Source organism: Tamandua tetradactyla, chromosome 4 (assembly GCF_023851605.1).
Source record: "Tamandua tetradactyla isolate mTamTet1 chromosome 4, mTamTet1.pri, whole genome shotgun sequence".
NCBI classification, from domain to species: domain Eukaryota; kingdom Metazoa; phylum Chordata; class Mammalia; order Pilosa; family Myrmecophagidae; genus Tamandua; species Tamandua tetradactyla.
In genome coordinates, this window is record NC_135330.1 from 123,301,808 (window position 1) to 123,373,896 (window position 72,089).

Sequence of the window (72,089 nt, forward strand, 5' to 3'; positions counted from 1 at the left end):
TTCTGTATAAGTATACAAAAACCCATCAGCATCAAAAGTTGTCATAAAATGACATTTTTATTATTATTTATATGCTGTTTCTGTGAAATGTATATTTCTTCACATTTAATAATATCACATGAGAAGAGATGTGGATTTTTTTCTCTTTTTGTTCATAATGAGGCAGTGAGGGTGGGGAGCTTAAAGTGTCAGAAACATTGTCATAACCAATAACTGAACACTGTTTTATTATATATAGAAAATTAGATCCTTTGAGTAAATTATCTAGAGATTATCCCAAGCCCTCCAACCAATTGTGGTATAAAGCACAGGCATTAATTAGTTAATTCCAAAAAAAAAAAAGAAAGAAAGAAAATAATTTTATCAGGAAATTTTGAGAATAGGAGAGAATAGACTGAAATATCTAGAACACTATTTTTCAAATTTGAGTAATACAAAGTTTATTTTGAAGTAACTTTTTTTCCCTTACACAAGTGTATCTTATGGACCTATAGACATCAGGTTAAAAACTCTGCAGTAAAACAAAAGCAAAAACAAAAATAGCATTATATCAATTGGTCACAGTACACAAAAGGGATAAATAAACTCAAATGGATGCATTACAATTGTATATAATTTTTAAATCCCATCCATAGATGATCTAAAATACACTCATTCATATTTTTCATATTCATCTTAAATTATAGTAGCAAATTTCCATCCAACTTACATTCATAGAAGTCATTTCTGTAGGCACTCACCTAACTTGGAAAACAGATTGAGGAACATAAGACAAGCTTCAATGTTTTCCGATTGAATCCACATTGTAAATCTATTTTTATTCATCTATTGTAGAAATTCAGCGAGGAATCCCAAATCTCACATATGTTTATAAATCAGCACAGGAATAGGAACTTACTTTCCAATTATGTCATAACCCTTCTATTAAGTTCTTCCAAATAATTACTGAATCTTTAAAAAAATATCCTATAAAACGGATACTACCATTTCCATTTTACAGAAGAAATAGCTGTCATTTTAAATAATGCATATTTTGGTAATTTTTGTAATACTTCCTTAACATCTTATTATGTTGTTCATCTTTTAGCGCTTTTTGTTGATGCTCTGTAGAGCCTTTCTACTTTGAATTAGAAACCATATTAGAAGTATATATGGGAATGAATACATAAATATATTGATATAGTGATTACTAAAGATAGTTTGGAGAACTTGCTTTTGATCAGACAAATCATTCTATTTACCCTTAACGTTGAGTTTGCTATCTAATCCTGCCAAACTAATCAAGTCTGACTTTCACCAACAGAGACACAGTTTGCCCCAGTAAACAGAAGAAAAATAACTACAGCAGCACTAAAATAAAAGTATAGTTTATTTTTCATGTAGACACTTGAAAGAGGCTGAAAGGATTGCATTATACTTGCTCAGGACCCCTCTCCCAAACTCACCAATTCACTAAGCCATTATTCCTCACTTAGAGAGAAGCAGATGCCACGTTGAAGGAAATGCAAATACATATCCAGATAAAGTTCCAACATATAAGCCAGCAAGGCCAAAGTGAGAGGAAGAGAGAGGTTTCTTTTTTTAACTCTTTGCCCCATTTAGAAACCCCACGATTTTTCAATTGTTTCTTTATTTTGCAACATATTTTCAGCCCCTAGCAAGAACAAATGATATCACATAAGGAGAAAAGTATCGGCCATACACTGAAGACTAAGTAATATCTGAAACACACACTCTTAAGGTCCCAAAGGTATATACGAAATTATGGTTCTTAAATAAAAACAGTTAACCCTGAGGAAAACACAGATAGTTCCCTATACCATGACCTGTTAAAAAGATGGGACATTTGTTTTATCAATACATAGTAGTATGCCTGCATATCAGCAAGTTTTAAACATATTTTCACTGTACATTTGTCATTTATGTTAATTTCCCTTTATTTGATTTCCAAAACAGCTGTGAAGAAGATATGAGGCTGTAATAAAATCCACAAATAATTTGCCATGATGAAGTTGATTTCATCTTATTTCTCATTGATTAATTTATTTAAAATCCAATGTACAAAACCATGCTTTAATTTACCATTCATTCATTTCTTCAAAATAAAATGTGAAGAACTCAAATTAAACACTAGGGATACAACAAAATTAATAAGAATTTGCATCTTCCTGAATGGAGCTGATTTCCATGTAAAGCCTCAGTTGTATCTAGAAGGAGAAAAAAATGAATGATGCTCAAAGATAGAATAGAAAGGTCAATAACAGCTTTGGGAACAGTGTCAACAGCTCAGACAGTCTGAGAATGTAATGGAATAAGTCACAAGAACTGATAGTTTAAATATACTTAAAATGGGTGAACTATGGTTTTTCCCACAAAGAAACCAAGGCAGTCAATTCAAGAAAGCACATTATTTCCAGCAAAGAGAGCTGGAATAGCTCCATGTCCATATGGAAAAGTATTAATATTTACCCCTACCTCATACAAAACATAAGAAGTATCCCAAGTAGGATCATGAACCTACACATAAAGTTAAAACTATAAAAATTTTAAAGAAAACAAAGGAAAATATCTTTTTGACTTTGAAACAAAAGTTTCTTACAATACAGAAGGCAACAATCTTATGATAAATTAGGCTTCATTGCAATTAAAAACATCTGCACATCAAAAACGTCAATAAGAAAATAGAGAGGTAAGAAGTAGATTGCAAGAAAACATTTGCAAGATATGCATCTGTCAAAGAACTGTTACTCAAGCTTTATAGAGAACTCCTACAACTCAATAATGAAAAGATGTAAAAAATCAATAAAATTGGCAGATTTGAACATATACCTCATAAAAGAAGATAAATGAATGACCACAAAGTAAATTATTAGTAATATTACCACTATTAGTAATCAGAGAAAGCATATGAGATCCACAATGTGATAATCGCCATCCTGAGCAGAATAATTAAATGTTGTAAAGAATACAAGTATGTGAAGCAACTGTAAGTCTTATGCATTGATTTTGGCTGTGTGAGATAGAATAACAATCTCCAAAAAAGATCTAGCAGCTTTTTATGTACATATGTCTACTCTGTGACCTATGATGATCACTTCTACACATTCACCCAAGAAAACTGGAAATATATGTCTACAAAATGAGGTATATGCAAAAGCTCATGGCAGCTTTATTCATATTAGTGAAAAATTCACAGCAAGCCAGGTACCTATAAATAGGAGAATTGATTAACAAATTGTGGTATATGAATAAGAAGAAATACCACTCGGTTAAAAGGCTGCTTATGCACGCAATAATATAGATGGATCTCAGAAGCATTAATGCTGAGTGAAAGAAGCCTTACACAAAAGATTATACATTGCAGGATACCATTTATGCGAGGCTGTAAAACAGCAAAACTCATTTATGGTAAGAAAAAAAATAACACAGAGCATTATTACTTCAGGCCGGAGAGGAAATTCATTGAGAAGGGGATTGCAGTTTTCAAAGTCAGGTAGTGTACACTTAAGTATTCATTTTATGGTGTGTATATATTACATCAAAAGAAAGAAAATCTATGAACAAATAGTAATAACACTAGTGAATGATATGCCTGCTCAGATATAAAGTAGAAAACATACTGATGTTTACAATTTACTTTGCAATGTATCCAAAAAATATGATAGATTTGGTAATAGATGAGGGGTTGATAGATTGATGATAAATATGAAAAGTTAATGGTAGAATCTAGATATGGGGTAAATGGGTATTTGCTAAAAATATTTCCAAATGTTTCTTGTGATTGAAAATTTGCAAAATTAACATGTTGGGAAATCCAATAACAAATCACAAAATAAAAATTAAGTTCTAAATGTATTCAGGAAGGAAAACATTCTAGAAAGAGGTGTTCAAAAATGTAGCAAGGATGTTTTAGAAGTAATGTTGGGAGTACAGGGGTAGTTCAGTGGTAGAATTCTTGCCTTCCATGAAGGAGATGCAGGTTCGATTCCTGGTCCACGCACTTCCCAAGAAACAAACAAGCAAGGAAACCAAACAAAAACAAACACACAAAAATTCAGCAAGTGGTGCTGCAATAACGGGATACTCACATGGAAAATTAATGAAATGCGACTCCACCATGCAGCATATAAAACAACAACAACAACATACAAGTAATGCGTTCTCAACTACTTCTTTCAAACATTAGGTGATCAGAACTTGACTACTAACATTTGCTGTTTGTCTCTATTAATATAAAAAAAAATCTGTTTAGTCTTTATGTGATGTTGGAACACACTCAGTAGATGAAGTCAGATAAGATGCAATGGTCACACTTAAATACCTTACAGAATTACGTAGGAGAGAGATTTGTGAATTAAGCATTAGCATACAGTGCAGTAAGTGCCATAATAAAAGATATATCTGGTGCTATAGACATAGAACCCCTCAGTGGTGTTGGGAGTTAGAGAAGGATGGAGAGGCTTGTGATGCATATTGCACACTAAACAGGAGTTAACCATTTCAAGGAAGGTATTAAACTGCCCTAGGAAGGGGGAACTAAATTTATGAAGGCACAAGGCATGAAATAATGTTGCACTTTTAAAGAAAAGAAAAATAGATTAAATTTAATATAGAAAAACTTGGTAGCATGGAGAGGGTTAATCGATTCTTGACCACTAAGCCATGAAATTTGATTTATGTTCTGGGAACAATAACGATTTCATTCACTGTTGTTTCCCTGTGTGTATTAGTTATCTATTGCTGTTTAAAATAGTACCAAAAAATTAATAGTATAAAACAACACACATTTATTATCTCACTCATGGTGTGCGTGGGTCAGGAATCTTGTCATTGTTTACATGGTTCCTGTCTGAAGTTCTCCATCAGGCTGCAATCATGGTGCTAGCCTGGGTTAGGTGCTCAATTATGAGCTGAGGTCAACTGGGGGACATCTACTTGCAAGCCGATTACATGATTTTTTGCAGAACTTGCAAGCTGATTTCATGATATTTGCAGGATGAAGTTCCTTTTGACTTGACCTTAGTTTCTAACTACTGTTGGCCAGCATCTGCCCTCAGTTCTCTGCCATGTGGGCCTCTCCATCATGGCAACTGGCTTCATCAGAGTCAGGTAGACGAAAATCCCCTAGCAATGTGGAAGTCATAATCTACTCATGGCAAAAGGCATCCTTTCAAAGTTAGGTGTTCTATTCATTAGAAAGAAGCAAGTTACCAAGTTCCTCAAGGGGATGGAAATATAAAAGGCTGGGAAACTAGAAGGTATTGGAAGTGGGGAGCATCTTAGAAGCTACCTACCAGGTTAAGCATCTGTTATACGCAAAGCACTCCTTTAGGTGCTGGGGATCCATTGGTAAACAAGACAGAGAAGTTAGTCTGCAGTAGGATGAGTAGGTCAGATTTGTATAAAAGTAATTCCCTGATAAGATTAAAGGAAGTTCAGATATGAGTTTTGGAACAACTAAGTGTATAGCAATTGAAAGGAGAAAACATGAGGATGAAATGAAGAGTTTAGTTTGGACACATTCAGTTCTTTTGGCTTGGGCAATTGGTGTCATGACCAAAGTAGGAAATGTCTAAAGGTAGGCAAATTATGGGGTAAAAGGGATGAATTATTTGCATTTGTCAAATTTGAAAACTGTATGGATTTCAGAGTAGAAAAAGTCAGTAGGCAATTAAGTTCAGAAGACCTAAAGTTCTAACCTAAATACACTCTAGACAACACATAATATAATATTTGCTTTCTGATAAACTTAATCAAATTTTACCAACACCTAATCTTGAAAAGTCCAGTTTAATTTTCCCTTTCTTTTTTCATTTCCGTGTCTATTTCTATCCCTCTCTCACACACATAATTGCACCTATTCTAATGGATTCAAAGTATGTCCTTTCAAAATAATTTCTACAATTGATTTACATTTAAAAAATCTGCATATATTTATAAATGTCCTTCCAAACTACCTTGCATGCAATGACTTTATTCCAAAAAAATGTGACTACATTTTCAGAGTATATGTATTTAAACTTACATGAATAATACACTTTTTTTTTACTTTTTTAAAATTTGTAATACTTTTTAAATCTCTCCATATATGTGTATCAGTTAATTACCTCTGACCACTGCATGCATTTTACTTCTACTTTCTTCTAGTGATGGCCTAGTATTTTTTAAATATAACTCTTTTAACATAGGTATATTGCGAACACCTTAAATAGATGTCATGGATGTTTATCAGAGGTTTACTGGACTAAATACTATGTAATAGGATTGCTGTAAAATAGAACATACAAATATCTAATTTCAATAAGCATTTCCAGAGAGCTCTCCTATGTCTCTTTATGCTCTCATCAGCACTTGAAATTACTTTTCACATTTTCATCACCCCTTGAAATTATCTGACTTTGTAATGTGTGTGATACAATAAATGTAGACAGTTACTCCATGGTATTAAAACTTGAATTTCTTTAATTAAAATGGCATTTTATATCCATTCATGAGCTTATTGGCTGTTTAAAATATTCTGAACATTACAAGTATAGATCGTCAGTTTCCTTGTTTTTTGTACTAGGTTGAAGTGTGTCATCCAAAAAAGAAGTGTTCAAATCCTAATCCCCAGACTGTGATATAACTTTATTTAGAATTTAGGGTGGTCCTAATCCAATGACTGTTTTTCTTATAAGAAGAGAGAAATTTGGACACTGAGATAGATATACATAGGAAGAATGCCAGGTGAAGTCGGAGCAGAGGTTGGAGTGAGGTGCCTGTAAGCGAAGAAATGCCTTCGCTATAGATGTTATTGTTAAAAATTAATTTTTGTTTAAATATTTCAAACAAATTCTCTTCATTTTTACCCATCAATTAACTTTGACTATAATGTTCCTTATTGAATAGAAGTGATTAATTTTACACAATCCAACAAAAGTACTAAGAGTATATACTATCTCGGTTCTATTGAAGGAATCCTGGCCCATTCTAAGACCGACTTTTTTCTATAAATGCTCCTTGTATATTTAATCCTTTTATATTACTATTGCATATTTGAGATGGAAACAGCTGAAAGATCATTTTTTCCATATAGAAAGCCTTTTCCCAACACTATTTGGTAGTCCACCTTTTCCTCACTTATTTGGGGTACTAATTTAATTAATTATACACTGTATTCCAAGGTTTATTTATAGGATCATTTCTTATTTAAGTGGTCTAGTGCTCTCTTATTGCTATCGTTGCTTTTATTGTTATAACTTTATGAAATGTCAATATCTAGAAGTTTGAGCCCCCCTCTCTACCCATGATTGGTCCGTTTTCTCTAGAGTTGTCTTAAAATGTCCAAGTATCAGGTTCTCTATTTCTCTCAGACGTTGTGAAAAGTTAATAAGCAGATCATTATATTTTCTTAATTCGTTTTCCACTTTATCAGTACAAGAATAATTTTGATCCATTTATTATTTATTCATTTATTTTTAGTTTAAATTTTATGTTTGTTTTCTTTTTTTAATTCTCTAGCTCTCCCATTGTGCATACATATGCAATTCTGTTGGGTAAACCTCCAAGACTGTAGTTGTTCAGTTAAGTTATGGGGTATGCATATCTTCAACTTTAGTAAATAATGCCTAACTGTTTTTTACAGTAATTTCATCTATTTACACGCCACCAACAGTGTGCAAGTGCACCAGGTGGTTCACATATCTCCTGGTTGCTGGTACAGTCAATATTTGTAAATTTCAGACATCTACTGTGTATATAGAGATGTTTCTAGAAATGTTTATTTGCATATCTCATTGCTGATGAGGTTGATCATCTGTTTATGTATTGGCCTTTCAGATTTCCTCTTTTGTGTATTGCCTGACCAATCCTCTTGCCTTTTTTATTCCCTTACTGGATTGTTTGTCTTCAACTTATAGAGTTCTAGCACTCTACAGTTTCCAGATATCAATCTCTGTAGATCAGAGTTCTCCAGAGAAACGGAATAGACAATAGATTCATTTTAAGATTTGGCTCAGGGGTTGGTGGGGCCAGCAAGTCCAAAATCCAAACGGGAGACTGGCTATCTGGAAACTCAGACATGGGTGGATGTTGTAGTCTTAGAGCAGAAGTTCTTCATCCCCAGAAAAACTGCATCTGACAGGCTTAGGTCCACCATATTATTTATTCTAATTATTTATTCTTCATCCCCAGAAAAACTGCATCTGACAGGCTTAGGTCCACCATATTATTTATTCTAATTGTAGATCTTAACCACATCTACAAAATACCTTCATAACATCAACCAGAGTGGTGTTTGATAAATAACTGTGACCAAGCTAAGTTGACACATAAGATTAATCACCACAGAATTATTTGTTGTTTATATTATTGGAAATATGTTCTCGCACTTGGTGTATTCACTTTTAATTATCTTATTTGCATTTTTGAATAAACACAAATTATGCATTTTACTTCAGTTGAAGTATAGTAGGACTCTAATCCAGTATAACTGGTATTCTTATATGAAGAGGACAAGAAACACAGACACAGAAGGAGAGAAAACCATGTGAATATGAAGCCAGAAACTGAAGTGTTGCAGCTGCAACCCAGGGAACACCGAAGAATGCCAAGAAACCTCCAGAAGCAAGGAAGGATTCTCCCCTACTGGTTTCATGGGGAATATGGCCTTGTTCACATGTTGATTTTGGGTGTCCAAATTCCAGAACCATGGGGCAATTTTAAGTTGCTTTGTCACAGCAGCCCTAGGAAACCAAAACAGTGTCTATTCCTGCCCCCTCTCCTTTGTTCTGCACATGTGGTCCGCCCTCAATAAATTCTTGCATGTTTAATGCCACCCTGGTGTCTGTTTCTTTGAAAATCTTGATTAAAACATTATTTACTGTATGTCTTGATTTATACAAATTAGAAATCTAGGAGGACTTTATTAATTTGTTTCATGTCTTCTCCATTTTCATTTTTGATTTCTAAGTCATTATTTTTAATACGCTTATACTTTTTATTGTTCTGCTCATTTTTACACTGGAATTTACTCTTTTAAAAAATTTACTATTTAAAATATTAAATATTAAAATATTACATTCTTGAAGCCCTCTGATAATAGGATAATTTTTCTCCTGAGACCACATCTGTTTGTTTTTTCTTGAGACTATCATTTGCCTTCTGGTATTATTCAACTTGCCTGCAGTTGAATCTAGGTTTGAAGTGAGAGTGTGACATTTTACTTCAGGGTTGAAAGCCTCTAGTTATGCTATTGGAATTTCTTGTTCTTGCCCCAGGGAGTCATACGCAAGAGGGAATCTTCCAATACCACTATCTTTGTCACTTGTTGCTTGAAGTTGTTTCCCTCTCCTGTTCCTGCCTAGACTGAGTGGATAGTGTGTTGAGAGGGAGAGGCATATGGCAATATACCTGCCTGGCTCTCTACAATACGTTCCTCACCACAGTGAAGCTACCTTGTAGATAATCCTCTGGCTCCAAGGTAGAACTGTGTTTTCAGAAATTGACTTTTTTTTTTTAGGGGGTTTGGTGGATCTGGGAAGATAATTATCTAACATGGGACAAATAGGTGATAGGATGTAGCCAATCATTCTTCACCCAGCCCATAGCCCATCCCCAATACTTGACTCACAGCCCTCTCTAGTTACACCCACACCCACACACACAAACACACACACACACACACACACACACACACAGAGCCCCACTCTTTCTTCAATATACACACCAAAGATACAACCATTTCTCATACAACTGCAGATTTCTCACTGTTTCTGCATGTGTGTGTGCATGTGAGAAAGAAAGAAGAGGAGATAGAGTTATCAATAAATGGCATCTTCAGAATTGTGCTGGATACAAGAAGGGAGCCATAAAACCATTTTAATTTTCCATCTATTTTGTAAAATATCACAAAATTAGCAATTTTTATATTTTAATACTTTAATTCTATAAATGTGAAGTCTATTCAGTTCTTCATCAAGATGAAGATTTTTCAAAGTAAATTTACTATAATTTTAAATTTTCTTCTTCTATTTGATTCTTTTTAAAATGAATCACTTTAGCATAGGCTCAAGAAACATTTTATTTAATATTTATTGAAGCATATGTACAAATATATGCCTCCAAAACTTTGTTTTCTAATTTAAATCTGCAAATTATTATAGGAAAGCACCATATTTTTTAAAAAAATATATTTGGAAATCTTTATGGAACTATAAAAACTAACTTCTGAAACTTTAGTTCTAGGAGCTGATTTTATAGATTCAAATATTTCAGAAAGGGGTACTTTGGAGGTAATAGGACCGTTATAATTATGAACTGCTGAATTATAAATTTTTTTCTGACCTAGGATGTGAACTTTGTTCTTATTTGTACTCTTTCCAATCGATTTGCATTAGAGTTCTAGATTCCAAAGGTTGTTAATGCTACTTATGATTCATAACTGTATAGTCCTTTCAGGTCAGTTCCTAACAGAGCTAAATGCTGCTTTTCAGTGGCACAAGGTCACACTCCAAGGATGACAATCCACATAAAATGACGCTGCTGTGTTTGCTCATAATAAAGTAGCAAGATACGTGGTTACCATACTATGTGTTTTATTACTACAAGTCACTGTTACTATATTTACTTAAAATAGCCTTGTAATGATTCATTTAAAGTCTTTGTTAATGCATGAGAAACTGAATGGAGTTATTTTTCATGGTATATGCTTAACATGGGGCTTTTTAGCTTTGTGTAACTTTTTTTTAGTATACCCTTCTATAAAAAGACTACTAAGATTGGCTGCCAAATATTTTGAATCACGAAGTATGATGCATATGAAATGATTATAAGGAAATCACCTTAAGCACATCCCATCAAATAATATATTGCTAGGACAAAATGTAAAATGTAACATAATATAAAGTTATATAATTAATTTGATTTTTCTTGTATGCTGTATGGTAGGGTTACATTTTATTCTTTTTCCATGTGAGTATCCCATTACTGCAGTACCATTTGTTGAATTTTTTGTTTGTTTGTTTTTCTTGGTTTCTCTGTTTGTTTGGAAGTGCATGGGCCAGGAATTGAACCTGGGTCTCCCACATAATAGGTGAGAATTCTACCACTGAGCCACTATAATACCCCCAATTAATTTGACTTTAAGAAACTAACTAGAAATCTTAGTTTCACACATATGCTAAATATCTGTAGTGTCTTATGCATGCGGCAAAAGTTATTCTGCCATTTTTTTCTAAAGTTTATTTTAAGCCAAATGATTTTCATACAAAATGTGAGCTTTTAGTACTTTTCTGTCGTTGAAGCATAAATATTGCACTATTTGGAAAATGTTGAGGATATCTGTTTGTCTTGCTTTTCCATATTTATTAGAACTGGTACTAGGAACGATCAGAAGATGGTGGTTTTAGATAGAATATGGGAGAATTCACAGAAAAGGAAGTTAAAACTCATTAGGAAGAATTGAATTATCTGGAGTGGAAAGAGAGCTGAGAATAACAGAAGGCAGAATGTGTTGTGTTGAGGATAGGAAGATGGTCCATAATTTTAAAAGCCAGATTGTAAATCAGGTCTCCTATTGGGATCATGGCAGTAGAAAAACTGTGCAAGATATCTGTGGTTGCTGCGAGAAAGTATCACAAACTGTGTGGCTTAAAATAACAAAACTTTATGGTCTCACAATTTGGGAGGTGAGAAGTTTAAAACCAAGGTGTTGTCAGTGCTGCCCTTCTTCTAGAGGCTGTAAGGGACAATCCATTCTATGCTTCTTCCAGCTTCTGGTAGCTGTCAGCATCCCTTGACTAGTGTCCACATCACTCTAATCTATGTCTCCACAGTCATTTTACTTTCTAGGCTTCTGCCTATGAGCTCTCCCTCTGCCTCATCTTATAAAAGATACCTGCCATTGGATTTGCAGTCCATCCAGATAATCCAGGATTCTGTCCATATCTCAAGATCCTTAACATAATTATGTCTGCATAGATGCTTTTCTAGCCAACATTCAGATTTAAGGGATTATGATGTAGATATATCTTATGGGCTCACTGTTTATCCCACTAAAATGACATTAAAAAGCACTGGGAAAAAAGCAGCTTTTATTAATATTTATATTGCTTTATCTATAATTGCAACCCCTTTTAAATTTTCTTTGTTTCACTTTTCATCCTAACTGTGTTTTCCTTCCTATCACCTTCTCTCAGTGATTTCTCCCTTTTCTCCATTTTCCCTCTGTTTCTTTACTTAATTATAAATGGAGCTTGCCCAATAGATGTGATTCAGGGTATAGGAAAAACAGAACAAGAATGTCAGATAAAGTTACAGGATTAAAAAAAGGCTGCATGGAAATAGGCTGTAGCCTTTTATTTTAGGAAAAATCATAGAAGAATCCTCAAGTGAGTTATCAAGTATTTCAGTTTGCTAAAACTGCCAGAATGCAATATAACAGAAATGGGTTGGCTTTTTAATGGGGATTTATTAGGTTATACATTCATAGTGCTAAGGCCATGAAAATGTCCAAATTAAGGCACCAAGTGGAATATACCTTCACAAAGGAAAGGTAGTGGATATCCAGGGTTCCTCTGTCACATGGGAAGGCACATGAAGATAACTGCTCATTCTTCTCTCTTGGCTACTGGTTTCAAAATAGCTCTCTCAGCGCCTTTGGATCCTTCTTCATTTTCCCATAGGTGTTTTCTTTATTATTGGCTTCTCCAAACTCTCTTGGTTCTCTCTTCAAAAACATCTCTCCCTTAAAGGACTCCAGCAAGTGGATTTAGACCCACCTTGAACAGGAGGGGTCACATCTCCATGGAAACAACCTAATCAAAAGATACCACCCAACAATACATCTGGTCCCACAAATTGGATTTAAAGAACATAGGCTTCTCTGGGGTACATAATAGATTCAAACCAACACAAACTGTGAGAGTAAACCTCATGGGAAAGGACATGTTTAGATTCAAGATACATTAGTCTTATGTTCAAAGAGTTGAAGCATGCCATCAATCCAGCTAGTGATTGGTGGAGAGTCAAAGTGCATTGATATGACAACTGGATTATCCACATCTAGAAACTAATGACTTGTCATGAGAGGACTGAGAACAGCAGAACAAAGGACCTAGCTATAACAGAACTGTCATGTAACTCATGAATCTTACCTCTGTAGATAGGAATTCAAATTGGGTAACTCAAACATGTAAGTCTGTTGAAGTATCAAGAAGATCAAAGAAGAACTGGAGCTAAGAAACAAATTACTAAAGAGCAGGTAAAGACAAGTTTGCTTTTCACTTACTAGGAAATGTGAACTAAGAAGATACAGGCATAACTGATCAGGAATAAAAAGTAAAATCCAGGATTTTTGACATGCGGCAACTCTTTACTCCCCTGATAAAGGTCAGATTGATTGACTCTAGAATGTGCAGGGTTGAGCTTCCATGGTTTGTGGAACCAAGGTATGAAATTATTTTATAGCTTTGTGTGCTTTCTTTTCACTTTATAGGGGAAAAATGAGATTTTGCAAATAAAGATCAAAATGAAGAAAAAACAAATATTCTTTGCATATGGCTATCAATTAAGTTACAATGAAAACAGGGTAAAAGGAATGAGTAGATGACATAGGAAACTAAAATATTTGACAGAAACTAAATATCATAGACCTCAAAATAAGTATATTTATCTGCCATGTGGTGCAATAGACACAAATACATTGAGCAAAATATAACTTTTGACAAATTGGCCATTTTTCATGTTCAAAAATTTCTTAAATTAAAAGAAATAATGGAATAATTGAAATTCTCCTACTAAAATGGAGTCTAATGGGACATGCATTAGCAGCTAGATTTTCTATTTCAAGGACAGATGAATTAGTCATGCCGTCATTGCCCTTGTGAATTTGTGAGCTGTTGACATCAGGTTGACTAATCTTTGTGTCACTTGTATCATTAAATAAAATCTTTGGTGAATGGTAGCCAATAAACATGTAGCTTGTATGAAAGAACAAATGTAAGGAATCTTGGCAGTACCACTCATATTTTCTAAGCAAAAGGACCAAAAAAATGTATGTGAGGAAAAATATTGAGGAAGAAAAGAAACAAAGAGAGGAAGAAGGGAAATGAGTAAAAATGCAGCTAGAACACAAAAATAAAGACAGAAAAAGTATTATTAGCTAATGTCAGTTTCAATGTCTTTATAGCAGTGAGGTATTAAGTGAAACAATGTTTTAAATTAGGTCCTTTCTTCCTGTGTTTTGGCTGTGGCATGAAGATAAGAAGCGTGGCATTCCAAAATAAGATCACTTTGCTGGAAGTTGAAAGTAGACATTGGAAAATTGATTAAAAGGTTATTAAACCCTTTTTCATAGCAAGGATATAAAAATATAGGTAGTTGGATCATCTTTGGAGACCAATTTTGAAGAGGAATTCTTAAAGAGAGTTATTGGTAATAAGCTGTGAATCCCAAAAGCTAGTGAGGAAGGGAAGAGAAAGCTTCCTCCCTTCTCTAATGGCAAAGAGGGAAATTGAGAAGACACATTGTATGGGTTTATAGTTGTTCTTATCCTCAACATTATATGCGAATACCCAGAAGACTAGTAACTAAGTGTCTGAGAAATCCACAGAGCAAGAATCTGCACGAAGCAGCTGATAGCAGCTGTATTTGAAGATTTATTGTAGTTTGTGCATCTCTCTGTGCTCAGAGAGGATGTCTGGAGGAAGATGCACAGAGAGTGGTCCTTATCTAACAGAACCTTCCAGAGATAAAATGGCTTCTTATCAGAAAGAAGATGAAAGTAGGTTTCTATATGCCTGGGGCTGCCAAAGGAGTGGGAAATAACCAGGCATCCTAGAGACTTGGCCATTCCAGTGAGAATCTGAGATACTAGAAAAGGGGTGGGGGTATTGCAGAGATGTGGTGTGTGGGGGGGGGCGGGTGTTTGTGCCCCCAAATCCATAGACCAGTGCTGAATATTTTCTAAGTTCAAAGAGCAGTGATTATAGATCGCCACAATTGTGTCCAGTTTAGACGGCAATACTGCAGATTATTCTTCTTTTCACTTCCAATTCCATCTTCTGTGGCACCACAAAAGACAGGAAAATAAACCACACACTATTCTTTCTGTAAAAGACCGGAGAGCAAGGACAGAGGAGATGCTTTATCTGTAAATTGATCTCAGACTTCGATTATAAAGGAGATGACATTCTATGTATTAAATTGCACAGAATTGTACCGTCTGTGTTAGTTTCCTACTGCTGCCATTATAAATTATCACAAAGGTAGTACCTTACACCAATGCATATTTATCTTGCAGTTCTGTGAGTCAAAAATTTGCTATGGGTCAGGCAGAACTGTGTTCCTTTCTGGAGGCTCTAGGGGAGAATCCTTCTTGATTTTACTCACTTCTAGAGGCCACAAGCATTCTTTGGCTTCAGGCCCCCTCCCTCTATCTTCAAAGTCAACAGTGTTGTACCTCTCTGACCATTTTCCATAGCTGCATGGACCACACCCAAAAAAGGTTCTGGGGGACCTTTTCCATGTAATTAGACAAGGCTCATATGCATAATCTCCCTGTCTCAAGGTCTTTAATTTAATCACCTTTGAAGACCCCTTGTGCCATGCAAGAGAACATGTTCATAGGTTCCAGGATTAGGGAAGGATAGCTCTGAGGTCTGGGAGACATTAATCTGTCACCATGCCATCTAAGAGTGAGAAAAGTCCCAGGGCAAATTTGTCCTTGTACAACTTGAAGAGAGAGTTTGAGACAAAATAATGTTGCATTTTAACACATGCTATTTATGATGTTTGAGCAATGTGCAAGGTACATTTCAAAGTTTTGTAAAAACTGAACTTGTTTGTATTATCACCCACTACACATGTCCTTTTTACTTGGCTACAAGACTGTGAGAAGAAGCCACATGGAAAGATACTGAACAATTTACTTTGGTAGGACAAAAATCTTCAAGAATTCAGATATCAAAGGAGATGTGTAAACCTGCCAGTTAGCAGAAAAGCTGTGTTGGTATGCTAAAGAGTACAGTTTGCAGATAATTTAAGGAACAGAAACAAACAAAAGCTAGAGGAAGACATTTAAAGCAGGAATATGGGACAAGAAGTTAAAGTTGCGAGGAGATGTGAAAGCTTCAGAATGCAACAAACCAATTACAGAAATAAACTAGGAGGAAACTGGGAATAAGACAGATTATTTCTACATGGCTTGTTCAGGGTCTCAAAAAGGTACTGCCACATGTAGGGCCATCCTAATGTTGGCCTTTGTACATACAAGTTCTAGCAGAAACTGTAAATGAGAAAGACTCAGCTGAACTCCCCTTTTTTATAACATTGAGAATATCTACTCTCTTTGGGTGTCATCCAACCAACAAACCATATATGTTCTTATTGATAAGTAAATTATTTATTCAAATAATCCTACAGCTCTGTATGCTAATTACATTTGCCAGGTAATGTATATTATAAAATGAGAATTTGATAGCTTATTTAATTTTTTTTTGGGGGGGGTGTGATCCGGGAATCGAACCTGGGTCTACCCCAATGGGAAACAGGCATTCTAACCACTGAGCTACCCATGCACCCGAGAATTTGATAGTTTATTTTGACATTGTTTTAATATAATGTGGTAGTTAGATTCAGTTGTCAACTTGGCCAAGTGAAGTTCTGTTGCTGTGGCCATGAACCAATGGTACATGAACCTCATCTGGTGCTGATTACATCTACAGTCAGCTAGGAGGCGTGCCTGCTGCAATGAATGACATTTGACTTAATTGACTGGTGCTTAAATGAGAAAGCTCAATGTAGCACAGCCCAAGCAGCTCGGCATACCTCATCTCAGCACTCACAGCTCAGCCCAGGCCTTTGGAGATGCAGAAAAGAATCATCCCAGGAAAAGTCGTTGGAACCCCAGAAGCCTGGAGACAAGGCCAGCAGAGATTACCCTGAACCTTCCCACATAAGAAGGAACCTCAAATGGAAGTTAGCTGCCTTTTCTCTGAAGAACTAATGAAATAAATCCCCTTTTAGTAAAAGCCAATCTGTCTCTGGTGTGTTGCTTTCCAGCAGCTAGCAAACTCTAAGAATAAAGAGAGGCTCTGATACTGAATTATCATCTGGAAGTATACAGGTTCCCTAATTTTTTACTTGCTAATGAAAGATCGCGTTTAAGTTCCTAAATTCCTAAAATAAGATCAGCAAAACTATCAAGAGTTATTTTGAGAGTGGACTCAACGTGCCCACTGCTTTCTTTTTAGCACCATCCCGTGGTAAAATTCAGTGGCCTGTAGCATGAAGAATATCTCCTTTCCCCTTTTTAAACATTGATGGGTTCTCACCATTTTTTGTTCACTGACATTGGCTAATTATTAACTCTGCAGGAAAAATTAAATTTTAATTTTAATGTCATTGTAAAACACCAGGAACTGTCTCAGCATGATAAGATGTCATAAAGGTTTAAGTTGTTTTTGTAAGTTGTCCACCTGTTCAAAATGTAAAAAATTTACACAGTGCCTGCAGCCTCACATGTGTCGGTCCTTTATACTGATACATTGTGTAATAGTTTCCATATTAATGTGGAAACAGTTCATCTTTAAGGAGTCTGCTGAAGTTCATAGCATATAAACTACTAAATATTATTCAAATGTTTCATATGTACTTTATATTTGCAAATTATACAGATACTTTATGAAAGGTTTAACTAAGTGATTAAATTTCTTAAAAGGAAGTAGCCTAAAACAGGAATAATCTAAGGATAAAAATATGCCATAACCTCTGGGTTGTAATTAACATTTAACATATAAAACAACAACAGACAGAACACAGTGCCAATTAACCACATGCCTTATAAGAAACTTTTGACAAGATATTCTGTGAATTTCCTTTAATTGTCTCCATAAAGAAAAGATGGATAGCAAAATAGTTTGGTTAATGCTTTCAAGCTACTATTTTTATAAAAACAATCATCTTTACTCTCCAAGTTCTATCTAAATTCAAACATGTTTTTTTGTTTTATTATTAATTTCCTGGATTTAATTGAACTAGAAGAATGAGATTGTAACCACAAATATTTTCATAAATGCATTTTAGATATATAAAAAAGATATCATTGCAAATAGGGCTCTAGCTCAAAGATAATCACATCTCTTATGAGACATTTTTAAAATTTAATATATTTTAAAATGTATTATCTTCAAAGATATAAGAAATTATTCTGCAACATTTGTTTTGAGAACAGACCCCTTCAAATTAAGTGGTGGTTTTTTTTATTGAGTTAAGGGTTCATAATATATTCTGGATATTAAACCCTTATCAGATATATGGTTAACAATTATTTTCTCTCATTTAATAGGTTGTCTTTTCACATTCTTGGTATTGTCCTTTGATGCACGAAGGCTATTAATTGTAGTAAAGTCCATTTTGTATACTTTCTTTTTGTTGCTCATATTTTAAGTCTCATATCAAGAAATCACTGCCAAGTTTAAGTTCATGGATCCCTCCTAATGTTTTCTTCTAATAGTTTTATGGTTTTTGCCCTTATGTTTGATTCCTTGAGTAATTTAGTGTTAATTTTTGGGTATGGCATGAGGTTAGGGTCCAACTTCATTCTTTTGCAAATGGATATCTTTAACCTAATTAGAAAAGGGGCAAAGGACTTGAACTGACGTTTCTCCAAAGAAAATATACAAATGACCAATAAACATATGAAAAGATCTTCATCACTGGTCATCAGGGAAATACAAATCAAAACCACAATTAGATACCACTTCAAACCCACTTGGATAGCTATTAAAAAAAACGAAATAGAAAACAAGTGTTCACAAATATGTGGACAAACTGGAATCCTCAGGTACCATTGGTGTTTGTAAAATGGGGTAGCCACTGTGAAAATCAGTCTGGTGGTTCCTCAGAAAGTTGAACATATAATTATCCATATCACTTGGCTACCACACTTCTTGGTATACACCAAAACACTTGAAAACCAGGACTTGGAACAGATATTTGTGTGTCAATATTCATAGCATCATTATTCACAAGAGGCAAAAGGAGGATGCAGCCCAATTGTTCGGCAGCAGATGAGTGGAAGAATGGAATATGGTATACACCCCCAATGGAATGTTAGTTAACTATAAAAAAAGGAATGACATTCTGATGCATGCCACAATATGAAGACATCATGTTGAGTGAAATATGCCAGACACAAATATATATATATATATACGTATGACCTTACAGATATGAATACCTAGAGTAAGCAAATTCATAGAGACAGATAGTACATGACTTTGTCGCCAGGGTTCAGTGGGTGAGGAAAAAGGGAATGTTTTCTTGAGAGTTTACGTTTGAGGCGATGAAAATGAAGGCGATGGTAGTAGAATTTGGGGTACATAATTAACATCACTGAATTATACACTTGAAAATGATTAAAATGGGAAATTTTAACATGTATATATATTATTAGAATGTTTTTAAAAATGTGTTATTTTATGTAAAGAGTGACACACATCAAAAATACTGAGTGGACTTTGATGATGAAGCTGAGCAGAATCTCCTGGGATTAAGGAAAGTCTGATAGAAGGATGAAGGCTTCTGTTAGAGTCAAATATTAATTAATTATTTAACTCAGCAAGCATTTATTGGAGGTCTCCCATGGGTCAGGCTGTTTTTCAGGGTAGAGAAGTAACAGTGAATGGGACATGAATCATACTTCTACTGAATTTAGTGTAATATGCTGTCATAAATGCAGTGATAGGAGAAGTTCAAGTTGCTACGGGAGCTCCCAGCAAAGGTAAATTTGCCAAACCAGACAGTAATGGAAAGTTTTAAGTAAATAGTAATAATTATATAAAATTATAATAATGGCAATAGGGATAATAGATAAAATCTCTTGAGCACACCTACCCTATCTCATTTTTGTATGAACTTTTAGACATTGTCATTTAATCTCACAGCATTTTAAGGCAGGTCTTGGTAGCATCACAATTTTAATGATAAGAGAACCAAATAACATTGAGATTACATCAGTTGTCCAAGTTCTTGTGGCAAGTAAGTGCACAGTTAGGTCTCAAGTCTCAGCTCTCTCTCTCCAGAGCCCATGCCCTTAGCATTATAATTCAATGGGGACTTTCCCTGCCAGAGGGATGTCATATGCAGAAGGTCATACTCAAATTGGAGTAGGAAAGGGCATAATAGTCAATGCCATATTTTATAATTTTTAGGATATATCTGTGTCTTAGTTTCTAGGGCTGTGCCAGCAAAACGCCAAAAAACGCATGGCTTAAAACAAAAGAAATTTGTTCTCATGGTTTTGGAAGCTAGAAGTCCAAGTTCAAGATGTCAATAGAGGCACACTTCCTCTGAAGCCTGGTTGTGGCTTGCCAGCAATCCATAGCACTTTTTGGCTTATGCCATAACTTGATTTCTGCATCCATCATAGGACTCTTCTCTGTGTTCAAATTTCCTCTCCTTGTAAGGACACAAGTCATAATAGATTGGTACAGTTTAGCCTCATCTTAACCAATACTATCTTCAAAGACCCTACGCCCAGAGAGGATCATACTCACAGGACTGGTGGGAAGGGAAGTATTAGGACATGAACATATGTATTGGGAGGACAACTCAATGTAAAACAATTTGGAATGTTTCCAGACTTTTGAATCATTCTTTTCAGTATTTATATCTATATTTTTTTTACCTAACTCCCATCACACTATGTGAATATGACTTGTAAACGTTTATTTGTCATGGAATTTTACAATTGTTCCATTAGATTAAAAAAACTTAATTTTTCAAGTTGTATATAATATTAATTCAGTAGATATACCTTCATTTTCATAACCATTTTACAGTAACTTGACAATAAAATTGCTCCCAATTTTCCACTTCACATTATTTTAAATTTAGCATCTTTCTCTGTTCAAAATGTTGCTCCTAAATTTCAGGTTGTTTCTTAAGGCTGGGTTTAAATGGGAATTATAAGCTCATGTTGGGACAATTCTTTTTCTAAAAAAGATTTGTAACAATTTATACTCCCTCCCACAATGTGTGGCAGGGCCCACGCACTTGATTATTTTATTTTAACCATTACAATTTCCTTCCAGTGTTTTGGATATAATGGGAAAAGTGTCATATATTTCTTGCTTGGTTTTATTTATTTGTATTTTGGTGTATTGCTTTATTTTCCTATTTGCAATTTTATACATTCATAGTCTCTTCTCTGTGCACTGTCTGCATTCTTGTTGCATTTTTAAATTAAGGTATTGTTTGCTATTTACAGTCACTGATTCTCTAGTAAAAGAGCAGCATTTTGTCTAACTATGGAGGGGAGCTCAAGGGGTGATGAGACCATCACTGCTAGGGCTGAGTACTAGCTATTGTCGAAGCAGGGAATGAGGCATTTTTCTCAGTCTTTTGAGATCTCCAGAGAAGATGACTTTTAAATGCTTGATGAAGAAACGGGTCTTAGTTATGAGGTGAGGATGTCTGTGCATTCAATTTAGAAGATAGCCTGGTTAAACTTCCAGAAGAGAAAGAGAAAGTTCCAGAAGAGAAAGAGTATATCAGGAATATGACTATTTCTAGTAATTGTGTATTGCTGAGCATGGCAGGAAGAGTGGGGAGTCATGAAAGATGATGATTGAGAGGGAAGCAGAGACCATGAAATGAAGAGCTGTTCGTTTTGCCCTAAAGCATACTGCTGCTTGTCTTACCGACTTTTATGATGTTTAAATTTTAAAGGCCATAACTGCTTCAAATACTTTCCCAATGTGTTTATAGTATTTTGGGCATACATAGACATTTTCCCCTGCCATCAAATCTGTCTACCTTTTCACTATCATTTCTCCCATTTTTCTAACTTAGTTCAATGTTGTTTTTAAAAGTAAATAGGTGAAACCATCCTGAGCTGTTTATACTTATTTACTTCTGAATTAATTCATAATATTTTTCAAACGCAGTTATAAAGAAAACTACTAGTTAATGCAATAGATGCAATAACAATGATTGTATATTCTAATAGTTGTATGTGACCATATCGAGATTGGTAATTTTAAGAAATGCCCATTGTTCCCAGCAGTATCTCATGAATATTCCATAAGCTATTGGAAATACAATTTTCAAAACTTCACAGGTGGCTTAGAAACCCCGTATAAATTGAAACTCCTGCATATCAGAATTACAGCTCAGTTGGTGTTACTGCCAGCCTCTTCCCAAGTTGAACCAGCTGCATTACGTGGGAGTCTGGAGGGTTTCCACAACAGAGGGCCATTTAAAGTTGTTTAAACTGACACTGATTCTCATTATAATAAATGTACCTCATGGAACAATGCTTTCATCTGGATCCAAGTTGTCTTTGGCACAAAATCATAGAAAATAACTGATAGGTCATTTCAGACAATAATCCCTTCATATTATTTACTGCTAGAGATTATTATAATACTCACTGGAAAATTTCAAAAACATATTGATATCCCTAAATCTAAATACTATTAAGTACAAAGCAAAAAAAAAAACCAATATCATATTTCAAGTGAATATAATTTAATCTAAAAAATTCTATACTTTCAATCACTTAGTTCAACAATTCATTTTTATTCATCTTTTTACAGTTATTTGGCATTTGTTAGCAGTAAGTTAGAAATTTTAGAGGATGTATTGATATATGACAACCCTGTTTTTTAAGATTTTTATTTTCTAAGAGAACTGAAAAGTAAAGGGAAGGAAGATTTATTGACTACCATCTTCCATAAAAGTAGTAGTTATGTTTGTTGCCATGTTTTAAACATTATTTTAAGCATTTTACATGTATGGACTTATTTAATGTTATAACTATTCCAAGAAGCACATACTATTATTGTCTTTATTTTATACATAAGAACAGTGAAGCACATAAAGATGTAAGTGTTCCAATATTACGCAGTTTATAGATTCCTGGATGCCAGGAATCAAATCCATCTGGCTCTTACTCATCATAATACGTGACAGAACCCACACGGTAGGTAATTTCCACACATAATGTTATTTAGTTCTTACAATGATATTGTGAAAGAGCTATTGCTATCCTTATGTGAAAATGAAGCAAATGAGACAGAGAAAAATGTAATAACATGGCACGTTGAACACAGGCATTCAGTTGCAGCGCAAGCTCAGTCCAGCTTGACTGTACACCCTTGCCCAAACTCCCATGAAGAGAACGTTCATTGAAAAAGCAATAATAATTACGACACATGAAAAATGAAAAGATCATTGAAATCATTAAATTCTAGTTTTATCTAATTATTTCACTATTAACTGCATAGCATTCTAATAGAACAATAATAAAGTTTGCATTTGTGATTTAGCTCATTGTTTTTTGTAACATCAGATGTGTGATAATTAGCTGGACATACAGTCACAAGAAAGAGGCAGGGGAACAAAGAGTTTGAACATTCAGAAATAATAATTAAATAAAAATACAGAAGAATTTTCCCTTCACGAACTGTGACCAGCTTGGAATCGATATGAATTTTATTTTGTTAACAATATATTCAGAATAAGAAAGGTATAAAAATTATATAAATACCCAGGTTCTAATGGCATTTTTAACTCTACATACTTTATTTAAATTTGATCTCTGCTTAAGGAGTCATATACACAAATCATGGGCACTTGTCATCATTCCCCTCTCTTTATTTAACCTACCACCTACACATTATATTAAATTCATAACATAATTTATTTTTGAGAAATGTAGCTACATTATAACACTATCTGAATTTTATTTTCTAATGAATGACTGAGGTCACATTTTAACCTATACCAAGAAAGCACAAATTCTACTAAAGACTTTGTTTACAGTTCAGAGCTAAAAGCTACCACAGAGATGTCTTTCCCTCTTCTGTTTAAGAAAAAATTATTACCAAATTAAATCATTAATTAAAAATAAAACAGATTGTATTTTAAAGAAGTCTAAGATTTTTGAATACTAATAGATATTTCACCACAAATATGGGTATTAACCTACAGAACAAATTTAAGATTTTTGAATCAGTGTCTAGTCAAACTCATCTTAAAATGCCCATCATTGATACCACAATGATATTATAGCTACACTGAATGTTTTGATATAAAAAGATGCACAATAACAACAAAAAACCATTCCTGAAACAAATGAAATTTTGAATATATAAATTTGATATATACATATGTATATGTATATTAGAAAATATTTCTCCATAGCAATGCCCCTAATTTTTTTCAAAAGTTAATTTATCAATCTTTAAAATTGTATTTCTTGGTATCACCAAATATCTAGTCAAATGTAAATTTCTCCACTTGTCTGAAAAATATACTTTGACTTATGGTTTCTTGGAATCTGTATCAAACACATTCACATATGTTTGCTCCTTAACTCTCCTTCTTAAGTCTCTTTTCTAATCTGTAGATATCTCCAGCTCTTTTCTGTTCTGGAAAGGTATTGGTAAATAATCCAAGACTTCTTTCCTGAAGAATTTTCCACATTCTAAATTCTGTTAATCTCTTCCCCATGGTGTGGTTTAACATGGTAGTCTGTTACTGTGTTTCTTCTTGAATTTCTGATCTGGTAGCTTGATCAGATTCATGCTTTGTTTTCAGTCATGACTAACTGACAGGTGATGGTGTGTATTTCCTATCATACCAAACCTGGAATGCACATCGTATCTTATTGTATCTCTCGTGTTATTCTTAAAACAATTGGGGGTTTCAGGTGCCACCTTAATTTACCCAAAAGGTATAGCCTGTCACCTAATGGGCATTGTGGCTACAATTATCACTTAGATTCATTATACCATGTATATCAATCTTTATTCATGTATTAATTCATAATATAGAAGAACTTACCTTCATTAGGTATCTGGTTATCTAGGAATAAATTTAACCGAGTATGTAAATTCACTATTCACAGACCACTGCAAAACATTGTTAAAAAAATCAAGGGCAACCTGAACAAATGGAAGGGCATTCTGTATTCATGGATTAGAAAACTAAATATCATTAAGATGTCAATTCTACCAAAAATTATTTATAGATTCAATGCAATCCCAATGAAAATTCCAACACTCTATTTGCAGAAACGGAAAAGTGAATCATCAATTTTTTTTGGAAGATAAAGGGACAAGCCAAAAACATCTTGAGAAAAGAAGAACAAATTTGAAGGACTAGCAGTTCCTGATTTTAAAGCATATTACAAACTTCCAGTGGTCAGAACAGCATGGTACTGTCATAAAGCCAGATATATTGATCGATGGAATCAAATTGAGAGTTCAGAAATAGAACCTCATGTCAGTGGCCAATTGATTTCTGATAAGCCTGCCAAATCCACCCAACTGAGACAGAACTGTCTCTTGAACAAATAGTGCTGAGAGAACTGGATATCCATATCCAAGAGAATAAAAGAGGAGCCCTATACACACCTAGTGCAAAAGTTAACCCAAAATGGATCAAAGGCCTAAATATCAGAGCTAGTACCATAAAATTCCTAGAAGAAAATACAAGGAAACAATTGCAAGATCTGTGGTAGGAGGGAGTTTCTTAGACTCTACACCCAAAGTACAAGCAATGAAAGAAGAAATAGATAAATGCTACCTCTTCAAAATTAAATACTTGTGTCCTCAAAGGATATTGTCTAGAAAGTAAAAATATTCCCTACTCAATGGGAAAAAGTATTTGGAAACCACATATCTGATGAGTTTAATATCCAGATTATATAAAGAAATCCAGTTATTTTAATTCTGAATCAAGATTTAAGTAGGAACTTTTGATTAGACCATCTCCACAGAGATGTGGCATGTCCAATTGTGGGTGCAAACTTTTGATTGGATAGAGATGTGACTGTACCCATTCTAGTTAACTCTTGATTAGTTTATTGGCATCCTTTAATAGAGGAAAAATCTGGAAAGTCAATCTACAGAAAAAGAGCCAACATAAACTTCAGAGCAGAGCTGATGCAGATGCCAATACTTAGAGAACAGAGACAGATACCTGGAGATGCTCAGAGCCCAGTAGGCATCAACATTAGATGTTAAGCAAGCCAGAACCTAGAGAGAGACAAGGGCAGCCAAGAGACAAAGACATACCCCAGAGAAGCAAGGTGAGGAATGCTCACAGGAACAGAGGCTGAAAACAACAGAGCCCAGGAACAAGGGAACAGCAGATGCCAGTCATGTGACTTTTCAGCTGACTGAGGTGTTCTAGACACATCAGCCTTTCTTGAGTGAAGGTAACCTCTTGTTGATACCTTAATTTGGGCACTTTAATTTCCTTAGAACTGCAAACTTGCAACTTATTAAATTCCCTTTTTAAAGGTTGTTCCATTTCTGGTATATCACATTCTGGAAGCTACAAACTAAAACAGATTTTGTTACCACAGAAGTGGAGTGCAGCAGTTTGTCAATACCAAACATGTTGGAATGGCTTTTTAAATGGATAAGGGGAAGATTCTGAAAGAATAGTGACATGCTTGATAGACTAGGCTTAGAATGCTTTGAAGACACTGTAGGTAGAAATGTGGACTCTAAAGATACTTCTGGTAAGGCCTTAGGCATAAATTATGCATGTCTTACTGCAAACTTGAAGGAAGTCAATCCTTGTTTTAAAGTAACAAAGAATGACAAAATTAACCACCTGTTTTAGAGGAAAGACAGATTTGAAAAACCATGAAGTTGTATATTTAGCAGAAGATATTTCCAAAGTAAATGTGAACAGTGTGGCCTGGTTTCTCCTTGCAACTTATAGCAAAATGCAACAGGAAAGAGATAAAGAGATAAAGCTGAGAACTCCTGGGTACAAAGAAAGCAGAAATTGATGGTCTGAAAAACTCTGGCTTCCAGAAAGGGAAACCCCAGAGAATAGTGCTCCATGTGAGGATTTAAGCAAGCATGCAAGCAGTCAGCCATTACAGGACAAGCAAGGATTTGAGACAGAGTTATCCAGAAAGGATTTGTGGAAAGTCCTTTAGTCTGATGGGCTTAATCCCAGCATAGAAAACTAACAAGCCTGTTGTGAATCTATATAAATAGAAACACTGTCAGTCTGGACTAAGAGGGACAGAAAAGAGACAAATTGAAGGAAAAATAACTTCAAAAGTAGAACCACAGAAGCTAAGGTCTGAAGCCAGGAAACCTCCAGTCAAGAGAGCAGACCTACCCATGTCCCTGGAGAGGGTGAATTTGCTCAGAAGGAAGAGGGTGGGCCTTCCACCTCTGTTCCAGAAGATTTGTACCTTGGAGAGGGTGGAGCACATACCTTGGTGGTTGGGGAGAGCCTGGCTGCAACCACATTTTTCTGGAGGGATTGAGCATGTGTTCTGGAGTTGGCATAGAGCCTGAGTACAGCCCCAGTGTTTGGAGAGGGTGGAGCCAAGAAGAAAAGGGGTCTCCCCAATGCCCACCAAGGTTGCATTTGGAAAGAGTCAGGCCACTGCATAGGCCCTTGGAAAGAGTGGAACTGCTGTCTTCTAAAGCCCCTAGGATAAATGACTCTCAGACTTTGAAATCTGATGGTGTTTGCCCTATAGTTTTCCAGAACCATTTGGGTCTGGTGACCTCAGTGTTCCTTCCAATTTCTCCCTACTGAAATGGGAATATGTCTCCTATAGTGTCCCTCCTTTGTAAATTGGCAGCACATAACTTGTTCTGAGTTTTACAGGTCCAGAGAAAGAGGAGAATTTTGCCTTAGGACAGACCATGCTTGTAGCTCACTTGTTGAGGTTTCATATTGTTTCTGACTCTGTATTGTATTTGCATTGTTATTGAAATGGTTTAACACTTTGTGAAATTGTGATGGAATGAATATATGTTGCACTAGGAAAGAACATGTCTTTTGAGGGTCCAAAAGGTAGAATGTGCCAATTTGAAGCTATTATGTAAAAACCATCTCTTTTAATTCTCATTCAATATTGCTGGGTGGAGCTTTTTTATTGTTTCCATGGAGATGTTATTTGTCCATGTTAGATATGACTCATTTAGCTTTTTATTAGATGGTTTCCATGGAGATATGTCTCCACCCATTTGAGGTTTGGTTGCTTACTGGAGCCATTTAAGAGGGTACCATTTTGGAAAAAGCTTTAGAACCAACAGAGCCCACATAGCCAGAGACCTTTGGAGATGCATAAGGAAAAGGATCTCAGGGAAGCCATTGAAGGAGACTGAAGAGAAAGCTAGGCAATGTCTCCAGGTACCTTTCTAGCTGAAAGGGAAATACCGAACATCATCAGCCTTCTTGAGCCAAAGTATCATTCCCTGGATACCTTAGTTTGGACATTTTTAATTCCTTACTTTAATTTGGATATTTTAACAGCCTTAGAACTGTAAATTTGTAACTTAATAAATAAATTCTCTTTTGAAAAAATCCATTCTGTTTCAGATGTATTACATTACAGCAACTTTTGCAGATGAAAACAACCCTATCGATTAACTGATGAAAGGATTATCAAAATGCGGTATACAAATATGATAGATATTATACAGCTGTAAGAAAGAATGATGTCCTGATACCTGTAACATCATGGATGAACATAGAGGTCAATATATTGTGTGAAAGAGACCAGACACAAAAAGTCAAGCATTTTATGGTTTCATTAATATGAACTCATTATAATGAGAAAATTCTTAATTTATGCCTAGAGATTAGCTAATTCCATGAATATGCCCATCTATGTTGTTGCTTCCATGCTGTAACTCAGATACATATAAAGACAAAGTTGAATAGCTCTGTTCTTTCTTATTAAGTTGTTTTCATTTTAATCTAATATCTGTATTTTTCACTAATTATTTTTGAACTTTACTAATTTTCTTAGCTAAAAGGAGATCATTATAAAGTTTTATTTTTATTGAATTTTTAATATATATGTCTTATCAGTGGAGAACTTTCTACGATCAAGCAAAACCAAAGTACCACTAATTCAAATTAATATTATTCTATTGGATGGTATAACAGCAACAGCAGGAAAATAGAACTTAGAGAAATAATTTCCAAGCTAGTTTGTTAAGAAGTACGATAAAAGAAAAACAATGTGTTTCATTCCCTTTGGTTTTTTCCCTTTGTGAAGTAAATAGCACCATACAAAATGCTATTTTGGCAATATTCATAGAAATTTTTCTTTAAAAGATGGTTTCTGTGGAGGAAATCTGGTAGAATTCATAATAAATTATTTTGGTATTTACTAGAATGTCCCACCACCCTGTTTCTTCTTTAGCAGAGCGCTTCTGTTTATAGATCTTCAAACAGAGCAAAAACTTAGCTTAAAAGGGCTTAGCTATATTTCAGACAATAGAGGCAAAAAGGTACTGTGAACTTTTAAAGCATTTTCACAACAAAAGTGCACATTTCAAATTGGAAATTTCTGTAAGATAAGATAAGGCCCATAGTGTTTTGTTATTGATGCACTATGCAATGCAATTTTTATACTCTCATATCTCCTGTAATAGAAAATATGACCTGGAGCTACACATAACACCAGTATTTGAAACCATTACAGGCCTTTGTAAAGTGTATTATGCCTTAGTGATACATTCAGAAGAAATCTAAAAGCATATAAATCTAACTATTGCCCTTAAACTACACCTTTGGGTAAAATTCCAACTTTTCAGAATGTGAATGTTTCTTAGTGGGTTAGAATTTTTAGAAACATTGGCCATTCCTCAAATGACTGCTTGACCTCTCCCCAGACAGGAACTAGAAGGAAAAAGGGAATAGCATAAAGATGGAAAAGCTATTTTTATAATAGAAGCATCTTAGTGATACTGAAGAATTATATCATCTATGCACCTGGATAGACACACACACAAGCACACATCCATGTAAACACATGTACATATGTAAGCTCTTTATCAAACTTTCACTTTTACTCTGTTCAATTTTTCTATATTTCACAATAAATAATGTATTGAATATGTATTCATTTGTTTTCTTTCTTATTCACCTATGAATCCTCAGTGCCTAAAATACTGACTGAAACACAGGAGGCATTAAATAAATAATCTATTGAATAACGTAATTGCAAATACATAGGTAAATTATGTGCTATTCCCTTATGAAATCATAGGGTCTCTCAAAACACGTGTTCCATATATATCTATTTGATTTGTAAGCATCTCGGCATTTATGCACATCCCATATGCTAAATACCTAATGTTACTAGCAAAGGCACAAAGAAGAGTAGGACAAGAGACTGTCTGACATTTTTTTTTTTCTTTTTCAACATGGGCAGGCACCAGGAATCAAACCTGGGTCTCTGGCATGGCAGATGAGAATTCTACCACTGAGCCACTGTTGCACCAACCTGGATGACATGTTTTGTCTGTATTTCTCTTCTGTTTTAATCTATTTTATTTCATCATTGTCAATAAAGAACTAATTATTATTATTACAATAATATTATATAATAAACAGTTTTTACTCATTCAGGAAAATTAGAAAAAAACAAACATAAATGAATCAACCAATTGATTAGTTATTTGAATATATAAATACATGTGGATACAATTATATAAATGTAAAACTAGTAAAATGTATTAATCAAAATTTTCACGAAAAATCAGAGAATTACTTAGACTGGACATCTGGTAATAGCTATGAAATTATGATATCTTAGGCTTTTCATTCAATGAGATTTCAAGTGTAGTGGATTTTCTTTTACACTTTATACAGAAGATCAATGTTTGTTTTATGATACAGAAGTTGTAGATGTAAGTGTGATTTGGCTTGATCCAAGTTAGATCAGTAAATGTTCTAGGTTTGTAAGCTACCCGAATGTGATATATCTGAAATGGACTGGCTTTTAAAAAGGGGAATTTAATAAGTTGCAGATTTACAGTTCCAAAGCCATGAAAATGTTCAAATTAAGTCAAATCTATAATAGTGTTCAAACTAAGGCATCCAGTGAAATATTTCTTGGTTCAGGGAGGTCAAGGATGTTTGGGAATGCTCTCTCAGGTGGAAAGGCACATGGTGACATCTACTAGCTTTCTCTTCAGGAATCTTCAACAGCTTTCCCAGAGCTCTGTCTGCTCTGTTGGCTCTGTCAGTTCTAGTAGCTCTCGTGGCTCTAAAGCTTTTTCTAAAATGGTTCCCTCTAAAGGGCTTCATTAAGCAACCCCACTTTGAATGGTTGGGGAAACATCTCCATGGAAATTATCAAATGTTACCACCCACAATTGGGTGGCTCATATCTCCACTGAAACAATAAAAAAGATTCTACCCAGCAATATTGAATGAGGATTAAGGAACTTGGCTTTTCTGGGGTACACAACAGATTCAAACTGGCACATTCCTCGCTTTGGATCCCAAAAAAACATGTGTTTTCCAAATGCAAAATACATTCATTCCAAAAAAAAATTTGTTCCATAACAATATCAGAAAAGCCTTAAACTATTTCAGTAACAATACAAATACAAAGTTAAAACCAGGACAGGATGAAGTCTTATCAAAATCTGTTACAGGCTTGGTCTGTTTTAAGGTAAAATTTTTCTTCTGGCCCAGGACCTGTAAAACTCAGAATAAGCTATCTGCTGTCAATATACAAAGGAGGGACAGCCATAGGATACATGCTTCCATTCCCATAGCGAGAAATTGGAAGGAACACAGGGGTCATGGACCCAAACAGTTTTGAAAACCTGCAAGGCAAACTCCATTAGATTTCAAAGTCTGAGAATCCTTTATCTAGAGAGCTTTAGAAAGCAGCAGTCCTACCCTTACCAAGGCCCTATACAGAAGCCCATCTCTCTCCCAATGCAACCTTAGCGGACACTAGGGAAACCACCTTTTTCTTGGCCCCTCCCTCTCCAAGCATCAGGGCCACACACAGGCTCTCTGCGATCTTTGAGGAACGTACTCAACTCCTCCATAACAATGTAGGGGCAACCAGGTTCTCCCCAATCACCAAAGAATGTGTCCCACCCTCTCCAAGTCCTGAGACAACACTACTCTTCCACTGCAAGGAGGTAGAAGGCCCATCCTCTTCATTCACGACAAATTTACCCTCACTAAGTGCTTGGGTGGGTTTGGGTGTATTCTCCTGGCTTGTGGTTTCTTGACTTCAGACCATAGCCTCCATAGTTCCACCTCTTGAGCTATTTTTCCTTTAATTTTTCTCTTTTCTCTTCCTTTTAGTCCAGACTGGCTGTGGCTCTGTTTATAAAGATCCCACAACACTTTTTTTTTTGGCTTTCTATTTAGTAGGCTGGAATTGTGCCCATCAGACAAAAGAGGTTTCCACAAACCCTTCCTGAATAATTCCATATCTGATTCTGTTTTTTTCTGAAATGGCTGACTTGTTTCATATTTGGTTAAATCCTCACACGGGGCATTATTCTCTGGGGTTTCCCTTTCTGGAATCCCAGAATTTTCCAAACCATCCATGTCTGGTTTCTTTGTACCCAAGAGTTCAGCTCTCAACTTTTCTCTTCCCTCTCACATTTTGCTATAAGCTTCAAGGAGTATCCAGACTGCATTTTCCACATTTAGTTTGAGACTCTGTTCTGCTAAATATCTAAGTTTGTGGCTTTTAAAATCTGCCTTTCAGCAACAGCCACTAGTCATTTTTGCCACATTATCTGCCATTTTAAAACAAGGATTGCCTCCCTTCCAGTTTGCAATAACACATGCCTCATTTCTGTCTAGAGCCTCATCAGAGGTATCTTTCAAGTCCACATGTCTACCAATAGTCTCATCAAAGCATTCTAGGACTTCACTATCAATCTCCTCACAACTCTTCCAGAATCTTCCCCTTTTCCATTTAAAAAGCTGTTCCAACATGTTTGTTTGCAAACCCCAGCAGCACCCCACTTCTCTGATACCTTACTCTGTTCTAGTTTGAAAGCTGCCAGACTGCAAGATACCAATAATGGATCCGCTTTTATAAAGGGGAATTTAACAAGTTTACAGTTCTAAGGCCATGAAAATTAAGCCTATAAGAGTATCTAAACTAAGGCATCAGGGAAATATACCTTGGTTCAAAAGGCTGATGATGTCCAGGGTTTCTCTCTCAGCTGAAAAGGCACATGGAGACATCTGTTAGCTTTCTCTCCAGGAATCTTCAACAGCTTTCCGAGGGGGCTGTCCATTCTGCTGGCTCTGTCAGTTCTAACTTCTCTCATGGCACTAAAGCTTTTTCCTAAATGGCTTCCTCTGAAAAGGCTCCAGTAAGCAACCCCTCCTTGAATGGGTGGAGACATATCTCCATGGAAACTCTCTAATCAAAATGTACCACTACAATTGGGTGGTTCACATTGGATTTTCTGTGGTACACAACAGATTCAAACCAGCACAGTAAGTCTATTTCAGATGGCATAGGTTCAGTTATAACTACAGGAAAAAAGCATATATTTGAGAGAAAGGAGCTTTTTTGTATTCTTCCATCTCATTATTAAATTGTTTTTATGCTAACATTTTCCTTTCTAATTATCTCTGCATCATTTCTATATCACAATTCAGACATATTGATATCATGACATTGCCAGCACAGGTCATTTCAGGACTGAAGGGAGGTGACGGGGGAACTGAGAAAGAAACTCAAGAGACAAAGATATAGTTAAAGCTGGGACCAGGTGGGCCTCGGAGCTCAGATGGAGACTCAAAGACCTGGAGAGGTTCAGCACTGTTTATTTTATAGGGCTGCAAGGAAAGAAAATTTAAAAAATGTAAAAAAATGTAACTAAAGAATGCTGAAGGAGGAAGCAGGAGCTGAACATCTGCTTCCTTGTGACTGGATGAGTCAAAAAGTTACACACATTTCCTAAGGCCTCCTTCTGCCCCAGCCCAAGCAGCTTTGCAACACTTTAGTCTTTTCTGGACATCAGGTGCCTTTTTCCACAAAGACTCTGCAGCCAGCATGTGACCTCTGTCTTATCTGTGCCCCACATGACATAATGTCAGCATATCATAGATGCATACTTTTTAAATTATAGATTATTTACTTCTATTATTTATATTATAGCTCTGCTTAAAGTGAAAATGATATTAATACAATACACGTCATCAAATAGTGATTGGGTCCATTGACAAAAATTTTTGAAACAATTAAATATTATTTAATAATAATGTATTGATATAACAAAATAAAAGACTGATTATAAAATACCATAAAATTATTCAGTTAAAATAAGTACTGTGAATCTGAGTAATTAAGTATTTTAAAAATGATTTCCCAGACTTTCTCTTCACTTTGTCCTAAAGTATTGTACTCATGCTTTTGAAGTAAACATTTGAGTAGTGAAACATTTTAATGGCACCCTTTGGTTTATATTTTTAAATAAAAAAAAATTAGAAACATTATTGAAAAATATTCTTATGTGATAATGAATAAAAATCAATTTTCATAAACATGAATAAGCTGATTTTAATATTGATAAAGATGAAAATAATATATGCCTTCCAAATAACAGAAAGCTTCCCAGGATTGCATTTAAAAATAAGTAAACCATAAAAGTACATGTCTCCTAACACATGCTCATAATTGTTCTTCCAGAGTTATTTATATTTTAAGTATGCCATTAATATGCAGATAAGTAAAAATATTATTTTTAGTCACAAATAAATAAAAATGGAATCATTATGCATGAATGAAAAAAGCAAAGCATAGTAATAGTCTACAACTGGGGATGGAGCTAATTGGGAACACAGCTTAAGGGCACAACAGAAATTTTCAATAAATAATCCCTTTATTCCTTGCACAGAAAAAGATTTCAGAAAGAGAAAGTGATCTCCTTGCCACTTACACAGCACAAAAAGTCCAAAAAAGCAGGGGAAGAAGTCTCACCATGGTGGGTCTCCCAAAGGGATAAAAAAAAATGTTCCAGGTCAGGGTTGCCATAAGGAAACTCCACATGCTCCACTTTTGCTCTGCAATCAAGAGAGTCATCTATACTGAGTGTTTTTTTTATGTACCTTGAGGGAATAAGAGGCCACTGAAAATTCTTGTTCTGTTAAGCGTCTGGGGCTGCATGCTCCTGGCTTCTGACTTTTCATTAGACTTAGCATCTCTAACAAGTTGAGACTTAACATCTCTAACAAGTTGAGTAATGGCACAGAATAAAAAAAGGAGATAGTAGTAGGGAAAACCTGAGGATGGCCAGTTAGCACTTAGCATGTGTTTGTGACTTCCCCAGAGAAAAAGGTGGAGATAAGTGAGGTCTGGGTGATGGCCCTTTAACAGGTGTGCAAAGGTTCTATTAACACAGTTCTAAAACTTGTGAAGCACTCCATATATGAGAAACAACTTTCAGTTGTTTAAAAAAAATTAATGATCAGGAATTTATTTTTAAATTGTGTAAATAGTAAATATTTTCTTGTAAACAAAAAAACAAGAAAATACTGCATTGCATTATTCTCATATGTTTTGCATATTTAAAACATGAATTTTCTACTTGTTAAAAAATACCTTACATTACAAAAATACAAGTACCCTCAAATTGTGAGAAGTTGTAAAATAAAAATACAGATTTACAGATAAAGTGAATGTATTACAAAGCGATCCTGTACTTCACAAACCATCTAATCAAAGGGCCATCTAATTAGAAAATTCCTTTCAGATTTGAAATGTTGAGGCAGGTTATATAGAGAAGAAGATGGGTGGGCTGTGACTCTAAACCTTATAAACATAAGTTCTTTTGACACACACATCCAGTCCACACACACACTTAGCCCTCACTCAGGTTGGTATGTGAAGAGAGCCGACAAAAAAGAGAGCTCATCAATCAGCATAATCAGAGGGGAAAGGGCCCTTCCATGCCCTTATAATGCTAGCATCCTGCCCTGAGACTGAGAATACCAGCACTCATCTTGAAGAATTTACCTTCACTACACATTCAAGTTTTGAGCTGTATACACTGACTTGTCCTTGAGTTCTTTCCTATAGTTGAGTTTCCTGTGGCTGAATCAAGAACCTTCATGGTTCAAGCCCCTGGTTGGGATCTAGACTCCTCCAAGAATTCCTGCTGCTCTCTGACATCTAGCAGAAAAATCCTGGAGTTCTCCAGCATCTAGCTCAGAATTCCCAGGATTCTCTGGCATTGAGTTTATTAAACTATTTGGAGTACGCATGACCGGTCCTTGAATTCTTTCCTGAGACTGAGGCAGATTTGAAATACTGGAGCAGGTCAGATAATGCCAGCCCTTTGCTGAGGTCTTGATTTCTCCAAGAACTCCCAGGGTTGTCCAGCTTCAGCTTGGTGACCATGAGGGACCTAACAGCACCTTCTACAGGTAAAAATGTTGTTCTCCATCTTTGTCCTTCTCTCTCTGGTGACAAAACAAAATCTCAGACTGCTAGTTTGCCCATGGCTCCCTTCCCCACCTCTGAAGTGTGGTGGAGAACCAGTTCTTTACATGATGCAGATTTAAGGGTTAAAGGAGTACTGATTGATGCTCTTCTTTGGGGATTAACTATAAAAGCTCTCAAGTAATGCAGGAGTTCACTGGTCTGTGTGCTATGCCTTAGTCTCTCTTTACCACCTTCACACTCTACGATAAGTTGGTACTCTCTGAATCCTGCTGCTTAAAGCCTTGACTTTGTAATTGCTGTGAATAAGCTTTGGCTTTGGAAAGAAACTGCCTGGAACTTCCCTAGGACTGCCAGAAGGCTGCTCTGGAAAAGGTTAGGGACCTTTCTTGATCATTTGAAGTCACAACTTTAAGTGAAAGAGATCTAGTAGTTGGAAACAATTAAAAAAATATATATGTAGGAACTATCACAGTCCAGGTCCTATTCTTTCTGCCTCACCTATCCCTGCCTTCAGGGTCCCTTAAGACCTTGGCTGAATATGAATGAACATGAATCTCTGGTGCAACAAAATGGGATTCCAAACGGGGTTCAAAATGTCAAGCCAAAATGCAAGGGAATTCAGTATCCTAGTGGGGTCTCACTGTCCCGCTCATAACTCTAAGAGGTGCTCTGCTGTCTGTGGTGTTTGCAGGACAGAACGTTTTACCTCAGGCCTTGGTATTTGCATTTACAAGGCTTAAATAATCTTTTCAGCAATTAGTCATTTCTTTAGGCACCTCCTGCTTTGCCATCGGGATTCCCAATCAGGTCAAAGACCTAATTTATAGTTCACATTTATATGACATCAGACTTCCACCTTTCCTGAGGCTCAGTCCCTCCAGAGCCTTCTATACCATCTAGAGAACTAACCACATATATTTAAAAACACCCTATAGGGATACTGCCTATGTTGAGGACTTTCCTATCCTGTGCTCCTACTTACAAGCCCTGGGGATGCCCAAGCAAAAATTCGACCTGTGATGCTGGGTCTAAGACCCAGTCCAAGACTTGATCCTCTCATAGAAGTTCATTGTGAGCCTTCCCTGAAGACTTCCACTTCTTAACACCCCCTCCTTTTCTACTATTGTTCTCCCTCTTATAGACAGAGACACAACCATCTGAACAGCAAAATATGGGTAATTCTTCTTCTATTCCCCCCGACTCTCCCCTTGGATGCTGCCTGAAATACTGGGATACTTTACAGCTCGATGGTCTAAAAAGGAAGAAGCTAATTTTCTTCACGACAGAGCTTGGCCCTGATATCAACTGGAGGATAGTGAAGTTTGGCCAAAAAATGGCACTCTAAGGTTTAACATTTTACTGCAACTAGACCTCTTTTTCAGGAGCCAAAGGAGGTGGCCTGAGCTTCCATACTTTCAGGTCTTCATGGCCATTTACCAAAATCCTAACTTACGCAGGACCTGTTGCCTGTATTATGCCTCTGATACTTAGGTGGACAATCTAGACAACCCCCTGTTAAATTCTTCTACTGCTAGCATGAAAGCCTCTCCTGCAAACCCCAAGGCTGCCTCCTCACCAGTCCACAAGGATGCCAAGCATCCTGCCACTGGCCTGGTAGATCACCATCTCCCACCTTACTTACACCTTACACTCCCACCACTCCCTCTGACACTCCCTAGGGGTGGGTTAGTCTCAAGGGAGTTATTAGGATTGAGACCTCCTACCACCTCTCCCACACTGGAAGATGGCAAAAAGAGATGCTGGAAACATCCAGATACATGTGCCATTTCCTATCACCAACCTGGCCTAAAGTAAAAAAAAAATAGTGTGTTTTCAGAACACCTAGCCAAATTCACTGAGGAATTCCCATCTCTTTCACTTTCACTTGAGCTTCCCCGGGAGACATTCACTTTGTCATATACCCCTGCTACACTCTGGGGAGAAACACTGTCTATGGGAAGAGGCCAAAGCCCATGCAGATAATCTAGCAGTAGTCCAGACAAGCCAATACCCAGTAGGAGCTACTCTAGTCCCAAATAGCACCCCCAACTGGAACTACCAATAAGGGCAGGGGATTTAAGTCACCAAAACCATATGATTGCCTGTCTTGAGCAGAAATAAAAAAAAAAAAAAATCAGTAAATTAGGATAAAATTAGAGTGGTAACCCAGGAGAAAGATGAGAACCCTGCTCTATTCCAGGGACGCTTGGTAGAAATCTTGAAGAAATATATCAACACAGACCTTAACTCCTAGGAAGGGAAAATTTTATTAGGGACAAACTTGATTAGCTAATCATGCCCAGATATTCAGAGGAGATTGCAAAATATGGCTCTGGGACTGCAAACCCTGTTTGGTGAAATGCTAGACACTGCCTTTAGTGTTTTCAATACTAGAGACATAGCTGAAGGAGAAGGTCCAATGTGGTTGGCAACCGAAGAGACAGGCTCATTTAAGAGCAGTCACTGTAAGTAGTGCCCTGTACTCTCAGGGTAGCCCCAAAGGCCAAACAGGACAAAAAAGCAGCTTTTTCAAATGTGGGAAGTTGGGACATTGGAGAAAAGTGTGTTATGGCCTGGGTGGGCCACTGGTATCCTGTCTGTGATATAAAAAGGAAGGCCACTGGAAAAGGGACTGCCCCCAGCTTCAAAGAGAGAAGTGGGGAGATCTTGCACCAGTGATGGCTTTGAGTGTGGACTAAAGGGGCCCATGGTCCCAACCAGCTCCCACTTCACAGCTAGCCATAAACATGGGGAGCTTTGGATTACCCTTGACATGGTAGGTAAGATCATTGACTTGTTTATTGATACAGGAGCCACTTACTCTCTTCTTAGCCATCACTTTGAATTAAAAAACTCGTTCTATGGAGAGAGCTGAGGCCCATTCTATGCCTGGATGTTTGGTAGAATCCTTAAAAAAATATACCAGCAGTTTAAACCACCCTAAAGTTGTAAAAAACTAGATGATATTCTCATAAGTTATGTTTTCTTAGTAGTCCCTGGGTGCCCAGCCCTTCTACCAAGCAAAGATCTCTTAACATCCTTAAGCTTTATATACATCCTCTCCCTTTGCTTACATGCAGACTCATCCTACCTTAGTGTTGTCCAACATGCAATTAAACTCTTTGTCCTGCTAGATATGTGTCCTTACTTGTGGGTAGTCTGAGTTGTGATCCATCAATACAAAACTCTGGGCCTCCACTCAACTATACACCTTTTAAATCACTAAGGTCCCCCACCCTGTCACTATCACTATCATATTTGACAAAGGACACATAATCACCATCTCTAATTCCCCAGAAAAATTTCACTCCTAAGAAAAAACATCACTGGGAGAGCTACCCAGTTCTGCCAGGTTCAGCCAGGGGACAGATGAAAATTCTCTGTGTTATCCTCAGACTTTGTGTACAATACTTGCATCGTACTCTATAACCACCTAACATGAATGCCAGAAATAGTCCGGAATAAAAATCAAAGTATCATGTTCAAATTATCAGTTGTCTAATGAAAACTCCTTAGGGCCCTATCTTTCAGCATGCAGTGTGTACTGGTTTGAATGTATGTCTCATAGAAAAGCCATATTTTAATCTAAATTCCATTTCATAAAGGCAGAATAATCCCTATTCAATACTGTATGTTTGAAACTGTAATTAGATCATCTCCCTGGAGATGTGATGTAATTGAGAGTGGTTGTTAAACTGAATTAGGTAATGACATGTCTCCACACATTTGGGTGGGTCTTGATAAGTTTCTGGAGTCCTATAAAAGAGGAAACATTTTGGAGAATGAAGGAGCTTCAGAGAGAGCAGAGGAGAATGACATAGCCATGAGAAGCAAAGTCCATAAGCCAGTGACCTTTGGAGATGAAGAAGGAAAACACCTGCCAGGGAGCTTCATGAGACAGGAAGCCAGGAGAAGAAGATGGCAGATGATGTTGTGTTTGCCATGTGCCCTTCCAGATGAGAGAGAAACCCTGACCATGTTCATCATGTGCCTTTCTGGATGAGAGAGAAACTCTGTGTTTGCCATGTGTCCTTGCATTTGAAAGAGAAACCGTGAATTTCATCAACCTTCTTGACAGATCCTAATCCAAGATATCTTTCCCTGGATGCTTTTGCTTGGACATTTCTATAGACTTGTAATTGGGACATTTTCTTGGCCTTAGAATCATAAGCTAGCAACTTATTAAATTCCCTTTTTTAAAAGCCATTCTGTTTCTGGTATATTGCATTTCAGCAGCTAGCAAACTAGAACACAGTGGAACACAGATAACCCAAAAATGAATTGAACTCCAGGTGGCCATGTCAGCAACCAGCAGTGCATCTTCCAGACTAGTAGACAACCTTATACTCCCTGTCTCACTAGACCCCCATCAGAGAGTATTCTTCCTTTGTGGGCATGAAGCCTATCTTAACTTACCCCCTTGGTTGTGAGGGACATGCATTTCAGTGTATGTGGCTGCAGTACTTAAGCTAAAAAGTGAAAATGAGTCTTTCCACTCTACTGTCCCAAATTGTTATCCCAAATCAGAATAAAAGTAGTCTAGTTCCTAATCCCACTCCTAGCTGCCATCAGGATTGGGAAAATTGTAGCTACTGGAGAGGCAGGATAGCCCACGCAGAGAAATGATCTCCCTTAGAGACCAAGCCACTGGATAACCCCCCTGGTCCCAAGATCTCCCATTTGATTTATTTAAGTTTCTGCCCTCTGGGATTGGTGCCATTCTTCACCCCATCCTCTTCTGTCTATAGGGGTTGCTTCCCCCTAGTTATTATCAGCTTTGGGTCTCCTCTCTCTCTTTCCCTCCCTCCCTCTCTCTCTCTCTCTCTCTGTCTCTCTCTCTCTCTCCCTCTCGCTTAGAATGCTATGCTTTGACAGTAACAGCATGAGTTATGTTACAGATCAAATGTCCTTGTAAGACATGTACAGGCAACCAAGGGGTCACACCAGAACAAGAATGCAGAAACCCCTGTATCTTCCCCAAAGAATCATTAGACATGATAGTCATAGTTTTCCATTCCCATTGTTGGAAGAGAAAACACCCCTCTGTCAGCAGGAAGCAGTTAAAGAAGACTGAACTCCCTCTTTCAGCATCTGTTAAGAATAAGAGACAGAATTCTCTGAGAGGGAAATGAGGCAAGTTAGATAAGGAAGAAGGGAGGAGGAAGTGACCCTAAGCCCCATAATAAAAAGTTCCTTTTGGCATGCATTCCCAGTCCCCACACACCTGTCCTTGCTCAGGTCAGCACCTGAAAGGAACCAATGAAAAAGTTCAGCTCATCAATCCCTTATAGCATAGCCAGAGGGAGAATGGCTCTTTCAAATCCTTATAATGCAAAGATCCCAGGCTTATTCTGCTTCTCCTCATTTGGAGAATGCCTGCAGACATCTTTGAGCTTGTACCTTTACTCTGCATTAAAATTTTGAGCTGTACACATGACTAGTCCATATATTTTTATTCAATATTTTTCTGTTTTAATGAATGGATTTTAAAAATTATACTAACTGAATATTTATACATAGAAGACATTTGTATTTATACATTATTTGTTAATCTTTATTAGTAACTTTTATACTTCAAAATTCTTAAGATATTTCATTTCATCAAATATTCAAATTTATTTGTGTAGTACTATGTAAGTTATTTCCTAAAGAATTATTTTATTTTCTGTTATACACAGTTACATCATCTTTTTCCTTATTGCTTCAATATATTTTTTCTTTTTTTTTAGGTTAACTGTTGCTAGTTCCTTTAGATGAACTGACACTTGTATTCTAATACTGTTTTACATAGTAGTTTATTTTTTTCAGTTAGTTTTTTTGGTTTGTTTGGTTGGTTGGGGTATTAGTTTGCCAGACTGCTATGACAAATACCACACAATACATTGGCTTAAACAATGGGAAATATTGGCTTATTGTTGCAGAAACTAGATATCTTGCTTTTTCCCTGAAGTTTGTAGCATTCTAGCCTTGGCTTGTCAGCAATCCTTAGTATTTCTTGGTTTGTATCTCTACTTACAGTCATCACATGATGATGTCTTCTCTTCTTTTCTGGGTTCCCTCTGACTTCCTGCTTCACCCTGTGGCCTTCTCCCTCTATGACTGAATTTCTTCAGTTTATAAAAGACTCCAACAATCAAACTAAATTCTACCTCATTCAGTTGGGTCACAACTTATCTAAAATAAGATCTTCAAGATAGACTATTTACAATGGGTTCACACCCACAGAAATGTACATTAAGGTTAAGAATATGTTTAAATTCAGGTAGATAATTCAATCTACAACAGTTGTCTGGTCAACAAGTATTTTCATATATAATTATTATTCTAATAATAATATCATTATTTTAATACAACAGTTGTCTGGTCAACAAATATTTTCATATGTAATTATTATTCTAATTATTATTTACCACCTTATCTAAAATACTTTCACAACTACTTACATTGCACTTACTTTCTATATTTCTTATGACTATTTTACATTGTATTATTTTACATTATGTGACTATCTATTTATTTCTTTATTATCTATTCTCCATACTAGAAAATATGAGGCCTTTCTCTGCTCCATTGTTTGATGAATCCTCAATACCTAGTAGATTTTTAAGACATATTTGTTCAATAAATGAATGAGTTTCCAGCCTCTACTCCTTTCTGGCAAGACAAATGAGTTTGTTGAGAAGAAAGAAAAAGATGGAACAAGATTATCTGGCCTTTTCTTGGGTGATGTCATTCCTATAATTTTGAAGTGGGCTTTCCATGTTTCTGACATGGAACACTCAGACTGCCAACCTTTCTATCCTCTGCATGAGGATTCTAGATGAAGCTTTTTCAAAGCCCCTTTCTCTGCTTCTGAGGTGCAATTTAGAGCAATGGGATTTCAATTCCTTGTGCCTTCTTTCAAATTTGGTGCAAATTTAATTTTATTTGATTGGTGTTTAAATTTTGTTGCATGAGTCCTAATATGTCCCAACATAACTAGATGAGTTTAGATTTAATATTTGAGCTCATGTTTATTCATTTTAGTGGATTTTGAAGCAGATGATTAGTAAATATTCACTTATGCAAACATATCTTCTGGAAGTTGCCTTGGTATTCTCTTGATCTATATTCTACCTCCATTAAGTGAGTTTTATTTCCCACTAATTATTTGAGGACAACTGGAGAATTTTATTACAGGACATGCTATCACTGTATAAGGAATAATTAGAGAGAGACAAGCCTGTCAGATATAGAAATACTAACCTAAGTGTGGGGTAGCTGATGGCTGGTTAGCTGATGGCTGGGGGTAAGCGGCCATACTGAGTCAGTCACACAGACACAGAGCACACAGCACGAGACTCAGGAGACAACCCTCAGGGGAAAATGGAAGGCATCTGCTTTATTCAGGAAGTGCACAGGCTTATATAGGCTGGGAAGCATACAGGGACACGTGTCAGGCTGGGATTGGTGGTCATTGTTGCTAGGCTGGAGGGCAGATTTCTGGGATTGGTCACCGTTGTTGCTAGGGCAGAGGGCAGATTTCAGGTTAGCCATTTTGTGTTGCCTTGCATCAGCCACAGCAGCCATGTTAGTGATATTTTATGGCTTCTCCAACAATAGCAATATTTTATGGCTTCTCCAACATTAAGTACATACAGAGGAGAATCAAATGAATATTTAAAAGTTAATGAAAAGGTAAGATTTCTGATAAAGTGTTACATGTAATATTTAAGAAGTTTTCGTAGCATAGAATCTTTGAAATGCTGGAAAGTAATTTAAAAAACAATTTTTTAAATGTATGACTGAGTTAATAAGAAATTAAGGTAAATCACTGGAGGCCAGAAATAATTAGGAAGTGCAAATTCAGAGAAATCTATTAGGCATTTGCTAATCTACATAGTTTAGAACCATTTTGTAAGGAGCCACATGATAAAATGCAGGTGACAAAGCATGAGGATCAAGCAGAGTAAGGTCCTTTTGATAATCATGTTAATAACCAGGGCTCCTGGCTATATCATTACCCTAAGTGAGTAAAACAGAGAGAGAAAAAAAGAGTGGAGGAAGGTAGACATACTTTTCTCTCCTGGTAGAGTAGAAATAAGTTAAATGTTTTCTCTGAGAATTCCCAGCAACAGTCCAGTGGTCATGAGTGATAGAGGTCAGTATCCACACCGCATATCTAGCACCACATTTCACATGTCAGCAATTTCATTTGCCTTCATGGATCTGGCAGAAGCAAACAAATTCTCTTCAGAACAATACAGTTTAAACTAGGTCTCAAAAGTAAAACTGCAATAGGCATAGTCCTTAAGAAAAGGTCACAAACCCATGAAGAAAGAAGTCAGCAAGAGCAAGCATTGGTAAAATATATATAATTGAATCTGTAAATTCAGTTGCTACTTAGAATTATTAGTTTAATAGAATTAGAAAATATACTAAACCTAAATGAATCCCCAAAAGTGACCAGGTAAACTTAAAAATAAAACCAGAGATAATCCAGACATAACTCAGAAAACTGAAAATTGTAATAATCAAAATGAGAAGCTCAGTGGATGAGTTAAAAACATACTATAGATATTTGAGAAAATAATAATCTAGAAAATAGATTTGAAGAAATTATGCCTAATGTAGTATAGACAGATGATGACATAGAAATATAAAAAACAAATTAAAAGCATGCAGGATAAGATGATTAGTTCCAACATGCATCTAATTAGAGATAATAAAAAGTTAGCAGCTAGAGTTCTTGCTTGCCATGCCGGAGACTCTGGTTCAATTCCCAGTGTCTGCCCATGCTAAAAAAAAAAAAAAAAAAAGAAGAAGGAGAAACAATGGAAACAAATCGGATATATTCAAAGTAAAGAGAAACATCTTAATTTTTAATTCTATATTTATTAAAATTATCTTTCAAGAAAAAGACAAAAGTATTTTCTGAAAAACAAAATCTGAGCTTACAAACTACAAAAATAATTAAAAATTGACCATGGAACTTCTGAAAGAAAGGGGAAAAAATGCCAGAGAGAATGTCAATTTTGGTGAACTATAAAATAAAATAATAATAAAAAAAAGATTATGGGTAAATATAAACAAAAACTGGATTTTTAAAATGATGGCAATAACATTATGCAGTGTTAGAGGACCAAAAAACAATACAAAACAAAACAGCAATTGAGCTAAAAATACCGAACATTAAGACCAAATATATGTGGAGGGAGTATTAGGCATTGGAAATATTCTGAGATACTAATTTGGGAAGAGAATAAAAATATTGATTACTTTTAAACTTCATTGAGTTTAATGTGAATATTATTATTTATTGTATGAACACTTCATTTTCTATTGTAAGGGATGAGAACAGAAACAGAGGATATGATTTCCAAAGGTGTAAAGATAGAAAAATGAAATAAAGGGAAAAAGAATTTCAAACAGTATGAAATAAGCAAGAGAAGCAAGAAAAAAATCATAAATAACAAGGCAAATAGCACAAACTAAGATACTGAAAATAAACTCAATTGTATTAAAATTGCAGCATATTTAAACTAAAATGAGATGATTACAGACAGTATTAAAATATAGTTATATTCTGTACTTTCATAAAGAACAAACATAAAAGGAAGGACTGAAAGTAAAATATTAGAAAAAGACAAAAAGAAAACTGAGGTATCCATTTTCATATGAGGAAAAATGTGAATTTAAGAAAAGAAAAATCATTCATAGATCTAAGCATGTCACTCTAAGTTGATAAAGGTGCAATTCATCAGGGAAATATAGCAGTACTAAACTTGTATGCATGTAAAAGAATAGTATCAATTTGTTAAAAAGAGAAGAAGGATAAAGAACCTGTCAGAAGTACAAGAAAATTTTGACAAATAAACAACAGGAATTTTGACAAAATTCTCTCAAGGATTGCAATATCAAGCAGACAAAAGTAGCCTTTCACAAGACTTGAACAACAAAATTTATAAGCTTGATCTAATAAACATATATAGAGCAACACCCAAGAATCTCAGAATAGATATAGTTTTCAAGTACATAAGAAGCATTTAGTAAAATTGGTCACATACTAGGCCATCAAATATGTAACAGCAAATATTAAAAATGCAGATCCATAATTTATCTAGAAATGCTTAGACGTGCCCTGTTGATTACAGATTTACTTTCGAAAATAAGAAGACATAGTGGGCATTTAAGTCAGAAATTTCTTCAGTTATGTTAAGTATTTATAAATTTTCAATCTTTGCATCAATTCTATGAGACAATTTCTAGCATTATTTCCATTATACACCAGCAGAAATTTAGACCTTGAAAAGCTTGGTAACTTAGCAATTATCACACAGCTTGAAATATCTGGAGCTAGGAATGAAAATATATATTTTTTTAATTTCTACTACACAAAGCAAAGTGAATTATATATCATATAGACAATTTTCTCTACTATATGGCTCATGAAGATTTTTTTTTATTTTCAAGTGCCATCTTTGAAACTTTTGTTATATGTTTGGCAAATATGTAACTATCATTGTTTCACAAAATATGCTACACAAGTTTATATCATTTTTTCATTACATTTTCAGTCTTAAATGGCTAACTTGTTTTCTGGCTGTCACAAAATTCTTGAAACTTCCTGGATGACATATTTGAAGAACATACAATTTGCTCATTTAAAGTTAGTTATTTTAAGTTTGCCTGAACGGATATTCAAGAACAATCTCTCTTAAAGGTCAGAACCTAAAGACTTTGTGGAAGGGTGATCTATAGTTAAGCAAAGCGCACACACATACATGTGCAAACACCTTTCGCACATTCATACATACAACAGGCATGTTTTCAATGTCCACCTTTATCATAGCAGAGTCTAAATATTCACATTCCCAAGCCAAATATGATCATCCTAAATCCTATTCAGCCTTATTTTCTTCTCCTTAACATTATGAAAACACAAAAATTTAGCTTTTTGGGCCTTTTTAGAAAGCACATTAAATAAAAATCCAGAATTTTCAAAACTAACTTTCATTATTACAAAATAAGTCTGTTGTTTTGTTTTATAAAAACATGAAACGTAGAATGTACAAATGTCACAAATTTGTGCCCAGAAAAGCTAGTAATTTTATGTTCTTTGTTCAAAAATACTAATAAAAAAAAAAAATGGAAACTGTAAATTCATGAATGGAAACATTTTCTCACTTCAGTGGAAATGTTGATTCATTGCTTATTTCCCAAAGAATTCTACAATCCCAGACACCAACAAACCAATACTTATCAATAAGAGCCTTACAGATTAGCATGATTTCAAAATACATGTACCTGCTATACTTTCTAAGTTTTTACTAAAATAATTATGGAAATAAATTAAGAAAAAGGATAATAGTGTCAAAGACAATGGTGACAAAATGGGGGTGGGGAAAAGGGCAAGAATATTGTAAATAAATAGAAAGGAAAGAGTAAAAAATCAATATACAGGTAAGTTTTCACTGTTCATAGGGACATATTTAGAACAAAATATTTAGACTGTAAATCACACGTTTCTACTTTCTGTACTAGAAAAGGAAGAGCTGATGGAAGAAATGGTCAAATTATTTGTTATAATCCCACTGTCTGCACCTAATTTTAGGATCCTGCTGAATAGATAAACATGACAAAACTCCAAAATAATCTTTACTTTGACTAATGAGTCAGCTAAAACCAAATTCTGTCTAGTTGGACTTTCTGTCAAGTTTCTTTCCATTTATATTCATTTAGATAAAACATTCTCATATGAAAATAAATGAGGGAAAGGTGGAGTAAAATTATATCTGCTTATGGAAAAGCATCTAAAATACATGTAATGTGATAATTAGATACAGGTGTCAATTTGGACAGATGATGCCCCGTTGTTCTCTTTCTGTGGATTTAAATCATCAGTATGTGAAATTCATCTATTGCTGATTACATTTGTGGTTGGCTAAGGGGTGTACCTTCCATAATGAGTGACGTTTAATTTAATTAGCTGGAGGCTTAAAGGAGAGAAGTCAGAAGAGAGCTCAATAGCTCTGCATACCTCACCTCAGTACTCGCAGCTCAGACCAGACTTTGGAGATGCAGAAAGGAATCACCCCAGAGAGAGCCATTGGAACCCAGAAGCTGGGAGAGAAGGCCAGTAGATGTCTACCTTGTGTCTTTCATGTGACAGAGAACCTCAGATGAAAGCTAGCTGCCTTTCCTCTGAAGAACTCTAAATTTTTAACCAAATAAATCCCCTTATTAAAAGCCAATCATCTCTGGTGTGTTGCATTCTTGCAGCTTTATTAAACTAAAACATAGGTCCTTTTCATCAACATACTCTGACATTTTCTTTCATCCTTTCTGTCATTTTGTTTTATGGGAGATTTTGTCTCTGGTTTTAGAAAACCACACTAAAGAAAAAGATAGTAGCAGAAGGAATAGATCTTAGAAATGCCATCAACAATTTTTCTTACTCCCGTTGTATTTGACTCAGAGTAAACTAAACTTTCTCTAATATTTTGACCATACCTTGACATTTTGTCCTGCTTTTCAGTCTAAATAATTGTATATTGCTGTCTGTTTCTTTTTCTTTAGTGTGGGAAATGGCAGAGGTTCTACCAGGGTTAATGAAAAATCCATGCTAGTTTTCCAAAGAACAGCACTGTATGCTATATGAATCCAATTAATGCTCAGAGTTTTCTTTCCAACAAATTTTATTGGAGATTGTTGTTTCCCAAACTTTGTGTCAACAAAGAAAATGCATTCCCTAAGTTTAAGTGGTGCTCTTAAAATGAATCCAGTGAGAAGGAATGCAATGATTAAATGACAGCCGTCAGGGAATGAGAGAATCCCATGATAAGCTCTGAGGTTTTCAATAAGCTACTAGTAAGGAACCTCTGAATGATTGGAGTGAAGCTTGGAGAAAAGTATTTTAGTTTCAACTGAATGCTCTTAACCTCCTATGAAAATATTGCATAGATTCTTGTTACTCTGTCTATAGATTGTCATTATATCACAGATTAATATCTAATTCAGCTCATAATATGTACTTCCTACATACATTGTGTTTGGACCTCCTTATTCTAGGGAATTGTAGATTGGTAATGTGATGACTTGTCTCAGTATCCATTCATGTATTAAATTCAAGCTAAGTACTAATCAATAGCTATTCCTGTTTATCTTCCACTATTTTAGAATACAACGGATATTAGAATAAGAATATTTAGAATATTCAGGGAGTATTTTTAGAAATAAATGTAAAAATAGAAGGTAAAGAGATCTAAGACTGCAGAATATTTGTTATATACTCAATACTGATTTCAAGTCATGTACTTAAGGCATATATTAACTCATTTCATTCCTATAATAATGCTATATAGCCATCTTAGGCACAGCAAGGTAAAATAGCCTGCTTACATTTACAAAGCTTGTAAATGTTGAAGCCAGAATTCCCTCCTAGTAGTCTGGTTCCTGAGACAGCACTCTTGGCACTACATAATGTTATACCCATTGCAGCTGCACATTGAAGTTATCCAAGATGTCTACTGTCACTGACAATCACCTTCAACCATTGTATTTCAAAATTTCAGCCTGTATATATAGAAATTGACTGATTTTAGTAAATGAGAGAGTAGAAAAACATAGCAGAGCAGAAAAATCCCAGAAGTAATTAAAAATATTTTTGTAAAAGTTTCCTAAGGATTTAATGATGAGTATGGATTTTATTAATGTTGTCAGAGAAAATATAGAATGCCCAGTTACGTTTGAGCATACTTGGGACAAGATTATATGAAAGAAATTGCTATCTGAAATTCAAGTGAACCTTGGTCATCCTGGATTTTTGTTTTCTAAATATGACAGCCCTCATTTCATGAATTAATAGATATCACAGATCTTAAAACAACAAAGGCTAGTTTCGAAAGAATTTATGACTAATATTTTAGAACTGTTTTCAAATATTTTTAATACATTGATAATGTTTTCAAATAGTTCTTAGTTTTACATCTTAAAACTCTTCCATAATTATTTTATTATGTAATTTTATTAAGACATATTCACATACCATATAATCATACAAAGTGCACAATAATTAGTTCACAGTATCATCCTATAGTTGTGTATTCAAAAGCACAATCAATTTTTGAACATTTCCTTTACTCCAAAAAATAAAATAAGAATAAAAAGTAAAAATTTAAAAAAATGCCAAAATATCCCATACCCCTTATCCATCCTAGCATTTATTTTTCATCCTATTTTTTACTTATCTGTCCATATATATACTGGATAAAGGGAGTGTCAGCCACAAGGTTTCACAGTTACACGGTCACACTGTGCAAGTATATAGTTATACAATTGTCTCCAAGAATCAAGGCTAATGGATTACTACTCAACAGTTTCAAGTATTTCCTTCTAGCTATTCTAATACACTAAGTAGTAAAAAAGTATACCCATATAGTGCATAAGAATAACCTCCAGTATGACCTCTTAACTCTATTTGAAACCTCTCAACCCCTGAAAACGTACTTTGTTTCATTTCTCTTTCCCCCTTTTGGTGAAGAAGGCTTTCTAAATCCCATGATGCTGGGTCCAGGATCACCCCAGGAATCATGCCCCACGTTGCCCAAGAGATTTGCACCCCTGGGGGTCAAATCCTACATAGGGGAGAAGGCAGTTCTCCATAATTTTTTGGAGAACTGCCAAGTTCTCCATAATTTTTGTCACAATAAAAAATCTAAATCAGTGTTCAGCTACCATTCCAAACTAAATAGATTTAAAAAGTTGTTTTGACACAGCTTGTTATGAGGAAATATTCATAGATAAAATAAAAACAGAAATATATAGATATATGTGTGTTTATGTGTATGTGCATGCCTATTTATCTATCTACCTGTCTATATGTCTATCTATCTACCAGTCTGTCTAGTAATCCAAAACACATAACAGAGATAAAACCAACAAGATGAAATGAATGTCACCACATACCAGAGAGGGAAAACACTGTTTAAATGACAATGGAGCCAAAGCCAATGCCATCTATGCCTGGGGTCTGGGATCTGGCTATGGCATTCCAGGAATTTGCTCCTATTGTATATGAATACAATATCCTTGTAAGAAAGGATGGAAATGAAACCATAAGGATGGATTTTCTAACTCACTGAATAATAAAACAAGATTTTACACCCTTGAGACAGGCAAAATTTCAATATCTGCCAATCTTTTGCTGAGGGGTATAAAAAAAAAACAACTCATATACTACTCATTGGACTAAAGTGACAACATGACTAAGGATAGCAATTAGGCAATATGTAATTCAGGGCATTTCCGAAAAACTAATGAAAGGAAATTCTTCTGAAGCTGATTAAATGAGTTCCAAATCCGATGTAAACTAGAGACAATGAAGCAATTCAGGGGGAAAAAGATTTTCAATCTAGAACTTTACTATAAATAAGAAGTAGAAAAGACAGTAAAAAACACATTATCATATATTATATATGTATGTGTGTGTATATGTATATACTGTGTGTATGTGTGTGTGTGTGTGTGTGTGTGTGTGTATATATATATATATAACATATATCAACAGTTTCTAAATTTTACCCTTCAGAAAGAGAGTAGACGATGTGCTACATAATGAGGATGTAAGGATGTAAAAGTCAGGAATGGGGAAGACATGGAAATGCAGGAAACGGAATCCAGCACAGATGAAAAGTGAAGAAATTCATAGGATGATGGTTAAAAAAGCCTCAAGTGTTTTGCAGTGGAGCTAGCAAATACCTAGTCTGAATTAAAACATTCAAAGTGCTCCAAGAGTGATTTTTCTAGGAAAAAGCATAGAATTAATAGATTACATGATGTAATTTACTTTTAAAATTTCATCAGAATATTTGGGGCCACCTAAGTGAGAGAGCTTGGAAAACCAGTTCCTATTTAATTTAAAAAACAACTATGAAAGAAATTCATAGTATGCTATCATGATCCGCTGTGGACTATTTATATATACAAAATGTTGACATAAAATATTGTTTTATCGAAACAGGACAATAAAAATATATTAGGGAAATGTGTTTGTATATGGAAAATAGAGAAACACAGCAAATTTTAGTTAAAATAAGCGAGAAGAAAAAGCAGAAAGATATATCAAAGTAAATACTGGAAGAGGTAATTTTTTAAATTTGAAAATAATTGCCTTCAAGGAACAGGAAATATGGTTAAAAAGGGTAAGCAGGAAACTATCATAATTTGCCATTGACCTACAATATTTAAATGTAATAGTTGTTTTATTACTTTGTTGAGAAGATAACTGAATGAAGCTGACAATTTTTTTGCAGGACCTTTACAGAGAAAAATATAAAACCATAGTTAAGATGTAGAAGGAAAGCCTGTATTAGTGGAAAAATAAGATTTTTTTTCTTGCATGGGCAGGCACAAAAAAATAAAATTTTGATAGAAAGGTTTTATTTCTGCATAGCATATTCTCAAAAATAAATACAGTAATAAAATATGAACCAAAGTTATTGCATTAAGGTGAACAATACTCAAAAAATAATGGTGGGTTAAAGAAAACAAGGTGCAACATTACACTTGAGATAAGACATCTTTATTAAAATTTGAAGAGATGTGACAAAATACTATGTTTTTTTGGATACAGACATAATAATAGCATTATAAAGTTTGAGAATTATAAAAAAGCATATCGAATATTATGGTTGATTCTTGGTAGAATGGAAGGAGAAGAAATTGGAGATAGAAATTCATGGACTCAAAGTTACCACTTATAGAGAAGTAATAAATAATAAATAACACAATCACAGGATTTGGCAGAGCTAAGGTTTATAGATTCTGTGATATTAAAATATTCAAAAATTAAAATCATTAGTCTCCTATAAGAGATGAAAATCTCCCAGCAATTAGTAAATTGACATTGCTAAATTAGTACTGCTATTACTAAATTACCAGCCAGATATGGCAGGAACATGGAAACAATGTGGGCAGTGATGTTCACATGACCAGAAAAAAGGGCATGAGAACAAAGGATTAAAACAAAACCAAGGAAAACTATTCACTGGACACCAACTCCCTTCCAGGCAGAGAGTGCTGGGCACTAAGTTTATATCAACTTGATTAAACCTCTACTTTACATAAGCTAATTTAAAGACAAAGAAACTGAAGGTTAAACATAATGAAATTCTCATACAAATTAAATGGTATAGTTAGAATTCAAACTAGATTCCATCTGATATCAGCATGTAAACATGTCCTTAAGAAATTTCAGGAAATATTTGGAGACTCGATTGAGAAGAAATTAAGGTTAGAGGAGAAATTGGTGATACTAGACTTTGTGTTCCAAGGGCTGCGTGGGAAGGGTTTGGAGAGCTCTAAAAAAATGGGAGACTTGGGATGCACAGAACATGTTGAGATTATGAGAATGATGACTGATACCCGGGAGGCTTGCACTTCTGTGGGTGAATTGAGGCTTGTAAATCTTGACAGAGTTACTCCAAGTCATTTAGTAGAAAAGACTGTGTCAACAGTAGACTAGTGAACCCAGAACATTTAGTTGGATGAAATGAGTCCATTTGTGACTTCCTTCAACTGGAGCTGGTATAGTGATCTGAAGGTTACAGCTATGTCGCAAGAAACAAGAGGTACTTATTCTGACTTCTCCCGCACAGGGCACTCGGAAGTCTGAAGGTTTGGGGAAGGCTACATTCTTTTGTTGAAGAAAAGCCAACTTCCTAAGGAAAGAGGGGAAGCCAAGCAGAGAAATTTATGCATATGAATATTTAGTGAACATGAATTGACTCTCTGACTTGCCTCTTCCCATGTACTCAACATTCATTTTACAACTGTCTAAATGACTATTTCATCAAAGTCTCCATTCATCCACACAGAAACACACGCACACATACACACTAGATTTAATCTCCAGCCCCTAAAACACTGCCCAATTCAGACAAGTTATAATTTTATTAATTTTTTTATTAGAGCAGTTGTAGGTTTAAAAAAATATCATGCAGAAAGTACAGAGTTTCCATATACTTCCCCTTTCACACACATACACACACAGTTTTTCCTATTGTTAACATTTTGCATTAATGTGTTACCTTTGTTACAATTGATGAAACATTCTTACTATACTTATATTATTAATTATATTTAACATTTTACATAAGGGTTCACTCTTTGTGTTATATCATTCTATTCTTCTAACATATATATGACCTAAAAGTAATTTTACTAGACATATTTTTAAAGAAATGGTCAAGCATGGACTTGAAAGTACACTGTACTTATTGTTAGCAATTAATTAAGTGAAAAGTTGAGATCATACAATATAATTTTGATATAAATGATATAGTTGGTATGAGGGAATATTATAATGAAGTTAAATAGAAAATGCCACGAGTTGGCGGAAGGGATTTGGCTAAATTTAAGAAAGTAGTAGTTAGGGGCTGGATATTTAAATTTGTAATAGTAAATAAGAAAATAAGAACAGGGCCGCGGTGGCTCAGCGGGCAAAGTGCTTGCCTGCCATGCCGGAGGACCTCGGTTCGATTCCCGGCCCCAGCCCATGTAAAAAAACAAACAAACAAACAAAATACAATAAAACAAGAAAATGTTTAAAGATGTTTCCCTTTCTTCCTCCCTTCCTTCCTTCCATCCTTCCTTCCTTCTCTCTGTCTTTCCTTCCCTTCCTCCCTCTCTAAAAAAAAAAAAAAAAAAAAAAAAAAAAAGAACAGAGATGAGAAACCAAATGAAAACACTGAGAGGTTTCTTCATTAGACAACTATCTCGGAAGCCTGACACTATAGGGCAAGCTCTTTGTTTTAAGACTCAGTTTCTGCAACTTTAAAGTACAGATATCATTGATTTATTGGACTCGTAGTGATGAGGGTTAATGTGCAAAATGTTAAATTACCATTATTCTTGGATGGTTTCTGAAAATATCAGAAAGCATGTGAAACATATTAACCAGAAGCACAATTAGAAATTGAGCGATGACTACTTTATTTGAGAGCAAAAACGATAATTTAATAAGTACACCAAAACTGCCACTCTAGAATGGTAGAAGCTTTTATCTAACAAATTAGTCTTAGGTGATGAATCTGAAAAGTTGGTTAAAGAGGGGAAATGAAAAAGACTTAGATGGATGACTGATATATGGATAGAGAGAGAAATGCATATAAAGAAAATTTTACTCATTATGTATATTATGTATATGCATCTATATAAATATATTATGTTTATACTTATATATTTTCACTCAAGTTCAAGCAAAGGGTTTTCTTTGCATGTGTATCCTCTATCCTCTGTTAGAAGTAAAATGTGTGATGACACATGATTAACGGAGTAGGATTTAAAAGCACTTGTGGGGCAACCTGAATACACTATCCTTCTATATTCATATGATTCTTCCAAATTCTTATATGCAATACTTTAACATCAAGTTAAACAAAAATGGTCTTAGAAACACATCTTTGTTATCTTTCCAGAGTATTTGGCTTAATTTACATAGAAATAACAATTCTATTTTTATTCTCTCATTTTTTTTATTTAAAACGTGATTCAACCAAATTATACATTTCAATAACAAATACAAATGCCATACACTAATCTGCAAACAAATAACTGACTTTTGAGTATATAGATTAAGTAGAGGAAACAAAATTGTGCATGCGCAGTAATTATTGGAACACTTTTATTGGTCTTTCTTTTTGTCTGCCTCTGAAATCCACCTCTAAAACACTTTGAAACATCTTAACATTTTGAAGGAATGAAATCCATAGCTCCATAATCTCATTAAGACAGGAAAGAGTGAAAAAATATATTGGTCAACTGTGTCAACTGTCAAATTTGGTAAATTTGTAGCATTATTCTTTCTTCCATTTTATGAAAATCTTATTTAGAGGAATGAATTTTTAGGACACCAAGAGTTCAGTGAACAAAGAAATCCATAGCTATTATTTATCAGCACAAATATCTGGTATGATTGACCATATGCTCCTATTTCTATTTGTTTTCTCCCTTTTATGTTCTATTTACTAAATTACCTAATTCAAGTACCTGCTAATCATCCACTGAAGGGATGAGTGTACCAGGCTCCAAGCTATTTACAGGTAAAGGAATCTGTTATAGGTGAGAATTACAATCCGTGTGACAGCAGGCAATTCCGAAGATATGGGTGATCATCAGGGAAATGTGCTTAAATCTTCTGGAGCTATTTTTTGTAAGAACTATTTTTAAGAATCTGGTAAAAGCTAGTAATTCCTCCTAAGTTACATGTACTCAAATTCACTGAGATAGTTTTGATGCAACTTCAGGAAGTTGACAGAATCCTAAAATAAATATCTACCTCCTCTTTCCTAAAGTTTATCACCCATTAATGCAAATGACATGTATTAGTGGAATTTAAACTTGTTTTCCCCCAAGCAATGGCATAATAGAATGCTTCAGAATCTCATGCAGCATCATTGAATATGTGTATTCAAAAACTTTTATTGAGCACTCACTCTGAAACAGGAACCATTTGCTTATCCCTGGAGAAAAGACATACATAAAACATGCTTTGCCCTCAAGGATGTTTAAAGTACAAGTTGCAAGGCAGAGTAACAATTTTTGAATTAATATGCTGATAACAGAGAGAAGAGGAGGTTAGACATAACTAACCTGAAGTGGATGCAAATGCAGTTTTTCAGTATCTGAACAAAGAGTGCTTACCATGTAAACATGTAGCCTGATCCAAAATAGGAAATGAAACTAGAACTCCCAATGAAGATAGGATTGTATGGGTTCTTTGTGCCATACTGGGAAGTACAGAATTTATCCAACAGAGAATGAGTTGCCTAAAGCTAAACACATTATGAAATAAAAGGCATTTGTCCCCCAAAAATGCAAAATTAATTTTTCAAGAATAAATGAATTTACTTTTAACATATTTTCAATTTATTTTAGGTCAGATTTTTAATATATTTATGTTAATATATTAGTTTATATTTTAGAATGATTTTGCTTGAAACTTATCTTCTGTACTTGTTCACACTTAGTTCCTCAATACTTTGTAAGAATGAAGTTTTTTTCTATTTAAAAATTAATTATAAGAATTAGTATTACCCTTCACAGCATGGGCTTGCTTTCTATTTTAACATTTCCTTTGTAATGATGTATCTAACTCCAAATGTTTTAATGTGATCCAGATTATAAAGGAAAATTCCCTTTTATGCACTTTGTTTGATCTATCCAACCACATTAAAATATACTATTCACGCAGGTTGTTTATTAATTATTGAGTCACTTAATACTATCTTGTTAGTCCTTGAACTAGCAAATTATATCTTTAGTCATATTATTATGCCATTTAAATTTTATCTTATGCAAAACAATTTTATATTTGTATACTTCTTTTTATCATGGTATTCAAACCATAAACTTACTATTTTAGATTTTGCTTGTCTCAGAATATCCAGATGTCATGAAATTATTCAGTCTTGTTTGTCTTTCTACTGCATAATAAAATTTTGGTGGCAAATATAGTGAACTGATCTTTGACAAAGGAGTAAAGTCAAGTCAATGGAGAAAAGATAGTCTTTTCATTAATGAGCAATGAATGGGATGATTGGACATATAAAAGCAAATAAATGAATCCAATCACACTCAAAATACACAGTCAGAATGGATTATAATCCTATGTGTAAAATACAAACTTATAAAACTTCTAGAAGATAATAAAGGAGACTATCTAGGTGGCAATGACTTCTTGTTGAAATGCCAAGAGTGAAGAAAATGTTGATTAATTAAACATCGCTAAGATTAAAAACTTCAGCTCTGAGAAAGACACTGTTAGTAAAATTTAAAAAAAAAACATGTCACAGGCTGGGAGAAAATATTTGCAAATATCTGACAAAGGACTTGTATTTCAAATATACAGTCTCAAAAGTCAACAATAAGTAAACAAACATCCCAATTAGAAACGGGTAAAACATTTGAACATACACTACATCAAAGAAGATATGCATGTTGCAAATTAGTATATGAAAAGATGTCCAATATTTTATGTCATTAGGAAATTGCAAATTGTAACAACATCAAGATACCAGTACACACCTAATAGAATGGCTAAAATACAAAACAAAACACCAAATGCTGGCGTGAATGTCGAGCAATAGGAACTCTCATTCACTGCAAATAGGAATGCAAAAAATGATATAGCCACTTTGGATGACTGTTGACAGTTTCTTGCAAAGTTAAACATAAGTTTACCATATGACTTAGCAATTGTACCCCTAAGTATCTACCCCTAAGTGTTGAAAACATGTATCTACCCAGAACCTTGCACAAGAATGTTTATAGCAAATTTATTCCTACTTTCCAGAAATTAGAAGCAGCCAAGATGTCCTTCAACATGTGAATGAATAAGCAAACTACAGTACATCCATGGAGTGGAATATTATTCAGTGAAAAGAATAGTGAATGAACAAGCTACAAAAAGACATGGGGGACCTTAAATGCATACTGCTAAGTGAAAGAAGTCGTCTGCAAAGGCTGCATACTGTAGGATTCCAATTCTTTCACATTCTGGAAAAGGAAAGACTCTAGAGACAGTAAAAAGATCAGTGGTTGCCAGATGTTCAGGGAAATGGGGAGAGGGTGGTGAATAGGTGGACACAGTGCATTTTTAAGGCAGTGAAGCTATTCTGTATGACACTGTGATAGTGGATACATAATATTTTGCATTTACTAAAGCCCATTGAACTGTGCCATACAGAGTGAAACCCAATGTGAACTATGGAATTAGTTAATAATATATCAATATTGGTTAAATAGTTATAACAAATGTGACACTAATGTAAGATGTTCATAATAAGGGAAACTGTACAGTGAGGAGAGGGAATCTATGGGAACTCTATGCTTCTGCAAATTTTTTTCTGTAACCATAAATTGCCCTAAAAATAAAGTTCATTAAAATTGTGGTATTGAAAATTCTCTCTAAAATAAAACCTGTATTCAAATATCTTTTACTATTTCCACATTAAACGTTTTTTTATTTCAATATCGTTTTATCCTTTTCCTCTTATATTATTATAATCACGTCATTAACAATCAGTTATATGCTTTAGCTTCATCAAGAACATCACCTCAGACATTCTTCTTCATGTTTTAATTCTATTTGTATGAAACCATCCTGACTATCCTCCAGCTGGTGAAATAAATGTCTTGAGCTCTAAATCCTCTGGAATACCCTGTGTCACCTTGAGAGAGTCACCTAACCTCAGCACATTTCCATTTTCACATTCTGCGATAACACGTAGATAATAATATTCACGAAGGAGCTGTGAAGATAAGTAATTGTCAAACATTGCACAAATGCAAAATATTACAGAAATATGACAAAAATGAATTACTAAGTCCTTGAATTGTATCCCAGCTTTCTCACGAACATTTTTCAGTGTGTTGCCAGTCTCAAGTTTGCTTTGCTAGCAAACAGTTAAGTTGATAGCAATTTGTGAGCTACTTTCCTCACAGAAGTTTAGGCCTAGATGAAAGGAAAACAAAATAAAATGTTGATAGAAAGCAAAGAAGAATGAATATTTTTTATCTCAGACCAGGAAGGAAGATAAGTAGCATAGTTCCTTGGCATAAAGGGGAAACTAAGATGCGTGCACATATTTGCTTCTTTGTAAAACAAAAAAAAATTTTAAATATCCATTTAGAATTCTGCTTCCACCTATGAAAAAGTAACTGGTACCAGACAAGTCTTCCTTCCATAAACAATAAAAAAAATGGGCAAGTAATAGGAGGACACTTTTTTCAGCCATTGAACAATATGCACAGAAAGACTGGTGTACCTCAGAGAAAGAGACCCCCACAGTTGCCTCAGTTCTCTGCCAAGGAATTTTCCTGGCCACAAGGCATCAAGCTTGAGTTTGAGCAGGACTAAAAAGGCAGAAATAAAAGTTCAGGACAGATGAAGTGGCTGGAATCTGAGGAGCAGGGCTCAAAAGAAAAAAAAAGAGCTGTATAAAAAGGGAGCCTCAAAAATCCATATGTAGGGGACCCCACAACTACTTCACTGGGGAATAGGCTAAACATGCATTGAGAGAGAAGCTGCAAGTTTCATTCACAGGTGTGAGAACAGAAGAAATACTACAGTTTAACTGTGTGAGGGGTTCCTAGGAATCTCAGGCCAGGCAGAAAGGAGAAACCTTCTTTACACTACTTTAACATCCCACACATCTAGCTGAGAAATCAGAAAGGAAACCGATTTAGGAGGAAAAACCATAATCACTGAATAAAGAGGTTGAACACTTTTTTCAAATAATTATTGGTCATTGGTTTATCCTTTTAGTACAGGGCCATTTTAAGTCTCTTTTACTTTTTCCACTTGGATTTTTTCTATTACTGCCACAACAAACTTAATGACTTAAAACAACTCAAATTTATTATTTCATGGTTGTGTAGGTCACAAGCCCAGGCTGGCTTGTTTCTCAGCTCTGGGTCTCACTAAGCTGAAATCAAAGTGTTAGACAGCCCAAACTTCATCTGTAGTCTCTGGGGATGAAGCCACTTCTAAATTTAGTCTGATTGTTGACAGAATTCTGTGCCTTCCAGCAGTAGGGTTGAAGTCCCCATTTCCTCACCTACTGTTGACTGAGAACCTTTCTCAGCTCTTCATATTCTACTGCATTCCTTCTTGCATTGCCCCCTCCAACTTGAAACCACTGTTGAGTTCCTGCAATACTTCAAATCATTCTAACCTCTCCTTGTGCCACATCTCTTCTCCTTCCAGAAAGAGGAAGGTTTTCTTCTGCTTGACTTGAGTTTCAAGAACTACTCATAATGGCTTTGAGGGTATAAGGAGAGTCAATAGCCAGGGAGTGAAAGTGGTCTCTAAATGCTGATTATTAACCCTAGTCACCCTAACTAGCAAAGAATGGGGAACCTTCCTCCTACACCTGCATGAAACTGAATTCCACAGCAACCTGCTTGTATCTGGAAGTATATTCTTCTACAGTCTCCATATAAAATCCCTGGCCAATTGCCATCTTGATTTTACCTTTGTTAGCCCCTAAATTGAGAACCTAAAGAAGTCTATACACTAACCCCTAGGGCCTCTAAATATATTTCCTTACATAGCAAAGGGTATTTTTCAAATATAATTAAGGTTTTAGACCTTGGGACAGGGAAATTATTCAATATTAACTTTGCAGCCCCAATCTAATCACATGAGTCCTTAAAAACAGAGATTATATGGGTGACATATAAGCTGTTTTAGTTTCCTAGCCTGCTCCAAGAAAATACCATGAAATGGGCTGGCTTAAACAATTGGAATTTATTAGTTTATAGCTTTGAGACCATGTAATTGTCTACATCCAGGCATCATCAATGTGCTGCTTTCTTCTCAAAGACCAGCTTTCTGGGGCTGGCTGCCAGCAATAATTGGCTTATCCATAATATGAAAAGGCACATGGTGGTATCTGCTGACCTCTCCCTTCTCTTCTGGGTTTCATTAATTTCAGCTTCTTGTTTCCATGGATTTCTCTAGCTCTCTGTAACCATTCCATTTATAGAGGACTGTTGTAATAGGATTAAATCCTATCTTAAATGAGGTGGGTCACACAAAAGTATCTTCATCAAAAATTCCTACTTGCTATGAGTTTACATCCATAGGCATGATTTAAGAACATGCTTTCCTAGAGTACATACATCTTCAAATCACCACAGAGCTAATTGTAGAAATGTTTCTTAAACATTCTTAAATGTTTCTTGAAGAAGCATGTGGTAAATTAGTTTAAATTTGAGAAAGAAGTTGACTACAATAAACTCAGAGAAGTGGGTGTGGATTGGCAAAGTTGAGGTTATTAGTGATGTTGAGTAGAGCAATTTCACTGGCAAAATAATGATGGAAGCTCAGTTGTAGGTGTCTGGAAAGAAAGTGGGAAGCAAAGCAGTACAGTCCAACCAGGTGACCCAGAGGCATCTATGGAATTGTATATTTCAAACACTCCAGATAAGCTCAAGAGGTTAGATTTTGAGCACGGATGACAATGAAAAAGCAAAGATCTTAATCTTCAGCCTCAGGATGGTATATAATGTCAAAAATTAAATCCACTGACTTGGAATGGAATGGACTTGAAAGAATTTATATCTGAGAAGTCTGGCAGTAGCTGCATTGATAGGTGCAAGCAAAGTACTTCCATCCTTCATGTTTGTTACAATAACTAAAGCACACCTACTTCCCTCCATTCTATTTTTCAAGGGTCATATAATTCAACTGCTTCTGGCTGTGCCTACAAATCCTGCCTGCAAGAACTGAGAGATAATCCAAATATCTCAGAATCTCAAAATGTAAATATGATACTTGTTCACATATTTCCTGCTATTCTATAAATGTGAGGAAGGGATTTTTGTACTCATATTATCGATATGCAAAATATAAATTATGAAATCCATCCTTAGTTGCAGAGCATATGCAAAACTAAACTACAGATCATATGGAACATAGATTTAATGTGGGAGGAGGAATGCTTTCCAAAAGAGTGTAGTTCTGATGCCGTGACTGAGATAAACTCATGCATATATACATACAGACATACACAATAAGGACTTTCTAATTAAAGTAAAAAAAAGATTAAAAATGCAGAAATTGATGTGTTTAGCCAGATAAATTGTCACAAAATGAATATATCTTTACTACCCACACTCAGTGCAAAACACAATATTATCAGAAATCTAGAATCCTTTTTCCATCCACTTGCTGGCAGCATTCTTTGAGTGATAAATCACTATTTTAACATATAATGAGATAGAATTTTTTTTTTATTCCTTTCAAACTTAAATGAAGGGAGCCCTTTGCTTATGGGTTATTTGGTTAATAATATGCTTGTGAGATTTATACAGTTGTGATCGTGGTTGTAGTTTTTTCATTTTCATTATGAAATGTTATTATGATACATGAATGTATCATATTATATTTATCTATGCAACTTTTATTGACAATTGAATTGTCTTCATTTAAATGTTATTATAAATAATGATGTGATGGTATGAACTTTCTTGAATAAATCTCTTGGTTCTATAGATATATGCATACATTTCTGTTAGGACATATTTCTAGAAGAACAAAATCTGGATCTGATTATGTGCCTTGGTTGATACAATCAAATAATTTTCTAAATGCTTTTACAAATTTATACTGCTAAAAGATGTATGTATTAGTTCTGACTATTCCCTGTACTTAGAAACACTTGGCTATATTTGTCAACATTATGAGTGAAAAGGCAAGTGAATACCTATATTTGAATAACAACTCATTTCCAGAATATGTAAAGGATGTTTACAGATCAATAAGAAAAAGGCTGATATTTGTTTTGAATAGAAATTTTTACCAAAGCCTTAAACAGACTTCGAGTGAGGATACCACACAATCTTTTAACATATGAAAAGGTGTTCCATTCATGAAGCATCAGGTACATACAAACTAAAATGTATTTAGTTTTAAATACGTTTAAGACCTGCACTACGCATCTGCTGGGATAGAAATATACTCGTACATATTTAGTGTTCATTGACAGTTTTGAAGCACATTTTCAAATTATTGAAACGTGGAAAATGTTTTGAAATTGAATTCACAACAGTATTGAGGACAGGGACACACACAGCCTTCCAAAAAATAATAATTTTTTGAAATCATGTGTAATAGACTATATGAATGGCATAGACAGTCTATAGAGTATTTTGGAAAACCTCCTTTTCTATGCCATCTGCTCCATTATTCATTTCAACTTCTCTTATGTCTCTCTCAAAAACCAGCATTGTTGGTAGGGAAAAGAAGCAAAAACATTCTTATCCTATATTTGCTGTATCTGTCTTGTGACAAATTCCCTTTATATCCTTCATCTTTTTAACTCCTGCCACTGCAAAGCCCTTACCACCTAATTGTTTCTTCTTTAGTTTCATTTAACCAGTTCCACTAAGACTTGCGCTATGTTCTGCTGCTCTTGTTATTTTTTTGCCTCCCTCCAAAAGAACCTCCATAATTTGCTCTCAATAGCACCTGTTAACTGATCTTAGTTTAAAAAAAATTCTTTCTTTTAATTTATTTAAAAACTAGTTGGTCATATTTATAGGTAATAGAATTTCCAAATGTATTTTACATCTCTGTCTTAATTTCTATAACACACAATTTAAAGAAACTATTAAAATTATGGGATAATAATAATAGAGGAGATGTAGTTATCTTTTTCTCTTCATATTGATCTTCACTCACATTCAACAAAGACAATCAATTGCCAATAGATGCGGCATATGGACATTGATTTTCTTTATTAGAAACCTGCAATTTGTGTAAATTGAAACTCACAGGGATACAATTTTTTTTTCTCTTGAGAAACCTGTTTATATACTCCTATGGTTCTCTCTCTCTGTATCTCTTCCTCTTTCCCGCACATGCAGTACTTCGCTTGATGTTTAGCTACTGCATCTTTTCAATGTTTTTCCTAATTGTCTTCTTTTTCTTCCTCCTTAGAATGAAATGGGTTTCTTATATCTGAGTTCTAAATCATGCATAGTAGCATAAATATGAAGCACTCTTTGCCCTTGGAAAAGGTGGAAGGGCTTAACCAGATGTGTCTGGGATAAAAAAATATATCTTCAAAATTCTAAATGTTCCTTACAACAAATCTAATAGAGTAATGCATTGAATTATAATGCACTTCCCCAGGAGAACTGAAATTCATAAAAATTGTTGTCAACCTGTTCTCCAGAGGATGACTTCTGGCTCCTCTTTAATTTGAGTATATCGCTGGGAAACTTATCTATAAGACACCAGAATGTAAGAAACTAGAATCCTTTCCACATTCTTCTCCACTTTCCAATTAGGTATGTAGAATAAAAAGAAAAATGCTTAGCTTTTGCTTTAAATTAAGGGTCAAGACCATCCAATGTAGCATTCATGATACATTACATATTTTGCTTCTACTATGGATGATATATATTCAGTTGTGAACAGCATGAGCCATCATGCATAATCTTAGAAGTTTGTGTAAAGTTGTGATTTTCAGATAAAAATACAAGCACTCACAAGAAATTAACATTATTAGAAATTTTAAAAGCTGTTTAATCCATACTTTCATAAGCACATATTTATTACTACTAATCTGATATTGAGCCAACCTATTATAAGTCAGAAACTTCCCACACCATGTCCTATTTTTTTTTTTTAAGATTTTTTTTTTTTTTTAAAGAGCTGTGAGGACCTAAGCTGAGAATTTGGAACAAAGGCTGATTAGAAAAAAAAAAAAATAGGACCCTTATGAATGCTTTCCCCTCTCCTGAATGAGAGGATTAATTTCAACATATTACAACTGTTTTATGTATAATCCACATAGGATTGGCCTACAAGAGTCTGGTGATGAACCCTTTTCTTTAGAAAATTTGTAGTGTATGTTATTTAGAGGTCATGTAAACTTATTGAAAGTGTACTCGTGATTCATTATACAAACATTCCAAAATAACCGTAATTCACTTCTGTATTACAGGCCAGCGATTGGCATCCACAAAACAAAAGCTGTGTAACTTATACATTCCACTCTCTCTTCCACTGAAACAGAATACTTTTTGATCAGTATTGGTTCTCCATCATGAATATCCAGTTAACTCATCCTTATTCTGCCCTATGAGCGTCTTTTTAGTTTTGCCTAAAATCTTATGCTTCTTTCAATTTTGAGTTTGTCTCTATTAAACCTTTTCTTTTTTGGCCTCAGTCATAAATGTTGGAACATTTATGTTTGTAGCTCTAAACTGGTGCCAAATGTATTAGCTTCCAGCATTCTTCTTCCCTATCTCTTCCATCTCTTTAACTGTATTGAAATATCAATTAATGATACATAAAATGGAAATAGTGTATTTCTTCGTGTATTAGAATTATGAGGTTTTTGTGTGTTTTCTTGAAAATACATATAAAATACTGCATCTAAAATTTTAAAGAAAATTTCCTATAATCAGAAACTCAAAGTAACTGCTGAGGATCTATATTCTACGCACATTTTTTTCTCAAATGCATCCCCAGGACTGCTCATAAAACGGAGTTAAAAGAATAGCAAGTGAAAGTAAGGTTGTTGAAATATCATTTGTGTTCAGAGGTTGAAGAAATTAAATAAAAGGACAAGATTATAAATAATTCCAAATAGTTGAAGAATATAATAAAAAGGAGAGTAATGACTGTTTTCTGATTAATTTTGGAAAAGAAAAATATTATTGAAATTTTCCATTAATTCATAAAACAATAATTATTTAGTATGTGTTGATTGCATTGCATTGAGTGGTCCACATAGGAGATTGGTCTACAAGGGTCTGGTGATGAACCCTATCATTAATTAATGAATAAATCATTAATTTTATAAAACAGATTAACCCTATCCAAAGTATTATCAACTTCTGCCATACCTTATGGCAGAAGTTGATAAATGAGCCCACACTCATCTTCCATTTAGTAACACGGGTATGCTGTAGACCAATTTTGAAAAAGATAATTCAGAAGAGTTATAGTATCATCACTGATGATCTTAATCTCTTTTTTTAACTAGGGCAACAAAAGAAGAAAACATAATATAAAAAAGTGGTAGATTGAATTACGTACCCCAATGTAGACATGTTCTTAATTTTGAATCACATTCCTTTGGGTGTAAATCCACTATAAATAGGATCTCTTGAAGATGTTATTTTTAATGATCATATGGTTAACTGAATAAGGGTGATGATTATTCTGGATTACTGGAAGTCTTTTAAAGAGAACCCAGAAATTGCAGGAGCCAAAAAGATGAAGACATTACCAGTCAAGGACCAAAAAATTGCCAGCAGTCAATTCTTAGCATTTTGTTGAGGATCTTTATACATGTATTTGTTAGGGACGCTGGTCTGTAGTTTTGTTTTCTGACGCTGTCTTTGGTATTAAGGTAATATAGGCCTTACTAAACAAGTAAGGAATCATTCCCTTCTCTATTTTTTTAGTAGAGTTTGAGAAGGACTGATTTTTTTTTTTAATAATAAATTCACCAGCAAAGCTATTTGGTCCTGGGCTTTTTTGTTTCTGAAAGGTTTTTGATTACCTGTTACAGATATATTCAGATTTTTTAATTCTTTTTGAGTTGGCTTTAGCAGTTTTGTTTTTTTTTCCTAAAACTTTGTCCATTTCATCTAGGTTATCTAACTTGGTAACATACAATTGTTCATACTATTCTCTGATATTCCTTTCTTATTCCTATCAATGTCATTAGTTATGTTCGCACTTTATGGATAACTTTAGTAATGTGTGTATTTCTTAATTCTTGGACAGTCTAGCTAAAAGTTTGTCAACTTTGTTGATCTTTTCAAATGACTAATTTTTGGTTTCATGAGTCTACCGTTTTCCTATTTCACTTATCTCCGCTCTGAATTTTATTTCTTTATTTCCTGTGGCTTTGGGTTTGCTCTTCTTTTTCTAGTTGATCAAGGTGAAAAGTCAGGTTATTGATTTGAGATCATTCTTTAATGTAGGCATAACTGCAGATTTCCCTGAACATTGCTTTTACTTCATTCCATTAGTTTTGCTTTCATTTTCATTAACCTGAAAATATTTACTAACTTATTTCATGCCCACTTGAGAATATTTTTTAACTTCCATGTATTAGTCAGTTTTCCTTCCACTGATTTCTAATTTTATTCTATTACATTTAGAGATAATACATTGCATGACTTAAATTTTTTAAATTTATTGATACATTTTGTGGCCTAACATGGTTTATCCAGAATGTTCCATGTACACTTGAAAAGAATGTATATTCTCCTGTGTTTGGATGGAGTTTTCGATGTTAACCCTAGCTCCTTTATATGTTATTCAAATCTTCTACTTGGTTTATCTTTGTCCAGTTCTATCCAACAGAAAGTTGGGGTGTTGTAATTTCCAGCTACAACTCTTATTTTCCCTTTCATCTTTCACTTTTGCTTCATGGGTGTTGGTACTCTGCTGATAGGTATGTTTATAATTGTTATCAATTTTCCTTTTTTATTTTTTTAATTATCTTTTTATCAATATATAATGTCCTTCTTTATCTATTATAGCAATTTTTGCTTTAAGGTCTATCTTTATCTGGCCACTCGAGTCCACTTTTGATTAGTGTTTGCCTGGAATATGATTTTACATTCTTTTGTTTACATCATATTTGTGCCTTTGGTTTAAAGTGAGTCTCTTTTACACAGCAATACATGACTCATGGTTTCCTTAATTTGTTCTGCCAATCTCTGCTTTTTAATTATAATTTACCCATATACATCTAATGTAATTACTGATAAAGAAGGTGTTAGGGTGGCATTTGCTATTTGTTTGCTAAGTCATAATTTTGTTGTTCAATTCTCTGTTGCTGCCTTTCTGTTATACAAAAAGTGCTCCTATATTAATCCATGCCCTACTCCTCCTGTTATTGTTACAAACTGCATCATTATATGTGTGGTGTGTCTGCTGACATTGATTAATTGCTTTATGTAGTTATCTTTTAAATAATATAGTAAAAGAGAAGTACTGAAAAAAATACATTTAAAGTGAGTTCTATATGTAAACTAACTTTACCAGTGTATTTTATTTCTTTGGACTCCAGTTACTCTCCAGTGTCCTTTCAATTCAGGCTGAAGGGCTTTGTTTAGCATATTTTGGAGGGTAGGTTTGCTAGCAACAAACTTTCAATTTTTGTTGATCTGGGAATATGTTAAATTTTCCTTCACTTTTAAATGACATTCCTGTTGGTTATAGTATTCTTGGTTGACAACTGTTTTCTTTCAAAAATTTAAATATGTCACTCCGCTGCCTGCTGGCCTCCATAATTTCTGATGAGAAATAAGAGGATTCTAGTACTTAACAAGATGCTTCTCTCTTCCAGTTTTCAGAATTCTCTCTTCATCTTTGACTTTTGAAAGTTTGGTTATAATATGTCTTGGTGTGGCTTTCTTTGAGTTTAACCTATTTGGGGTTGTTGAACTTCTTGTATGTTTAGATTCATGTCTTTCAGCAAATTTGGAAAATATCAAGTATTATTTCTTCAAATATTCTTTTAGCCCTGCTCACCCTCTCTTCTCCTTCTAGAACTCCTATTATATGTATGTTGGTACATTTGATGGTGTCCCACAAGTTTCTTAGACTATCTTCACTTTTTTTCATTCTTCTTTCATTCTTAGATTGGGTACCCTCATTAGATCTAAATTCAGGTTTGTTCATTTGGTTTTATGTTGGCTCAAATTTGCTAATCCTCTTTGATGAATTAATTATTTCTGTTAGTGTTTTGTTAATCTTCACCAGTTCTACTGTGTGATTTCAACTCTTTGGAGCACTCTTTTAGCATTTCTCTGATTTCTTGTAACTCTGTGTCCAATGTTTCCTGTAGCTCTTTGTACAGATTTACAATACTAGAGTATATAATACCATAGATACACAGATGGGATTTTTCAGGGTGAGTTTCTATTTTCTTTGTTTCCTGTGATTAGTCCATACTCCACTATTTGCTTTGTAATTCTTTGTTGAAAACTGGACCTTCAAAATATTACAAACGTGTAAACTCTGTAATCAGAGTTTTCCAACTCCTCAGGTCACTATTGCTGACTGTTGTGGTGGCATTATTTGTTTAGTGAATTTTATGAACTAGTATTGTAAGGTCTGTATTCTTTCTTTTGTGAGGCCACTTAAGTCTCTATTTGGTTTGCTTAATGGTCAACTAGTGATTTGACAGTTTCCTAAAAACATCTGGAACTAAAAAATCAGCACAACAACTATAAAAACCTCCCAGTCTTTGCCAGTGGGCTCCATGTGTGTTTGGCCACTCCTTCAATACTTAGCTAAGCAGTTTACAGCCCTGCATTAGCCTTCAGTTGCTGCTTGTATGAGTTAGAAGGTCAGTTAAAGGTAAGGATTTTGGGCCTTCTCTCAAGTCTTTTCTTAGCAATGTGCTCCACTCTAGTCATGCATATGGCCTTTTGGATTCACAGTAGTTAAGTGGGGAGCTTTTAGAAGCCCTTATTTCTTCAAATTTTTTAAATCTTTACTATTTCTTCCCATACTGCTTGGTGTCTACTGTTTGCCTCAACTATTATTCCTTACCACAGGTGACAGTGGCTTCTACATTTGCTTTAAAGTATTTTTGAAAAATGCCACTCAGGCAGTCAGCTCTATCATGAAAAAGCTCCAAATCAGGTGAAATAAAGACAATCTCTTTGCATGACTCCTTCAAGGTGTCACAATACAGGTCAAAACAAGTAGCTACAATTCTTTAGGAAGAAAGTCTGCTCTACTCCTTCTGGAACCAGGAATCCAAACTGGGAATATAGGTGCTGTCTTCAAGTCTGTTGTCAAGTCCTCAAATGCCAATTAGCATACTCTACAAGCCCCTGACCTGTTGCTGAGTAATGCACCCCCTGTCTGATGTAGGATGGGTATTCAGGCCTTGATTCCAGATCCATGGGGCAGAACCTCACTTTCCTAAGAGAGCCTTCCCAGGGCTCAGAGGCCCTGCAAACTGGCCTTGAGCACGTCCCTCAGAAAGAATAGCTATCCCTAAACAGGAATGCTAGTGCTGGCTATGCATGTGAGGAAAAGAGCAGCAGCCAGTAGGAGCCCTGTGCATTTTAAGCCTTAACTTGCCGTTCCCTATTCCCATTCCAACCCATGAACCTATATTCTAGATTCCAACTCTATGAGTTTGCTTATTCCAATTTATTTTTCAAATCAGTCACACCATATAGATATTTTTAAAGACAAGTATAAATATTTTAGCAAATTGAATAAGCAATGTATTTTAGTTTCCTTGGCTGCTCCAGCAGTTGCCATGAAGTGGGTTGGCTTAAACAATGGAAATGTATTCACTCACTGTATGAGGCTGGGAAAAAGTCCAAATCAAGACATCATCAAGATGATGTTTTCTTCACAAAGACCAGCTTTCTGGTGCTGGCTGCCAGCAATCCTTGGCTCCTTCTGGCGGCAACTGCTGGTCTTTCCCTTTTCTTCTGAGTTTCACTGGTTTTCAGCTTCTTGCTTCCATGTTTTTCTTTTTCCCTGTCTGAATTTCTTCTCTGGGTAAAGGCCTCCAGCAGAGGATTAAGTCTCATTCTGATTGAGGTGAATCACACCTCAATTGAAGCAGCCTCATCAAAAGGTCTTACTTAAAATGGGTTCACAAAAAGAGCAATTAATTAAATTTAAAAACATGCTGTTCTGGGGCAAATGCAACTTCAAATTACCACATAATGCTTATGGGAAAAAAGTAGTATTAAATATATAGTTTAATATGTTTTTATTCTTTGAAGAATTACACACATACGATAAAAGTGCACAAAATGAATATATTAATGTAAGCACATGGAGGTCAAGTTACCACAAAGATAATACCTATCTTTATTTCTTGTACTTTATATCAGCTTTGCTAGTTTTTGAAATTTATACAATTAAAATCTAGCATTCTTTTGCATCTTATTTCTCCACAATATATTGTGAAATATAATTGAGTGGCACATGCAACCTGTAGTTTGTATAGTATTCTCATAGTATGAATATACCACAATTTTTAATGGATATTTGGCTTGTTCCAATTTGAACAAAACAAATAATCCTACTGGAAATATTCCTGTATATATATCTTGGGGCACATATGTTTATATTTAGGTATTTAAGTACATTGTTTGGAGAAGAATTGCTAGGAAAGAAAAAAATAATTTGAACATTTGTGTGTTCAAATTATAATATAAGGGCAGTTTCCAAAATAGTTTTTACCAATTTACCCTCCTTCAGCAGTGTATAAGCATTCTGGTTACATTTAATTTTTACCAACATTTGGAAGTGTCCAGCTTTAAAATTTTAGCTAATCTAGTTGGTGGGGGGTAGTCATATTTCTTGTTTTTAATT